Here is a 72,089-nt window from a genome sequence, read left to right as displayed (position 1 = left end):
GACACGTCGACCCGGATGCTGGCTCTCCCACATGTCAGCAAAGTACGTAGGAGGAGTGCGAACCACGGCAGAGGAGTGCGAACCAAGGTAGCCCAGTGAATCAGCAGTAGAAAACAATGTGCTGATATGGCCATAAAAAACAATGTGCTACGGTCCAGACTGTAGCATGTACAGTACTACTCCTCTTTGTTTGGGTCCCTGAGTTAGAGCTAGTTTGGGTTGAAATAGCCTCAAATTATCCAAACAGGAGGGGTTAGTTTGAGCTAGTTTGCTCTAACCCAGTTAAAAAAACTAGGGACTAGGGACTTCTTAGCTGGGACTAGAAAAAGTCCTAGGACTTATGAACCAAATAGAGCCTCAAGCACCTATGGAGGCGACTGCCGCTCGCGTCTATCGCGTGTCAGGAGACGTTCCCATCGTTGACGAGGTGCCTATGGTGCCTATTGTGCACTGCGACCAAGGCGGAGAGGAAAACGAGAGAACTACATATTTATTTACGATATAGATTCACTCATTTTGCTCCATATGTACTCTGTCTCGATGTAGTCTAGTCACTTGTTGAAATCTCTAGAAAGGCAAATACTCCTGTCTGGTTTACAGGGCTATACTAGCAAGTAATAGTGGGCTCACATAGCAATTTTGTCTCATGCAAGAGCCTGGCTATATGCGTGCTCCAAGGTTCAAAACTGCCACGTTCGGGTTGTTCTTGGCTCTTCGCCTCTTCAAGAAGATGAACAATGATGTTACTACTACTACTACTATAAGCAAAAGCTTGTCCTCGTCTGCGAGCCACCGCGTGCATGGGCGAGGGAGAAGGCAAGTAGTAAAATCAAGCTTCTCCTCGTTGTACGAGTTGACATACCCGTAGTGTACAATACTCCACTTGATGCAACCTCTAACATACCCCACCACAAATTAAAATATACATTCCTGTCTTGACCAGATGAGCGTGCAAACTACAATCACCAGGATGACAGGTAGGGCCACAAGATTATTTTAATAAAAAAAGCATGGAGCTGACCCCAACGATTTTAAAGATTACATGCATGGTACACGCTATCCTAGACTACTCTACACATGAAACTGCCACATGAGCGTCCGGGCTGCACTTGGCTCTTCGCCTCTTAGGGAAGTCGAACAATGATGGAATACTACTGTAGTGGAGGAGTACTGCAGTATGCTTCTAGCCATCTGACACTGATTGAACTGCTGCATGTCCACCACGTGTGGGAGGGAGAGCGTGTAGCGAACGAAAGCTTCTCCTAGTCCTGCCAGCCACCACGCTCATGGGCGAGGGAGGGACACAGCTTCATTGACTTACTGCTCCTGCCTTTGCGTGTATGAGAGGTGGGCATAACAGGAGGGTGGCCCACCTATCATGCACCCAAAGGCAGGTGCAGTTAAGGCAAGAGGGCGTTGTAGTAATCAAACTTCTCGGTCTTGTACGAGTTGACGCGACACATCAAAGCACTGCACTCGATATATTTCAATAATTTGTGTTTATCGATGCATTAATTACAATGCATGCATGCATGCATGCCGTGACTCTCCTTTTGATACTTGCATCTGTTGACTTAATGCACCTTGAAGTAGTATGAATATGTGACGGTAATGCTTTGTAATGCCCCGGCCCTAATAAAGCGAGAGATGGTTGGGCACGAGGAGGGTGGAATTCCGAGGAGGGCCAGATCATGCAGACGGAACAGGACCCGACGATGGAGCTCTCTATGGTCTCGATGGACCTCACCTTGCTCCACTGCCCCTTGAAGCCTCCAGTGTATGAGGTTCGAATACACCTCCTCAGTTCGGCTGATCGAGCAAGGTGCAGGTTTCTTGATTGATGTGTTGTTCGATTGATTTGTGCAGTGCAAGGGAGGGCACCTGGCCTGCGCGGACTGCCACGTCAAGCACCCCGGGAACCAGTGGCAGTGCCAGAAGTGCGAGCGCGGCGGTGGCTTCGACGTGCGGAACATGGCGGTGGACACCGTCCTATCCTCGGTGAGGGTGGAGTGCCCACACGAAGGTTGTGGGCTCTACGTCACGTACCACAAGCTCGTCGATCACCAGAGGGTGTGTCCTCGCGTGCCCTGCAAAAGCCCCGTGCCCGTCTGTGGCTACGAAGGCCCGCCGCCGGCGCTCTCCCACCACATCATCACCGTGCATCCCATGCCCATGCACAGGATCCAGTACGGCAAGGTGCTCCAGCTGCAAGTGCCACTGTCGGAGCCACGGCTCTTGCTGTTCGCGGAGGAGGATGGTTGTGCATTTTTCTTGGTCAGCGGCGTGCACGACATCAGCGCACCTATCGCCGTGTCGGTCGTCTGCGTCAGAGCGGGGTCGTCCCCACTTCCGCACTACGCAGCCAAGCTGTGGGCAAACGGCCCGCCGGGGGAGCCCAAAGGCAGGACCAACGCCTTCAAGGTGGAAATGGAGGTGACACGCAGCAAGGATCCCGATGACGTCGCCGTGCATGAGCTGACCTTCTTCACTGTTCCGCCCAAGCTACTAGCCGGGGCTAAGCTGGTGTCCCTCCACATTCAGATTGACAAGCTCATGTCCTAAATGATTCTACACTGCCTTCTGTTTATCTTAGTAATATCCTAATATAGGGGTTAGCTCGGTCTACTTTAGCTTAAGAGATGATGGTCTTTGGTGGCGATGCAGCAATTACTTCGACATCAGATCAGCAGTTAAAGTAATTTCCAACAGTCGAACGGATATTTTGTGTCTGTTGGATATAAAGATCCTTTGGGTAAGAAGTATAACTGCTTATAAGAAGTAAGTATAATAGCTTATATGCTTCTTTGTTCAGGAAGTGTTGCATACTTGTGCGAGTTGACGCGACACATCAAAGTAGTACTACTAGTAGTACTCCCTCCAATCCCAATTTCTCTGCGCATGAGGCTGGTCATAGTGGGAGTAACATAGGTAGTAACATAGATGCCACATAAGCAAAAATGATGAGGTGGCAAGTAATTAATGAGGAGAGAGGCAAATAGAGAGTGGGGAGTAACTTAGACTAGTGTTATGCATATGACACTAGTCTAAGTTATTACCTTCATAATGCAAAGTAACATAATAGTAGTATCATAGATGGCTTCATTTATCTTGTCTTGGAAAGCGCTATGTTATAGTAACATATTATGTTACCACCTCTTATTAATTACTTGCCACATAAGTAGAATTTTCTCGAAGTGCGCTATATTACTACTCCCTCCGTCTAGGTGTATAAGACCAGTCACAGTGGGGAGTAACTTAGATTAGTAACATGCATATGTTACTAGTCTATGTTACTACCTCCAGAGTGGGTAGTAACATATGTGTTGTGTCATGCATCGCTTCATTTATTAGGTTGTAGACTCATCTTTTCTTGATATGTGTGATGTTATTGTAACTATCTATGTTACCACATGCCTCTCTTTTTTCATTAATTACATGCCACATCATCTATTTTGTCTAGATAAGTGTGATGTTACCATCTATGTTACTCCCATTATGGGTAGTCTAAGTCATCTTAGGTTGTGCACCGCGACCAAGGCGGAGGGAAAAATGAGAGAACTTAATGTCTTTTTGCTAATTAATAGCATTGGATGCAATGAACTAACCACTGCGTGTCATGTTTGTTAGTATCAAGTCATTAAAAGCATGCACGACCCACACCTCTTATTGGTTGATACATCATGAAACAAGAAACGAGAAGGGAGTTAATTACTGTGCCTAAGTGTTTTGGGTTTATTTTGTTTTCGTAAGGTGACTTACACACCTAGACGGAGGGAGTAGTTAAGACTAGCCACAATGGGTAGTAACATAGACTAGTAACATGCCCATGTTACTAGTCTATGTTACTACCACTATAGTGGGGAGTAACATATGTGTGGTAACATGGAGCACTTCATTTATTAGGATATAGACACATCTTGCCTTGATATGTGTGATGTTACTCATACTAGTAGTAACTAGCTATGTTACCACTTTCATCTCTTTTTTCATTTATTGCATGCCACGTCATCTATTTAACCTAGATATGTGTGATATTACTACCTATGTTACTCCCATTGTGGGTAGTCTAAGTTACTGCCACTATGACTAGCCTAATATGTTACCATCACATAGCGCTTTCCAATGCAAAATGAGTCTACAAAGTAATAAATGAAGACATGTAGTACTATGTTATCATATATATGACACTACCCACTATGAAGGTACTAGTAACATAGACTAGTAACTAGTATATGTTACTCTCCACTATGACCAGCCAAAGTCGAGGCGCGGGTACCAACGAGGGCCTGGTTGTATCTATACTTGGACAACTCACCCGACTGCATGCGCCCCAGGCAGACGAAGCTCGTGTCGTGTTGGCGCCGTGTGTGGACCGCACAATAACCAAAACCTCGCGCCTCCATCTTAGCCTCCGTGTTTTAAACTTCTCAATCTCAAGGCCAAGGAGCAACGTGAAACCTATGATAGAGCCAATCGGATGGTTGAGAACACTACAATTCATAGCTACAGATGCGTGTGTGAGAGAGGACGAGTGCATGCGTGCACCTCTTCTCTTCCTGTATAACATACTAAACTCAGAGTACAAGTGTATGTGGGTGGCATCGACCTAGGGAGCAGTGATGGTGCATGCGAGAAGTCCCGAGAGATAGGTGTAATGCGTTTGAAAAAAGACTAGTCTATAGCTCGCCACGAGGCTATTCCCGTCGAATGCCAAGCGTAAGTATCGGACGGTGCCAGTTTTTGCAAGTACACAGCAGTAGAAAAATAACTAGTACCATGGCATATGCTACACCACGGCCGAGAACACGTGCCCACATTACGCCATCCGGGAATAGTGCCGCACTTCGAAACTAGAACCGTCAATAAATTTTGAGCGCATCTCGTCACATTCCAAATTACTACTACTACCACGCTATATTTAATTGCAAACATGTTCACACCGATCACAACCTAAACGGTTTCCCACTTAGGAGTGTATTAGTAGTACTCAGTTATAAATACTACTATGACAAGATGACTGCACATTCCTCCTCAACTCCTCATCCACAAAAAATAATCAAGTCATTGAAGCCATGGCTAGCGTGAGTTCTGGGTTGAGAGATTTCCACCAGGGAGAGGCGAGCATGGAAGAGGAAGCATGAGAGATGTCCCGCCTCGCCGCGAAATCAACCAACATGTCGAACCGCGCAACAGTAGCAGCACAGATGTCCCACCGCGCCGCCAAAGCAGCACGGAGGCCCCGCCACGCCGTCGATGTAGCAGACTGGTCCGGCCACGCCGTGGAAGCAGTAGAGATGTCCCGCCGCGCCACCGAAGCAGCACGGAGGTCCCGCCGCGCCGCGGCGGCCTGGGAAAAATTCTCGCGGGCAGGCAAGGACTCTTACAGGCGCATGCATGCGATGGTCCATAGCCAGATGGATCAGATCTTCGGCTGGGTGAGGTTGCAGGACGAGGCTACCGGCGTCATCCGGCAACTAGGGGAGGGCGAAGCTCCGGGGCGAGCATGACCTGCTGAGGGTGAAGATCGCCGGAAGGGCGAAGCAGGAGGAGGAGACCGCCGCCTTGTTGCAGAGGACGGGCGTCATTGTCAAGAAACTTACGGGCGAGAATGCCATGCTCTGCATCGAGCGCAACAGGCTGGTGGAGGATGATGCTGCCAAGCAGCGTATTAAGGACATGAAACTGATGAAAGAGATCATCACCCGCCACGAGAACTAGTCTCCGCGACCTACAGCGCATAAAGAAAGTAGAGATCAGCGAGCCAGATCGTTGTATGCGTCTTCCTTCTTCTTTTGCCCTTGTGTATTTCAGGCGTAGGCGCATGTGGCTTTTTAAATTATCTTCCTAATTATGTAAGACAATTATTATCCACTCTCGTCGTCCTTCTATATATTCATCAGTCTTGCTATAAGTCGCAGTAGATGCTATATAGGTCCATCGGATCTTACATCAAGATCCGTGCAAAATTTTCTTTTCAGATTTTCTTTTTTCTCTCTTAAATCTCAGTCGAGTGAGACACTGTCACGCCAATAAACAGAGGCTCGGGTGCCATTAATGGAGACCTTAGGAGAGAGGTGGACGACAGATGGAGGTCAAAGGGCTCTCCTCTTGATAAGCATGTGTAGGGGTCTGATCGCACGCCTCTCGTACTCAAATAGCTACCCTGCAAGGTGCCTCCTAGATAATAAAAAAACGGGACGCGTGGCCGCACGTGAATGGTAAATAGAACACCAACGGTTTCAATAATACATGTGTTTCCGATCGTAACGTGATATCACTTGTTCCAAAATGACTTTGTTGATTGTTAATGTGTGCGCCTTCGCAAATCGGACAACAAAATTACCACAGCATGGTGGTGCCATGTCATGACACTAAGCCAAGTTTCACGATTTTCATGCGTGTTTCGGTTTTACAAGAATTAAAAAACCAAGTTTCTCAATGTTTCCAGCCAAGCAACGACGCCCAGATGTTTGAATTTCATTCCCATTTCTTGCATGGGACCTAGAAATTTACCCGAGGACACACATTTGATTTTTCAACCAGCTTTGGTGCACTGGAGCATGTGCTTGTATTTCAAATTTGAATTATGCACACAAAGGTGACACGTTCCCTCTCAGAACCACGAGCCTTCTTGACAGAAGCTCCGGTTTGCAAGAAACTTATACCAAAACTTGTTCCTATTCTGCCAATTTTTTTGCCACATCACGGTAGTACCATGACATGACACCATGCCAAGTTTCATGATTTTCAGGCGCGTTTTGGATTTACAAGAATTTTAAAACCAAGCTTCTCAATGTTCTCGGCCGAGCCACGATGCCTAGATGTTTGAATTTCATTCCCATTTCTTGCATGGGACCTAGAAATTCACCCGAGGACACATATGTGATTTTTCAACCAACTTTGGTGCACGAGTGTGACGCCCCCGATTTGACCGTACACTAATCATGCACGCAAATGTGTACGATCAAGATCAAGGACTCACGGGAAGATATCACAACACAACTCTACAAATAAAATAAGTCATACAAGCATCATCTTACAAGCCAGGGGCCTCGAGGGCTCGAATACAAGAGCTCGATCATAGACGAGTCAGCGGAAGCAACAATATCTGAGTACAGACATAAGTTAAACAAGTTTGCCTTAAGAAGGCTAGCACAAACTGGGATACAGATCGAAAGAGGCGCAGGCCTCCTGCCCTGGATCCTCCTAACTACTCCTGGTCGTCGTCAGCAGGCAGCACGTAGTAGTAGGCACCTCCGGTGTAGTAGGAGTCGTCGTCGACGGTGGCGTCTGGATCCTGGGCTCCAACATCTGGTTGCGACAACCAGGTAGAAGGGATAGGGGGAAAAGAGGGAGAAAGCAACCGTAAGTACTCATCCAAAGTACTCGCAAGCAAGGAGCTACACTACATATGCATGGGTAAATGTGTAAAGGGCCATATCGGTGGACTGAACTGCAGAAAGCCAGAATAAGAGGGGGATAGCTAATCCTATCGAAGACTACGCTTCTGGCCACCTCCATCTTGCAGCATGTAGAAGAGAGTAGACTGAAGTCCTCCATGTAGCATCGCATAGCATAACCCTAACCGATGATCCTCCCCTCGTCGCCCTGTGAGAGAGCGATCACCGGTTGTATCTGGCACTTGGAAGGGTGTGTTTTATTAAGTATCTAGTTCTAGTTGTCATCAGGTCAAGGTACAACTCCAAGTCGTCCTGTTACCGAAGATCACGGCTATTCGAATAGATTAACTTCCCTGCAGGGGTGCACCACATAACCCAACACGCTCGATCCCATTTGGCCGGACACACTTTTCTGGGTCATGCCCGGCCTCGGAAGATCAACACGTCGCAGCCCCACCTAGACCAACAGAGAGGTCAGCACGCCGGTCTAAACCTAAGCGCCCAGGGGTCTGGGCCCATCGCCCTTAGCACACATGCACGTTGCGTGGGCGGCCGGAAGCAGACCTAGCCTAGTAGGCGTTCCAGTCCAATCCAGCGCGCGCCGCTCCGTGGCTGACGTCACGAAGGCTTCGGCTGATACCACGATGTCGAGTGCCCATAACTGTCCCCGCATAGATGGTTAGTGCATATAGGCCAGTAGCCAGACTCAGATCAAATACCAAGATCTCGTTAAACGTGTTAAGTATCTGCGAACGCCGACCAGGGCCAGGCCCACCTCTCTCCTAGGTGGTCTCAACCTGCCCTGTCGCTTCGCCACAAAGATCCACACAGAGGGCCGTTGGGACAAAGGTCCTTTCAGCCCCCAATCTGTGAATCACTCGCGGGTGCTCCACAAGCCGACCCATCTTTAGTTACCACATGTATCCTGTAGAAAGTATATAGTATATACCCGTGATCACCTCCCGAGTGATCACGACCCAGTAGTATAGCATGGCAGACGGACAAGAGTGTAGGGCCACTAATGGAACACTAGCATCCTATACTAAGCAGTAGGATAGCAGGTAATGGTAACAACAGTAGTAGCAAGGACAGGCTATGCATCAGGATAGGAATAACGGAAAGCAGTAACATGCTACACTACTCTAATGCAAGCAGTATAGAGGAGAGTAGGCGATATCTGGTGATCAAGGGGGGGCTTGCCTGGTTGCTCTGGCAAGAGAGAGGGGTCGCCAACTCAGTAGTCGTACTGGGTAGCAGCGGCGTCGGTCTCGGTGTCTAGCGGAAGAAGAGGGGGAAGAAACAATGAATACCATGCAAACAGATGCATAACGATGCATGACAAAGCAAAGCGTGATGCTAGGCGTGCCCCAACGCGGCATGAGGTGATACCGGTGAAGGGGGGAAACATCCGGGGAAGTATCCCCGGTGTTTTGCGTTTTTGGACAGATGAACCGGAAGGGGAAAGTTGCGTGTTTGCTATGTTAGGGATGTCTGGCGGACGAACGGGCGGCGTATCCGGATTCGTCTCGTCGTTCTGAGCAACTTTCATGTTCAAAGTTTTTCGATCCGAGCTACGGTTTATTTTATATTATTTTCTGAAGTTTTAAGCATTTAGAATTAATTTTAATAAACTGGTCAATGGTCAACAGTCAACAGACTTGACTGGACAACAGGGTCAATAGACCCGCATGTCATTGCCTCAAACACTAACTAATAGAATATCTAACTAATTAGATTAGCTAATATTAGTTAGACTAATTAACAAATAATTAACTTAATTAAAACACCTAATTAACTAATTAATTAATTAACATTATTATTTTTATTATCTTTTTTTTGTGACAGTAGTACTGGGCCACTGGACAATGTCCAGTCGGACACGTCCAGGGCAGCACCACACATGGCCGGACAATGTCCAGGCCACACCCTTTGGCGCGCCGGACATGTCCGGGCTGGGCGGGGCACGCACGCGGCCAGCGGCCATGGCCGAGCCGGCCGGTGCCGTAGCCGCTAGGGTACCGAAGGGGGTGAAGGGGGGCTGCTGGGCGGAGGCAGGCGAGGTGGCGGGGGGGTCGGCCGAAGCAGCGGGCGGCCGAGTGGCATGGCCGGCGACGCGTGGCCGTGCGGCGGTGGGCGAGGCTAGCAGGGGGGCAAGCGGGGCATGTGCGGGGTGGAGGGGGCTCGGCCTGGCGCGCACGCAGGCGGCCAGGTACGCGGGCGCCGGCAGGGGGGCGAGGCCGCGGGCGGCTGCGGTTGCTGGGCGCCGGGCGCAGGGCGGCGCGAGGCGGGGCGCCTGGACAGGGAGAGGAAGGGGGGGCGTGCTCACATCGAGGAGCAGGGACGGGGCAGCAGGAGTCGTTGGGGAGGACGGGGACGACGTGCGCGACAGAGTCGAGGCAGGGCGGGGCTCCGGCGAGGTCGGAGCGGGCTGCGTCGGGCGGCGGCGGCGATTGGCGGGGCCGGCAACGACGGGCGTCGGGGCGGCCGTCTCCTCCCGATCCAATCGGGAGAGATGGGGGGAGGGAGATATTTCTGCGGGGGGGATTGTGGGGTGTCGGTGGAGTGGGTGGGGGTGGCGTAGTGGATAAGGAGTGGGTGGGGTGGGTGGCCGGCTGGGCCTGGTGGGTTGGCCCAGCTGGGCCACGGCCCAGGGAGGGGGGGGCTTTCTCTTTCTTCTCTTTTTTTGTTTTCCCCTTTTGTATTTTCTTTATTATTTCTTTCCTGTTTAATTCATTTAAAAGTATTTAGGCATTTTATAAAAATGTGTTTACTTCACCATAATTACCGATGCAATAATAGACATAGCCCGAACATTTTATTTTAATATTTGAAAACTTTTGTCGTTTGACTTATTTAGGATTTAAATTTGAAACGGTTTTGAATTAACCCGAGATCAATTAGTGACAGAGGTGACGTGTCACCATTAACGTGAGATCACTGTAGCATGATTATCCGGGCTTTACAAATCTCCTCCACTACAAGAAATCTCGTCCCGAGATTTAGGAGGTAGAAGGAAACAGTGCAGGGTATTCATCGCGAAGACGATCCTCGCGTTCCCAGGTGGCTTCGTCTTCAGAGTGATTCGACCACTGGACCTTGAGGAACTTGATCGCCTTCTGACGGGTGCGGCGTTCAGCTTGGTCGAGAATGCGGACCGGATGCTCTTTATAGGAGAGGTCCTGTTGCAATTCGAGCACTTCATGGTCCACTGCTCGGATTGGGTCCTTGAAGCAGCGTCGAAGTTGCGACACGTGGAACACATCGTGAACCTGAGAAAGGTTTGACGGAAGCTCCAGTTGATATGCCACTTTTCCACGCCTTTCGAGAATAGTGAAAGGACCAATATAGCGGGGATCTAGCTTTCCTTTGATCCCTAAGCGGTGTGCACCCTTCATTGGTGTAACTCGAAGATAAGCCTTTTCGCCAGGTTGATAGACCATGTCTTGGTGATGACGGTCATACTGACTTTTCTGACGTGACTGAGCAGTCTTGAGATTCTCGCGAATAATGCGAACTTGTTCTTCGGCCTGTTGGATAATATCCGGACCGAAGAGTGGACGTTCCCCAGTTTCTGACCAGTTCAGAGGGGTTCGACACTTTCGTCCATATAGCACTTCGAAGGGGGACATCTTCAGACTAGCTTGATAGCTATTATTATAAGAGAACTCGGCATATGGAAGAGATTCCTCCCATTTCTTGCCGAATGAGATTACACAAGCTCGAAGCATGTCTTCGAGAACTTGGTTGACACGTTCAACCTGTCCTTGCAACTGAGGATGAAACGCAGTACTGAACGACAGATGAGTTCCCATAGCTTCTTGGAAACTCGCCCAAAACCTTGAAGTGAATAAGCTGCCACGGTCTGAACTGATAACCAGTGGAATACCGTGAAGTGAAACAATTCTGGCCATGTAGAGAGTAGCAAGCTGACTAGCGGTGATTGTCTCTTTGACCGCCAGAAAATGGGCAACTTTGGAAAGCCGGTCAATGACGACAAGAATAGCATCATTACCTTTCTACGATTTGGGGAATCCAGTGACGAAGTCCATTTCAACATGGTCCCATTTCCATTCAGGAATAGAGATAGGTTGCAGAGTTCCAGCAGGCCTCTGATGCTCTGCTTTGATTCGGTGACAAACGTGACACTCAGCAACATAACAAGCAATGTCCTGCTTCATATTAGACCACCAGAATCTTTGACGAATATCCTGGTACATCTTTGTACTACCAGGATGGATGGACAGAGGCGTATCATGGGCTTCTTGCATAACCCTTTTAGTCTTATCCAGGTTTTTCTTCGAACATGGTACCACTAGGAGGCCCTTGAAATACAAGGCGCCATCGTCGGCGATAGTGAAGAATGAGGGCTTTCCTTCTGCTAGATGGCGTTTAATCTTATGGACTTCAGAGTCATAACCTTGTGTAGTCTTTATACCAGCTACGAGATCTGGTACGACAGTCAGGGTATTTAGAGAACCCTTAGTAATAACAAGAAGATTCATCTTGCGGAATTCCGGGGGAGGGGGAGCGAGTGCTCAAGGAGGAACAATATGGAGGTTCAGCTTTCTAAATTCTTCGACAAGCGAGGGCTGAACTTTATGAACCTGGAGGTGGTTGCAGTAAGACTTGCGGCTCAAGGCATCAGCCATTACATTAGCCTTGCCGGGGGTATAGGATATACCCATGTCAAAGTCTGCAACAGTCTCCATCCATCTCTGCTGACGGAGGTTCAGATTTGACTGAGTAAACAGATACTTCAGACTTTGATGGTCAGTGAAGATCTCACAACGATTACCGAGAAGGTAATGTCGCCACTACTTTAGTGCATGAATGACAGCAGCCAGCTCGAAGTCGTGAACTGGGTAGTTTTCTTCGTGAGGGCGCAGTTGACGAGAGGCATAAGCAATCACTCTGCGCTCCTGCATTAGGACACAGCCTAATCCTTGACGGGAAGCGTCGCAGTAAATGACGAAGTCCTTCTTAGTATCAGGTGGTGCAAGCACGGGGGCAGAAGTCAACTTGTCTTTGAGCGCCTGGAAACTTTCATGACACTTGTCTGTCCAGTCAAACTTGACACCCTTATGCAACAGATTAGTCAGGGGCCTGGCAATCTTGGAGAAGTTCTCGACGAATCGACGACAATAGCTGGCGAGACCGAGGAAACTTCGGACTTGCTTCACATTCTTCGGAGGAGTCCAATCGAGAATAGCCTGAACTCGTTCAGGGTTGATGGCAATACCATCTTTGGAGATGACATGCCCAAGATAGGTTACTTCGGGGAGCCAGAATTCACACTTGGAATACTTAGCATACAGCTGATGCTCCCGAAGCTTTTCCAGCACAAGACGAAGATGTTCAGCATGTTCCTCCTTGTTCTTGGAAAATACAAGGATATCGTCCAAATAAACCACGACGAACTTGTCGAGGTAATCCATGAATATATAATTCATCAGACGAGAGAAGGTGGCTGGAGCATTCGTTAAGCCGAATGACATTACGGTGTACTCGTATGATCCATACCGAGTCACGAAGGCGGTTTTTGGGATGTCCTCTTCACGAACACGGATCTGGTGGTAACCCAACCTCAAGTCGAGTTTGGAGAACACTGATGAGCCAGCCAGTTGATCATAAAGATCATTGATCCGAGGAAGAGGGTATTTATTCTGAATGGTAGCTTGGTTTATAGGACGGTAGTCTTGGACCAATCGGTTTGTCCCATCCTTCTTCCTAACAAAGAGAGAAGGTGCTCCCCAAGGAGAGCAACTTGGGCGAATGAAACCTTTGACAAGAGATTTGTCAATTTCCTCCTTAAGCTCAATGAGCTCATGCGGCGGCATCTTGTAGGGTCGTTTAGCTATAGGGGTGGTGCCGGGTTTCAAGTCGATGATGAATTCAACAGCTCTAGCAGGGGGAATCCCTGGAAGCTCTTCTGGGAAGACATCTTGGAATTCACAAACGACGAGAATGTTTTCAATGCCCTCGAGTGGTGCAGCGTTCAACGCATTCAAGGCAAAAAGCTGTGCCTCGGCGTTTTGCACCAGATGAGCTTGGTAAGTAACTATTTCGTCTGAAGGGTGTAGCAGATGGACGGTCTTAGTGGCGCAAACTATAGAAGCAGTATGCGCTTTTAACCAATTCATTCCCAGAATGAGATCAATGCTACAGGACTTCAGTACGATGGGAGAGACAAGGAATTCCAGTCCTTCGATTTCTACAGGGACGTCGTTGCAAATCATGCAGGTTCGACATTGGCCCGCAGGGGTGTGTACTAATAGTGAAGCATTCATGCCCTCACATTTAATGTCGTGCAAGCATGCAAAACCTTCTGACATGAATGAATGCGATGCACCTGTATCAAATAAAACGGATGCTGGTACTGAATTTACTAGGAGGGTACCCATCACAGTAGCAGGCTGGTCTTGAGCTTCGCTCAGATCAACATGGTTGGCATGAACACGACCATAAGACTTGGCATTGTTGTTGCGGGGCTGGTTATTTCCACGGCCAGTTGCTGGAAGGGCCAGTTGGTTCTGGTTCTGGTTGCATTCCCTAGCACGATGCCCTGGTTGTCCACACCTGAAGCACAACCCATTATTGGGAGTGGGAACAGGAGCTTGTGGTGGTGGAGCTGGGAGTCTTGGCTGCCTAGTCGGAGGAGCAGGCAGACGAGGTGCCGCATAGGTCTGCCTTGGGGTAGGTGCATCCAGCTGGTACAAGCTATTGGGAATCCATATCTTGCGCTTCTGCGAGGACGGGCCCGAAGATGAGCCCGTGTCACGGTTGCGCCTGTGAGAGCTCTGGTATTCATGCAGACCAGTTTCGACATTGATGGCTTTGTTCACCAGAGTGGCGAAATCAGCAAAGTCATGCACTAGAAGTGCGAGCTTGATGTCAGCTTGAAGGCCATCACGGAACTTCTCCTGTCTGCGTGCATCAGTTGCAATGTCTTCTTCAGCATAGCGGGACAAGTCAAGAAACTCCCGCTGGTAAGCTTCCACAGTTTTGTTGCCTTGGGTGAGGTTGCGGAACTCACGCTTCTTCCGGTCCATGACTCCCTGAGGAATGAAGCGAGCACGGAAGGCAGCTTGGAAGTCTGGCCAGGTGATGATTGTTCCAGCTGGCAGAGTACGCCTGTGGTTGTCCCACCATTGAGCTGCGGGTCCCTTCAGGAAGAAGGAAGCAAAGGTGACATAGCTGGCAGGGGCTACATCAGCAGACTCCATCTCATAGGTGATGTCACGGAGCCAGTAATCAGCATCCAGAGGCTGAGTTGAGCTGCGGTACACAGTTGGGTTCAGGCGCATGAAATCCTGCAGAGTTACTGTGGTTGGCTGCTGGTTCATATTGGGGCGAGGAAACTGAGCCATCATATTCTCCATGAACTGGCGATTCATCTCAAGCTGTTGGATCATACCAGCCATGTACTCAGGTGGTGGTGGGGCGTTGCCACCACGACCACGACCACCTGGTCTAACCATCCTGCTAATATTTAACAGGGGTAGTTCAGCATTGAGAAATTTGCAAAAAAACAAGAGTCATTCATGATGAAACATGCACAACGAAAGCAGCACGATAGATACTACATAGTAGTCGGCATATCTTACAAAAGAGATCATGCATAGAGTTCGTTACACAGTGTTCAGTACATAGGCTAAGACATCATAGGCGGCACACAGGCTTGCGACGAATGCATCTAACCCTAATAAGCAAGTCTACGTCAGTCCCATGCGGTACTGCGGAGGTAGGTGTAGCCCGACAGCTGGTAGTGACGCGAAGGGAAGACCTCCACGCGAGTAGCCTGGGGTCCGCGGATACTCTGGTGCGGAACCCGATGCGCAGGTGGCAGGAGAGGACCCAATGCAGGAGAGTAGCCTCCCACATCTGGCCAGCCGACGCCCTGGGGCATCACGGTCCGGGCAGGGTAGATCGCAGAACGCGACAGATCACCAGAGTGGACAGAGGGGTGCAACAGCGTCAGAGCACGATACAGGTGCTGACGGGTGGTGTACAACACGTGGCGAAGAGCTCGGTTAGCTCTATCCAGCCCATCAGCATGCAGAACCAGGTTCTGATGGTAGAATGGCTCTCGGGTGACAGTGGAGTAGGCAGCAGTGTAGTAACCCTCCGCACCAACATCGGATGCGATAGCAATGTGCCTGAAGGGGGAGGTGTCCAACTCCTGATACTCTCCATGAAGACGTGTCAGAGCAGCATAAGCAGCATCGTGGACCGCCATATCGATAGTCACTCCAACACCATGAGAAGTGTGCAGCACGGTAGTGGAGTCATACTCCCGAGAGTAGAGGTGGACGATGGCACGGTACTGCTCCTGGTTGAAGTCCTGATACTCCTCATAAACGGTGTACTCAGGGTGCCAGCGATAACCCAGATAGGTCATCATCTCAACCAACACAACAGGTGATCCTGAGGCACCAATGGCCGTCATGTGGCGCACGACCTGCCTCGTGGGTTCCATCTGAAAACAAAGATGTTTTCACAGGAGTCAAATGACAATGTGGATAATGTTCAAGTACTACTCTAAAGAATAACTAGGGCTTATCCAACTTTGGGGTGAACGTGGTCACGGGATCCTAGTGTTAGAGTTAGTAAAATCGTTTAATCCGAGTAGGAGAGAGTTCAGAGTCCCAGAGTAAGGATCGAGGAGTAAAAGATCCTAATACCACCCAGATGGCGACGTGGGCCCATAAGGCACACAACCAGGTTAGTAAAAGTTTTTTTAATGTCTAGACTCAACTTCGGCCAAGGAGTGTGGAAGGGGGATTCCTACAGGCAGTCGGCTCTGATACCAACTTGTGATGCCCCCGATTTGACCGTACACTAATCATGCACGCAAATGTGTACGATCAAGATCAAGGACTCACGGGAAGATATCACAACACAACTCTACAAATAAAATAAGTCATACAAGCATCATCTTACAAGCCAGGGGCCTCGAGGGCTCGAATACAAGAGCTCGATCATAGACGAGTCATCGGAAGCAACAATATCTGAGTACAGACATAAGTTAAACAAGTTTGCCTTAAGAAGGCTAGCACAAACTGGGATACAGATCGAAAGAGGCGCAGGCCTCCTGCCTGGGATCCTCCTAACTACTCCTGGTCATCGTCAGCGGGCAGCACGTAGTAGTAGGCACCTCCGGTGTAGTAGGAGTCGTCGTCGACGGTGGCGTCTGGATCCTGGGCTCCAACATCTGGTTGCGACAACCAGGTAGAAGGGATAGGGGGAAAAGAGGGAGAAAGCAACCGTGAGTACTCATCCAAAGTACTCACAAGCAAGGAGCTACACTACATATGCATGGGTAAATGTGTAAAGGGCCATATCAGTGGACTGAACTGCAGAAAGCCAGAATAAGAGGGGGATAGCTAATCCTATTGAAGACTACGCTTCTGGCCACCTCCATCTTGCAGCATGTAGAAGAGAGTAGACTGAAGTCCTCCATGTAGCATCGCATAGCATAACCCTAACCGATGATCCTCCCCTCGTCGCCCTGTGAGAGAGCGATCACTGGTTGTATCTGGCACTTGGAAGGGTGTGTTTTATTAAGTATCCGGTTCTAGTTGTCATAAGGTCAAGGTACAACTCCAAGTCGTCCTGTTACCGAAGATCACGGCTATTCGAATAGATTAACTTCCCTGCAGGGGTGCACCACATAACCCAACACGCTCGATCCCATTTGGCCGGACACACTTTTCTGGGTCATGCCCGGCCTCGGAAGATCAACACGTCACAGCCCCACCTAGACCAACAGAGAGGTCAGCACGCCGGTCTAAACCTAAGCGCCCAGGGGTCTGGGCCCATCGCCCTTAGCACACCTGCACGTTGCGTGGGCGGCCGGAAGCAGACCTAGCCTAGTAGGCGTTCCAGTCCAATCCAGCGCGCGCCGCTCCGTTGCTGACGTCACGAAGGCTTCGGCTGATACCACGACGTCGAGTGCCCATAACTGTCCCCGCGTAGATGGTTAGTGCGTATAGGCCAGTAGCCAGACTCAGATCAAATACCAAGATCTCGTTAAACGTGTTAAGTATCTGCGAACGCCGACCAGGGCCTGGCCCACCTCTCTCCTAGGTGGTCTCAACCTGCCCTGTCGCTTCGCCACAAAGATCCACACAGAGGGCCGTTGGGACAAAGGTCCTTTCAGCCCCCAATCCGTGAATCACTCGCGGGTGCTCCACAAGCCGACCCGTCTTTAGTCACCACATGTATCCTGTAGAAAGTATATAGTATATACCCGTGATCACCTCCCGAGTGATCACGGCCCAGTAGTATAGCATGGCAGACGGACAAGAGTGTAGGGCCACTGATGGAACACTAGCATCCTATACTAAGCAGTAGGATAGCAGGTAATGGTAACAACAGTAGTAGCAAGGACAGGCTATGCGTCAGGATAGGATAACGGAAAGCAATAACATGCTACACTACTTTAATGCAAGCAGTAGAGAGAAGAATAGGCGATATCTGGTGATCAAAGGGGGGCTTGCCTGGTTGCTCTGGCAAGAGAGAGGGGTCGTGAACTCCGTAGTCGTACTGGGTAGCAGCGGCGTCGGTCTCGGTGTCTAGCGGAAGAAGAGGGGGAAGAAACAATGAATACCATGCAAACAGATGCATAACGATGCATGACAAAGCAAAGCGTGATGCTAGGCGTGCCCCAACGCGGCATGAGGTGATACCGGTGAAGGGGGGAAACATCCGGGGAAGTATCCCCGGTGTTTTGCGTTTTCGGACAGATGAACCAGAAGGGGAAAGTTGCGTGTTTGCTATGTTAGGGATGTCTGGCGGACGAACGGGCGGCGTATCCGGATTCGTCTCGTCGTTCTAAGCAACTTTCATGTTCAAAGTTTTTCGATCCGAGCTATGGTTTATTTTATATTATTTTGTGAAGTTTTAAGCATTTAGAATTAATTTTAATAAACTGGTCAATGGTCAACAGTCAACAGAGTTGACTGGAGAACAGGGTCAACAGACCCGCATGTCATTGCCTCAAACACTAACTAATAGAATATCTAACTAATTAGATTAGCTAATATTAGTTAGACTAATTAACAAATAATTAACTTAATTAAAACACCTAATTAACTAATTAATTAATTAATTAACATTATTATTTTTATTATCTTTTTTTTGTGACAGTAGTACTGGGCCACTGGACAATGTCCAGCCGGACACGTCCAGGGCAGCACCACACATGGCCGGACAATGTCCAGGCCACACCCTTTGGCGCGCCGGACATGTCCGGGCTGGGCGGGGCACGCACGCGGCCAGCGGCCATGGCCGAGCCGGCCGGTGCGGTAGCCGCTAGGGTGCCGAAGGGGGTGAAGGGGGGCTGCTGGGCGGAGGTAGGCGAGGTGGCGGGGGGGGGTCGACCGGAGCAGCGGGCGGCCAGGTGGCATGGCCGGCAACGCGTGGCCGTGTGGCGGTGGGCGAGGCCAGCAGGGGGGCAAGCGGGGCATGTGCGGGGTGGAGGGGGCTCGGCCTGGCGCGCACGCAGGCGGCCAGGTACGCGGGCGCCGGCAGGGGGGCGAGGCCGTGGGCGGCTGCGGTTGCTGGGCGCCGGGCGCAGGGCGGCGCGAGGCGGGGTGCCTGGACAGGGAGAGGAAGGGGGGGCGTGCTCACATCGAGGAGCAGGGACGGGGCAGCAGGAGTCGTTGGGGAGGACGGGGATGACGTGCGCGACAGAGTCGAGGCAGGGCGGGGCTCCGGCGAGGTCGGAGCGGGCTGCGTCGGGCGGCGGCGGCGATTGGCGGGGCCGGCAACGACGGGCGTCGGGGCGGCCGTCTCCTCCCGATCCAATCAGGAGAGATGGGGAGGAGGGAGATATTTCTGCGGGAGGGATTGTGGGGTGTCGGTGGAGTGGGTGGGGGTGGCGTAGTGGATAAGGAGTGGGTGGGGTGGGTGGCCGGATGGGCCTGGTGGGTTGGCCCAGCTGGGCCACGGCCCAGGGAGGGGGGGGGCTTTCTCTTTCTTCTCTTTTTTTTGTTTTCCCCTTTTGTATTTTCTTTTATTATTTCTTTCCTGTTTAATTCATTTAAAAGTATTTAGGCATTTTATAAAAATGTGTTTACTTCACCATAATTACCGATGCAATAATAGACATAGCCCGAACATTTTATTTTAATATTTGAAAACTTTTGTCGTTTGACTTATTTAGGATTTAAATTTGAAACGGTTTTGAATTAACCCGAGATTAATTACAGTGACAGAGGTGATGTGTCACCATTAACGTGAGATCACTGTAGCATGATTATCCGGGCGTTACAACGAGAGCATGTTCTTGTAGTTCAAATTTGAATTATGCACATTAAATGACCAGAAACTCAATTAATGTATAAAAAAGGCCAAATGAATCCAAAATAATTCCAAAAATTAACAGGGTACTCATGTAGTTCTATGTTGCCTCTGTAAAGAAACTCAAGGGGGTAGCGTATATTGTTTCGCACTCAAAGGTGACACGTTCCCTCTTAGAACCACGAGCCTTCTTGAGAGAAGCTCCGGTTTGCAAGAAGCTTATACCAAAATTTGTTCCTATTCGGCCATTTTTTTACCAGGGCATGGTAGTACCATGACATGACACCATGCCAAGTTTCATGATTTTCAGGCATGTTCTGGATTTACAAGAATTTTAAAACCAAGTTTCTCAATGTTCTCAGCAGAGCCACGATGCCCAGATGTTTGAATTTCATTCCCATTTCTTGCATGGGACCTAGAAATTCACCCGAGGACACACATGTGACTTTTCAACCAACTTTGGTGCACGGGAGCATGTGCTTGTAGTTCAAATTTGAATTATGCACATTAAATGACCAGAAACTCAATTAATGTATAAAAAAGGCCAAACGAACCTAGAATAATTCCAAAATTTAACAGTGCACTCATGTAGTTCTATGTTGCCTCTGTAAAGAAACTCAAGGGGGGCAGCGTATATCTTTTCATACTCAAAGGTGACATGTTCCCTCTCAGAACCACGAGCCTTCTTGAGAGAAGCTCTGGTTTACAAGAAGCTTATACCAAATCTTGTTCCAAATTGGCCCAATTTTTTACCACAGCATGTTAGTGCCATGACATGACACCATGCCAAGTTTCATGATTTCCAGGCGAGTTTTGGATTTACATGAATTTAAAAACCAAGTTTCTTGATGTTCTCGACCGAGTCACGAGGCCCGGATGTTTGAATTTCATTCCCATTTCTTGCATGGGGCCTAGAAATTCACCCAAGGACACACATGTGATTTTTCAACCAACTTTGGTGCATCGGAACATGTGCTTGCAGTTCAAACATGGATTATGGACATTAAATGTCCAGAAACTCAATTAATGTATAAAAAAGTCCAAACGAACCCGGAATAATTCCAAAATTTAACAGGGCACTCATATAGTTATATGTTGCCTCTGTAAAGAAAATCTGGGGGGAGGCAGCGTATATTGTTTCGCACACAAAGGTGACACATTCCCTCTCGGAACCACGAGGCTTGTTGAGAGAATCTCCGGTTTTGCAAGAAGCTTATACCAAAACTTGTCCCAATTCAGCCAAGAATTATATACATATGAAAATAGGGTTTAGATTATCCCGAACATCTCGCCACCTAGACCAATGTACTCTGATTTGAATTCAACATAAAATGGATACAAATATTTGAATTGGAGATTGTATGTCACATGTAGTTTACAGTGAAATATGATTACTGCTATATGCATGTTTTTTGTTATCAAGATAATATTTAAATGATTGTATAACTTGACAACAATCGTATTCAAATAAGTAAAATTGATTCAAATTTAGATGGTAGACGACAATATATATGTTCATAGGGTGGAGTAAAATGTTCATATATGATGGAAGATCAAAATGTAGGACTACATCCATTATAAACCGCAAGGTCACCTAACGATATATTCGTATTCAACATAACGTGGTTCAAAAATTGAAATTTGAGATCCTGGCATTTGTAATCATATAAAAAGGTCCATGACTCTTTCTTTTTGTGGGAATTGATTTGTTTTTTGTTGTTGTTGAGGGAAGTGCGAATCGATTTGGTACTGTACAGGGTAATCTTGTTCTCCCGATTTTTTAAACATTTTTCTTGTAGTTTTTTCAATGACATTTATAGAAATATAGTAATAGGGGACATGACTCTCTTGTGTCTTGTATGAATTGTTTTTTTTGTACACGTTAAGTTTGTTCTGTCGAACAAGGAATCCGCGCCTTGTTATCCCGAAATTTTCAAGCTCGTTTATCTTTTGTCTCATCTGCTTTGAAACTCCTGTCTCTTCAACCCGCGCCGCGCCTTCTTATCCCGAAATTTCAACGCGCGCAAAAACTCCCTCATCATCCGAAATCGGTCCCGCAGCCCAGACACGCGAAATCCCCCTTCTACCCCTTAGCCGAAAATGCCGGTTTGACATCGCGGTGTCAAAACCGGTGGGGGTACGCTGGTAACTTACCCTACATTTCGGACAAGCGCGTCCCTAAGCCATGGCTCCCCCTACCTTCCCCTTTGCCTCCCCATTCGTACACCGAGGCCGCTGAGGGAGTCCTGGATTAGGGAGTCTCCGGACAGCCGGACTGTTAGACTATGAAGATACAAGATTGAAGACTTCATATCGTGTCCGGATGAGACTCTACTTGGCGTGGGAGGCAATCTAGGAAATACGGATATGTGTATCTCCTCCTTTGTAACCGACCTTGTGTAACCCTAACCCTCTCCGGTGTCTATATAAACCGGAGGGTTTTAGTCCGTAGGACAACATACAATCATACCATAGGCTAGCTTATAGGGTTTAGCCTCTCTGATCTCGTGGTAGATCTACTCTTGTACTACCCATATCATCAATATTAATCAAGCAGGACGTAGGGTTTTACCTCCATCAAGAGGGCCCGAACCTGGGTAAAACATCGTGTCCCCTGCCTCCTGTTACCATCCGCCTTAGACGCACAGTTCGGGACCCCCTACCCGAGATCCGCCGGTTTTGACACCGACATTGGTGCTTTCATTGAGAGTTCCTCTGTGTCGTCGCCGTTAGGCTTGATGGCTCCTACTATCATCGATAGCGATGCAGTCCAGGGTGAGACTTTTCTCCCCGGACAGATCTTTGTGTTCGGCGGCTTTGCACTGCGGGCCAATTCACTTGGCCATCTGGAGCAGATTGAAAGTTACGCCCCTGGCCACCAGGTCAGGTTTGGAAGCTAAACTACACGGCCGATATCCGTGGAGACTTGATCTTCGACGGATTCGAGCCTCTGCCTTGTGCATCACGCGGTCACGATGAGTACGATTTAGCTCTACCATCAGACAGTGTTAAGGAGATCGCACCAGCAACCGCTCCGACCCTCAATTCGGAGCCAGTTGCGCCGTCCATGGACGGGTGGATGGACCCCGCCACGGAGGCCTTACCCTCAGCGGTGATCGAGCCGAACATCGACCTTACCTTGCACGAGAGCCGTGTTGTTAAACTGCCGGATCCTTCTCCGGCCACGGACTCCGAACCGCCTGCGCCCGTTCCTATCGAATCTGGCTGGGCGCCGATCATGGAGTTTACCTCCGCGGATATCTTTCAGCACTCGCCCTTCGGCGATATACTGAACTCATTAAGGTCTCTCTCATTGTCAGGAGGATCCTGGCCGAACTATGTCTGGCAGGACTGGGATGCGGACGACGAAGAAATTCGTGGCCCACCCACCACCCACTTAGTAGCCACTGTCAATGACTTAACCGACATGCTCGACTTCGACTCCGAAGACATCGACGGTATGGACGACGATGCGGGAGATGAAGAGGAACCACTGCCCACAGGGCACTGGACAGCCACCTCATCATACGATATATACATGGTGGATACACCCAACGAAGGTAATGGCGACGAGACAACGGAGGATGACCCCTCCAAGAAGCAACCCAAGCGCCGACGTTAGCGGCACCGCTCTAAGTCCCGCCAAAGCAAAAGTGGTGACACCGGCACAGGAGGTAATAACACTCCGGATAGTGTCGAAGACAACAACAACCCCCTCCAGCAAGAGTTAGAGCAGGAGGATAGAGGAGCTAGCCCTCCTGGGAGAGCGGCAGATGGAGAAGCGGAGGATGATAATTACATGCCCCCTCCGAAGACGAGGCAAACCTCGGCGATGACGAATTCGCCGTGCCAGAGGATCCCGTCGAACAAGAGCGCTTCAAGCACCGGCTTATGGCCATGGCAAATAGCCTTAAGAAAAAGCAGCAGCAGCTTCAAGCTGATCAAGATCTGCTAGCTGACAGATGGACTGAAGTCCTCGCGGCTGAGGAATATAAACTCGAGCGCCCCTCCAAGAGTTACCCAAAATGCAGGTTGCTACCTCGACTGGAGGAAGAAGCGTATGATGCGGCTGATCGGCCACCTCGTGGCCGTGATAGAGAGGCATTCCAGCCAAAAGCTCAGCCAGCACCCCGACGCCATTCAAATAAAAAAGCATGGGGAAACACGCGAGACCTGCGAGACGTATTGGAGGACAAAGCAGAACATGCAAGATCGATCTACGGATCACGAGGGTGCGCCACTATGCGAGACGATAAACGTCACGCCGGATATAGTAAAAGTAAATCCGGCCAGGCCGAACACAGCGGGCAACACCCATTCGAGCTGCGTCGCGATATAGCCCAATACAGAGGCGCCGCACACCCCTTATTCTTCACAGGCGAAGTAATGGATCATCAAATCCCAGAAGGTTTCAAACCCGTAAATATTGAATCGTACGACGGCACAACAGATCCTGCGGTATGGGTCGAGGATTTCCTCCTCCACATCCACATGGCCCGCGGTGATGACTTACACGCCATCAAATACCTCCCACTAAAGCTCAAAGGACCAGCGCGGCATTGGCTTAACAGCTTGCCAACAGAGTCCATTAGCTGTTGGGAAGATCTGGAAGCCGCATTCCTCGACAACTTTTAGGGCACTTATGTGCGACCACCAGATGCCGATGACTTGAGCCACATAACTCAGCAACCAGAAGAATCGGCCAGGCAATTCTGGACTCGGTTCCTAACAAAGAAAAATCAAATCGTTGATTGTCCGGATGCAGAGGCCCTAGCAGCTTTCAAACACAACATCCACGACGAGTGGCTAGCCCAGCACCTTGGTCCGGAAAATCCGAAATCTATGGCAGCCCTCACGACACTCATGACCCGCTTTTGTGCGGGAGAAGACAGCTGGCTGGCTCGCAGTAACAATATGTCAAAGAACCATGGTACTTTGGATACCAAGGACGGCAATAGCAGGTCACGTCGCAACAAACATAAGCGCTGCATTAATAGCGATAATACTGAAGATACATCAGTCAATGCTGGATTCAAAGGCTCTAAACCCAGTCAGCGGAAAAAGCCATTCAAAAGAAGCACTCCGGGCCCGTCCAGTTTGGACCGTATACTCGATCGCTCGTGTCAAATACACGGCACCCTCGACAAGCCAGCCAACCACACCAACATGGATTGTTGGGTGTTCAAGCAGGCCGGCAAGTTAATTGCCGAAGACAAAGATAAGCGGCCACATAGCGATGATGAGGAAGAGCCCCGGCAGCCGAACGCCGGAAGACAGAAGAGGTTCCCCCCACAAGTGCGGACGATGAACATGATATACGCAACCCACATCCCCAAGAGGGAGCGGAAGCGTGCGCTCAGGGACGTATATGCGTTGGAGCCAGTCGCCCCAAAGTTCAACCCATGGTCCTCCTGTCCGATCACCTTCAATCGCAGGGACCACCCCACTAGTATCCGTCATGGCGGATTCGCCGCACTGGTCCTAGACCCAATCATTGACGGATTTCACCTCACTCGAGTCCTTATGGATCGCGGCAGCAGCCTAAACCTGCTTTATCAGGACACAGTCACAAAATGGGTATAGACCCCTCAAGGATCAAACCCACAAAAACGACATTTATAGGCGTTATTCCAGGCGTAGAGGCCCATTGCACAGGCTCAATTACACTGGAAGTGGTCTTCGGATCCCCGGATAACTTCCGAAGCGAAGAATTAATCTTCGATATAGTCCCGTTCCGCAGTGGTTATCATGCACTGCTCGGGCGAACCGCATTTACGAGATTCAATGCGGTACCGCATTATGCATACCTCAAGATCAAGATGCCAGGACCTCATGGGGTTATTACAGTTAATGGAAACACAGAGCGCTCTCTCCGAACGGAGGAGCACACTGCGGCCCTCGCAGCAGAAGCGCAAAGCAGCCTCTCAAGGCAATCCACCAGTTCGGCGTTTCAAGACCCGGACACCTTCAAACACGCTCGGAGTAATCGACAACTAGACCGCCTGGCACGATCTGAGCTCGAGTAGCAGTGCGGCCCCCACCCCAGTCCCAGCCAAACGGCGAAATTCGTGCCACGCGTACATAATTACGCATTAAAAATACCATGGGCACAGGTGGGGAGGGGGGCACAACTACGACACTCCCCAAGACGCGGTTTAAACCGCACTAGGGGATTCCCATTTTGTTATTTTTCTCTTTTCAGGACTTTAATCTCTGGAAACCCTGTTCGGCAGCATGATTGCCGAACACATGATGCAGCAACTAAGGAGGCAGAAAGCTACGTCACACCATGGAATTCCCAGGTGGATTACGATAACGAGCGAAATATTTGCTTTAATACTATTCCTCAGCTTGCCCTTGGAAGGGACATAGTCCTACTTTTTGCTTATCACACTATCTGTATCATTCTGCTTTAACGCACCTTTTTGAATAAACAATGCATAATATTACGACTATTATTGCATTCTTGTTATATATATGTGTTCATTAATAACGCCTTGCAACCGTACACTTTGGTACAGCCAATACACCAGGGGCTTAAGTACCCCACAATATGGTGTGAGAAGTCCGAACACTTTCACAAGTGCGGCACCCCGAACTTATAGCATTATATGCATCAGCTCTGAATCATGTCTTTGGTCAAATGTTGGGTTTGCCCGGCTCCTATGTTTCGGTACCTTACGTTCCGCTCTATCGGCTAAGGTAGCGCTAGGAGAACTACTGCGATTGTGCCCCAGTTCTGCTGGGCTAAGCACCTCAGTAGATAAAGTTAAAACTGACTGTCATGATAAGGCGAGAGACTGGTTGCTGTTCGGCGAGGTTTCGAGTCCCTAAAGACTTATGCCGCTTAGAGCGAGGGGCCGGCCCTGTCTGGCTTAAAGGCGTGTATCGCGCCCCGAATTCGGCCTTCCGAATACCAGGGGCTTCACCAAAATTTAAAATTATAGAATTCTATGGCTAAGTGAGAGTGATAAAGCATTATTAGTCCGGTTGCCTTGTTCGTTGTGCTGAGCACCTCCCTCGAAGGACCCAAAAATGGGAACAAGAGTGCTCAGGTTTATCCCGAACACCCCAGTACTCGTGGCATGGGGGCAGAAGCCGAGGACTAGCCATCTCTTAGATTGGATAAACAGCCAAACAGAAGGTAATATTTTAAATTCAAACAAGCGTTGCATAGCGCATATGAAACAAGTTTTCATCATACAGGATCACACGAGCAAGTTTATTCAAATATTACATCCTTGGAACATTCGTCCGCTACAAGACGAGCACCCTTCAGGACACCCTCGTAATAAATTTCGGGGGTGCGATGCTCCTTGCCATGCGGCGGTCCTTCCTTGATCAGCTTCATGGCGTCTAGCTTGGCCCATTGCACCTTCACACGGGCGAAAGCTCGGCGTGCACCTTCGATGCAGACGGACCGCTTGACGACTTCCAGCCATGGGCAGGCATCCACAAGCCGCCTCACCAGGCCGAAGTAGCTGTTCGGAAGGGCATCGCCAGGCCACAGCCGGGCTATAAATCCCTTCATGGCCTGTTCGGCCGCCTTGTGTAGCTCGACCAGCTGCTTTAGCTGGTCGCTCACAGACACTGGGTGTTCGGTCCCAGTATACTGGGCCCAGAACAACTTCTCCATTGAGCTTCCATCCTCGGCCCAGCAAAACTCCGCGGCATCCGACACGCTGCGGGGCAAATCTGCGAATGCTCCTGGAGAGCTCCAGATTCAGGTAAGTAATCGGTAATTTACTTTTACATGCTTGCTTTGCATATAGAATGCCTTACCCGCCGCTATTTTCTTCATCATGTCGATCTCCTGGAGGGCCTTTTGGGCTTCGGCCTTGGCACTCTTTGCGCTCTCGAGGGCCGCGGCAAGCTCAGACTCTCGCGTCTTCAAGTCAACCTCCAACGCCTCGTGCTTCGTCACGAGGGCCTGGAGCTCTTGCTGCACCTCGCCCACCCGAGCATCTTGCCTTTCCCGCTCGATGCGCTCCTTAGCCGCTTTATCTTCGGCCTTAGACAGCGCTTGCTTTAAGGTCGCCACTTCGATCGTGGCCCCTGGCAAATTCATGATGATCCTGTCATTTTGCAATCGCATTCTTTTTATACATATCCATAGACTAGGTACTACTTACCTTTGTTCTCCTCGAGCTGCCTCTTGGCAAAGCCGAGCTCGTATTGGGACCCTTTAAGGTCCTGCTTCAGTACGACGCCCTCCGCAGTCAGTGCGGCAGATGCCAGCAGCGAAGCCTGCATATGCATATTGACATACTTATATTAGACTCCTGCGATATTGTTTGATCCTCTGTTCGGCTTTTCTTTGTGAACACCGAACAGAGCATCAGGGGCTATTGTCTATGCGGCAATATTTTTCCTATATTTTAAACACGTACCTCAAAGCCTGTTAGAAGGCTGGCACAGGCTTAAGTCAGTCTGCTCTTGACGGACTGAACCTTCTGGACCACCACACTCATAATAGTACGGTGCTCCTCGTCGATGGAAGCGTTGCGAAGCGCTTATAGCAGACTGTTCGGTGCCTCTGGATGGACAGAGGTCACCGACACAGGCGTCTTGCCCCTCTTGGAAGGAGGCCGCCTGCCCGAGTCCGGAACCACTGGAGGTTTCGGCACGGTGTTCGGCTGAGGGCCGAACTCGGAGCCCTCAGGGGCCTTGTCCCCTCTGCTCCCGGAGTCCGGAAGGCCGCCTTGAGGCGCCTCTGGGACTGTATCCCCTCGACCCGGTGCCTCTTGAGACAATACCTCGGTGTCGTCCGCAGGGTAAGGGGAGGTGGCGGTCGGAAGTGGATCGCTGTCCATATCCGACGAGCCCAGGGAGCCGTCCGACGATACATCGATACGGGCTTGTGGCGGCCTGCATAATCATATTCGGCGTTAGGTGAAGCAGTGCGACAAAGGAATGCTATGAGTTACTCTGGTATCCGAATACTTACGACTTCCCCAGGGGCTTGGCCCTGGGCAGCCACTCGTCTTCGCCGTCGGCGGCGGTGGTAGAACTGTCCGGAAGGAGAGTCCTTCCCTTCTTGGACCCTTCGGCCTCCCCAGTTGGGCGGCCTTCCTTTCTTGTCTCCCTCGTCTGGAGGGGGAGCATCTTCTTCTGCCTCCTCGTCTTCGGGGGAGGAGTGCACAGTAGAGTCATCAGACGGTGAGTCCGATGACGCCTGGCGTCAGGAACTCTTTCGGGTTCCCTTGGCCTTCTTGGTCTTCTCTAGCACCGTCTAAGGAGCCGGAATCAGCATCTTCGCCAGGAGAGCGTCTGCTAGGCCTTCGGGCAAAGGAGCTGGACAGTCAATCTGTCCAGCCGTCTCCTGCCAGTCCTATAAAAAGGTACGGGAGCTTAGATCCCTCATAGAGTCAAACTATGGAAAACAAGTATCCTGTGAGAGGTAAAACAGCTTACCGCGTTGGGTTGGCGCTTCGCGCAGAATCCGTGGTCCTCGGTAGTGGGAGGGGGAACCTCGACGCTCTTGAATAGCACCTTCCAGGCATCTTCGTGAGTTGTGTCGAAGAGCCTGTTCAGAGTTCGGTGCTGGGCCGGGTTGAACTCCCACAAGTTGAAAGCCCGTTGTTGGCACGGGAGGATCCGGCGGATGAGCATGACCTGGACTACGTTGACGAGTTTGAGCTTCTTGTTCACCATGTTTTGAATTCATGTTTGGAGTCCGGTCAGCTCTCCCGAACTACCCCAGGACAGGTCCTTCTCTTGCCAGGAGGTGAGCCGCGTGGGGATGCCAGATCGGAACTCGGGAGCCGCTGCCCATTTATGGTCACGCAGCTCGGTGATGTAGAACCACCCCGATTGCCACCCCTTTATGGTCTCCACGAAGGAGCCCTCGAGCCATGTGATGTTGGGCATCTTGCCCACCATGGCGCCTCCGCACTCCGCCTAGCGGCCGCTCACTACCTTCGGCTTGACATTGAAAGTCTTCATCCATAAGCCGAAGTGGGGCTTGATGCGGAGGAAGGCCTCGCACACGATGATAAACGCCGAGATGTTGAGGATGAAGTTTGGAGCCAGATCGTGGAAATCCAGGCCGTAGTAGAACATGAGCCCCCAGACGAATGGGTGGAGAGGGAATCCTAGTCCGCGGAGGAAATGGGTAAGGAACACTACCCTCTCATGGGGCTTGGGGGTGGGGATGAGCTGCCCCTCTTCTGGGAGCCGGTGTGCGATGTCGTCGGGCAGGTATCCGGCTCTCCTCAGCTTCTTGATGTGTCCCTCCATGACGGAGGAGACCATCCACCTGCCTCCCGCTCCGGACATGGTTGGAGAGGGTTGAGGTGGGAAATGCGGACTTTGGCGCTGGAGCTCGAGTGTGCGAAAACAGATGAGCAAAGGAGGAAGAAGGCATGGATGAAAAGGTAAATCCTTATCCCTTTATATGGGCGGACGAAACTATGCATCCCCACTAGCCTGGTAAAACTCGCTTATCCCCCAAGCACTGTAATTGATGGCACGGTTGGGTTACCCACACCCGTATTGATGAGAATCCCGTGATAAGGGGACACGATCTCTGCTTTGACGAGACGTGTCGAAAAACTACCTCACGTTATGTGCGGGGCTAGTTAAAGGAAACGGTTCGAATAATCACCGGGCCGTGACATAATGTCGTGTTGCCAAAACAAGTCAGCAAATTAGATTTGCGGAAATATTATTCTCCCTGCGGTGGTATGTGAAACTTATTTTGCAGGGTATCCTTGTATTCAAATTCTTCCGTGGTGTATTCGGAGGAGGAACCCGCCTTGCAATGCCGAAGACAATACTGCGTGCCGGACTCATCGTCATTGAAAGCCTGGTTCAGGGGCCACCGAGGGAGTCCTGGATTAGGGGGTCTCCGGACAGCCGGACTATATCTTTTGGCCGGACTGTTAGACTATGAAGATACAAGATTGAAGACTTCGTCTCGTGTCCGGATGAGACTCTATTTGGCGTGGGAGGCAAGCTAGGCAATAAGGATATGTGTATCTCCTCCTTTGTAACCGACCTTGTGTAACCCTAACCCTCTCCGGTGTCTATATAAACCGGAGGGTTTTAGTCCGTAGGACAACATACAATCATACCATAGGCTAGCTTCTAGGGTTTAGCTTCTCTGATCTCGTGGTAGATCTACTCTTGTACTACCCATATCATCAATATTAATCAAGCAGGACGTAGGGTTTTACCTCCATCAAGAGGGCCCAAACCTGGGTAAAACATCGTGTCCCCTGCCTCCTGTTACCATCCGCCTTAGACGCACAGTTCGGGACCCCCTACCCGAGATCCGCCGGTTTTGACACCGATAGCCGCCAAAACCCACGAAACCCCACGCTCCTCGATCGGCATGCCGACCGCCGCCCAGCCAGAGACTCTTCCCCGACGACACCGTCCACTACAATAGCTCGCCGTCCCTCATCCATCGCACCGGATGAGGATCTGTCGTCGATCTCGTCGTCCCATTGGATCAACCGCCCCGTCCTCCACCTCCAAGGAGCTTCCCCGATGTTCGCCTCATCTATCACGCCACCTCCATCCCCACAGCGCCATCTTGACCTGCCCCACCGGAACCGCGGCACCCTCACCAATTCCTCCAATGAAGCCGAGGCCAACTCGGTGCCACCAAGGAGGATCTGCACTCACCGCTGCATTTTATCTTTTATTCGATATCACGGGGTTGCCGGTGCTCAATACCGAGCAGCCATGGCGGGTCTCCATCGACGGCGCTGTCACCGGCCACTTCATCCATGGCGTCTCTCCCCCATGTCGGTGCTTCCTCAGCGGCCACTTCGTGTTACTACTCTGCTCTGCTATTGCTGTCGGTCGCGTTGCTGCTCTGCTCTTGCTCTCGTTCGTGTTGCTGCTCTGCTCTTGCTCTCGCTCACGCTGCTGCTGCTTCTGCATGACCTCCGACAGCTACAGGGGTTGTTGCTTTAGCACTCACTTGCGGTTCTACTGCACGACTTGCTCTCTGCTAGTGTGTTTCCTGCTCAAGCATATACTTATTTAGATCACTACTTCTCTGCTACTAGTGCTCGAACGCCCTAAACATATATTGCAATGCTCTTCTACTAGTTCAATCAGTTTTGACAGTAAAATTCAGTTTCGACTGTAAAGTTCAGTTTCTTCAGTTAAGTTCAGAGTAAACATTATTTACAACATCTATCGGAGCGGCCATGGCGCGGCTGATGCATTTTACATCTAGCACTTTTTGGTGATGTATTTTACATCATCTATTGCAGATGATAGTAGAGTCCCACTTCAGATTAACGTTGTCTGTCTTGTCCTGCTTCAGCCTCGACGGCGTAGACCTCACCGGAGCTGCTCCAACAATGGAACCGCCCATCACAGCGGAGCAGTACCCTCGGCGCCGTATCCAGAGGCCTTAGATCTTCTTCCTCGCCTCCAACAGTCACACCAGCATCACCACCCTCCACGTCCAACCCAATGATGTTGAGGTCGACATGGCTATGCCAAAGAGGTTGTACACTCGTTGCATCACTTTGTTACTGTGCATTCATGTCGATCCCTCAGGGATCCTTTGCTATGGAACTACTATGGTACTACTATTCGTGCATTTGGTTAGGAGTGGAGCAAAGCAAAACTGGAGGATTTTTTTCCTTTGGTGTCACTTTCAAAGAAAAATGGTAGGAATTTTAATATCCAGTTGGATGTCCTTTTCAAATTAATATGCATGAAGAATAGGACTAATTTCATTACTAGCATAATAAGATTCTTATTTTTTTCATTTTCATGTGGTTTGACTTTAATTTGACCATGTTTCTCCATTCCTGTGTTCTTCCAATTCATGTGAACCAAACATCGAGGTTCACAGAAATCCTATGTTTCCAAATGCTCTGTTTTGCACGTGCATTCCTATCCTATTCCTATGTTTTTCCTATCCCCGCGTTTATAGAATCCTCCAATTCTAAGGAGCCCTTACAGATTTACTTCATTTTTAGATAGGTTTCAAAGAAAACTCTGTGTGTTATGTCCTGCTCCTGCTGTGCCGTCATCCACCCCACCTGAGGTGCACCCTCGACAAAAGTGTTCACTGCAGCAGAGATTCCCCCTGCAAACTTTCTTTCGCCGCCTCAGATCATCTTCCTTGTTGTCGTCAGCCACGCCAACTGCATTACCAGTATCAACTAAGCAGATGAACCTGAGAACTACACAGTTCCGTAAGAGAGGTCGCAGTCTTTCGTCTTTGCTTACGTTATACATCGGTTATTATTACCTGCTACTTTATCTTTCAAACTTGAGTTTTAAAATGCCCGTGGGTCTCATATCGAGGCAGCAACGAATAGTATCTATATACTATCTTGTTCATCTGGGGTCTTCTGTGTGGTTCATGTTGGGTGGGCAACAAACAGTAGATGATCCATTGTCCATCTTTTTAAACAGAAGCTATAATCTACCTGCTATGATTAGTTTTGGATCTATCCACTCGTTTGCTACCATCAGTCTTGATTTATGCGTGCACCCCTTAGGCCTTAAAAATCTAACTAATTTTTTATTATGCATGTCAGTTATTGTACACAATCGTACTGAACATGTAGAGAAAAAGAGAAGACCATTGCGTGGGAATACAATGTCATGCAGACGCCGCTCCATGGTGGGCGAAGTGCCCCCCTCCTGCCATTCCAGATTGTATTCCAGAGGAAGATAACTGTTTAAATGGGGATTCAGAGGGAGCCGACCACTCCTATTTACCACATGAGGTGTTTGCTCTAACCTGGCATGCTGATGTTGGTCATATCATGCATATGGCGCCTCGCATTGCTTACATTATTCATCTTATATGTCATCAGCTTAGTTTAGATTTGCCTTGTGTGAATGCCACCTGTTTGGTTTCTATATCATACTTCCACCGTTCCTAAATATTTGTCTTTTTGGAGATTTCAACAAGTGACTACATACGGAGCAAAATGAGTGAATCTACACTCTAAAATATACGTCCGTATGTAGTAGTCCATTTGAAATCTCTAAAAAGACAAATATTTAGGAACAGAGGGAGTATATGGGAATTATGCAATGCCATGTTTTTCAGCCAGTTATCATATATGTGAATTATGCACCTCCATGTAGCCGGGCATCATATATGTGAATTATCTCATGTCATCTTTTTTTCATTACATATTCCATTTGTCGACAATCTGTGTATATTAAACTACTCTTCATGTGTATCAGCCATTTGAGCCGGTTACGGAAAAATCAGGAGTGAAAACAAGGTCTTTAGAGCAGGCAATGGTACCTGTTGAAGCATATATCTCGATGGTTACAGTGTGCTCCTCAGAGGAGGATTCAGAGACAGATGACCAGTCCTATATCCCACCTGAGGTGTATGCTCTAAGTTGCAATATTTATATTTCTCATATCATGCATATATATGGTGTCTTGCATTGCTTAGTTTAGACATCATATGCACAATATTGAGTTCCATCTTCTTAGTTAGAGATCATACATGCGAGTGCCAGCTGCTTAGTATATGAATCAATTATGTCAATTATATCATGCCATCATGTATACTTAGACAACATTTTTGTGAATTATTTCATCCCAACCTATTTTAGAAAGACATCATATAGTTTTGTCATGTCATCCTATTAGATACTCATCATATGTTGAATTATGCCATTATATCATGTTAAGTTATCCATCATATATCTGAAACTGTGTCATGCTATCATGTTTAGTTAGGCATCATATATGTGAAATTGTTTCATGCTATCCTGTTTCCTTAAACAACATATATGTGAATTACCACATCTGTTTATCATACAATGTCTGCATGTTCAATTTCTTTTCTTGTTTATCAGCCATTTGAATTGGAGGCGGTGATGGCAGTATCTAAGGGAGCGAAAACACGTTCTTCACAAAAGACAGTGCTACCTGTCGATGCAGATAGAACCATGGTTGTACTGGCCCACAAACTTGCCCCACCACACATAATCGAGACTCTTCTAGATTGCACACTTAGACCGTTGGGCAGAGAACCAGCTACAACCCATCTAACCCCAACCCGAGCGGATAGTAACCCACTTCTAGTTGACAAAGCACCATATCGACCATAGAGTACCCCCACACGAGCAGTTTGTAAAGAAACTGCAGTGCCCAAAGCACGAAGACCACCACAGCGAACCCAAACTCCATGTTTAAAGCAGAAGAGCAACTGTTCCCAAGTCAGATTCTGTAGCTATGGTCCATACTCATTTGCTGTTGCATCACTGTATTTACTCATACCAACTACTTTCGAATATGAAGGATCCAAATGAAACTCCAATGGCGCAACAGGTATGTTTTAAACCTATTTCTTTAACTAGATTGTTGTTCTAATTTCTTGCTCTATGTTGATTTTAGTTTCAGATGTATAAACAGTTATGTTCTCATGTGATGCACATTACAAGTGTTGCCAATGTTGTGTAGTTTCTCACACTTATATTCTATCTATGCTGCTGTGTCTTCAAAATATATGAGTTGAACTGTGTCTCTGTCTTGATTTGGCAACATAAACTAGAATGATATGGACAATACAGTTACCATAGTACATAGACATATGTTTGTTTCATGATGGTATCCTATCCACCATACTACTGAACCTATTTACCAAAATGAGTTTGGTATACTACATGCTAAACCTGTGATGTGTCTGCTTGTTTCTCTTGTAGTATGCGAACAGAATATTGGAGAAGAGCACCGCACTATGCAATGGCAGAGAAAGTAATGCAAATAAGGTTCAAGATAGTGAGACAACCCTGTTGGTCTCCAAGAAAGGTGATAAAAACGATCTTGTAGACAGTGAGAAAACCCCACAGTCCTGCGTTGATGTAGTGTTCGAGTTACTGGCCAGTACCGCTGGCACAAGCTCTTCGACCTCGCTGCCTGAATCACTTCGGCTTCTTCAGTCTCAGCTACAAGCTGAAAGGCATCAGTCAGCTGTGCTGCGGCAAGAAGCCGAAGGACTGAGGAAGTCCCTGCAGAATTCAGATGCATACTTTCTTGTGCAACAGCAAGCGATGGAGGATTTAAGCGCCAAACAAGAGAAAGTTAATAAGCTTGCTAAGCATCTTGCCAGCATTATGGGTACCCAGGATATTGTTTCTTGAGCTCTTCTGAAGTGGTTTCAGTTCTGGACTTGTTTTGCTGCGGCGTTTATTTGCACCGGTCGCCAACTTTGACAACCAGTGTATATGATATGCTGCTTTGTTCCCTATATTTGCACTAGTAGCGAACTTTGATGCCCAGTGGATGTAATATGTGTAATAGTCGTGATAGCCTAGCGTAAGTTGCTTGCTTATTTAGTTCCTTGTTGTCTTGTTTATTTGTTTGCTTGTAGTCAGTGCAGTTCTTTTTCCGCGGTTTGCTAGTGGCCGCAATAACCTATTTTTTAAAACTAGGCCACAATAACCATGGGCTACATATTTACTGTAGTTACCATGGGCCTCCTACGGGCCGTAGAAACAATGGGCCTTCTACGGGCCATAGCATCAATGGGACTTCTACGTGTCGTATGATTGATAGGCCAAACATGGGCCAATAACATACCGCATTATGGGCCGTAAACGGGCTAGATTTGGAATCGTCCGTTCATGGGCCGACAATAACGGGCCATCATTAATCAGACGCTATGAAAACGGCCCAACGGATTAACGGGCTGCAAACGGGCCGATTGTAACCGCAGGCTGAATTTGGCCCACAAGCAGAAAATGCCAATAACGGGCCGTAAGTAACCGAATGTTGGAAATGAGCCCAAGAATAAATGGGCCCTGAGAAGGCCGAAAGATAACACAGGTTGGAAACGGCCCAAATGAATAATGGGCCGTTAATGGGTATAAAGGGGTACATTGTTCATTGCGGGCCAGATTCACCACGGGCCGTTAATGGCCAAGAGTTACAAATGGCCTCGTATGGGCCGAAAGACATCATGATACATGGGCCAGAAGTTACAATGGGCTGGAATCATATTGGACGGCCCAAATGAATCTACTGGGCTTATTTCTGATAGGCCGTAACGGGCCGTGAGTTAGCGGGCCATAAATGGGCTATATAGGAACAGGCTTTCCGTGGGCCGGTCCGTTACCCTTTGGCCAAGTCAAACAGGCCGACCTTTTTACCGGAATGGGCCTCTGTTGGGCCATGCCACGTGTCGACGTATCATAGGCACCTCCTGTCCAATGAATGGATGGCATCTGTCCCAACGGTGAGCCAACACGTGTTTCCTCCGGCCAATGATAATTTTACACGTGGAAAATCCTCATTGGTCCGGGCTGTTAGCGGGTTATCGGATCCAAAACCAGCGGCGACCCGTTATGGTGGATGCCACGTGTCGGTTACCCTTGACGAAAGCACTTCCATGACCGCGATTTATCGTCATGGAAGTGGACACTTCCGTGATGATAATTTTGGTAATGTCATGGAACACTTCTACGACATCACAAGTTTGACTATCTTGATTCTGTCATAAAATCGTCATGGATGTACATGCATGACAGAAAACATGACCTACTGTGACAAACACGTATCATCACGGAAGTGCCTTTTTTTGTAGTGCTATCTTTCTCTGTGTCCGATTAAAACTTCATACCCATAAGTATTGTGTGAGTGTTAGCAATTGTGAAAGACTAAATGATAGTTGAGTATGTGGACTTGCTGAAAAGCTCTTATATTGACTCTTTCCGATGTTATGATAACTTGCAATTGCTTCAATGACTGAGATTATAGTTTGCTAATTTTCAATGAAGTTTCTGATTCATACTTTACATTGCGAATAGATTGTTACTTTAGCATAAGAAATCATATGACTATATATATGTTGCTATTCTAAGAATGATCATGATGCCCTCATGTCCGTATTTTTTTTATCGACACCTCTATCTCTAAACATGTGGACATATTTTTCGATATCGGCTTCCGCTTGAGGACAAGCGAGGTCTAAGCTTGGGGGAGTTGATACGTCCATTTTGCATCATGCTATCGTATTGATATTTATTGCATTATGGGCTGTTACTAAACATTATGTCACAATACTTATGGCTTTTCTCTCTTATTTTACAATGCTTACATGAAGAGGGAGAATGCCGGCAGCTGGAATTCTGGGCTGGAAAAGGAGAAAATATTAGAGACCTATTCCGCACAACTCCAAAAGTCCTGAAACTCCACTAAAGTCAGTTTTGGATTATATTAAAAATATTGGGCGAAGAAAGCACCAGAGGGGGGCCACCCACCGTCCATGAGGGTGGGGGCGCGCCCTACCCCCCTGCCTCGTGGGCCACCTGGCAGGCCTCCGATGCCCATCTTCTGGTATAAGGTGTCTTTTGCCCTAGAAAAATTAGAAGGAAGCTTTCAGGACGAAGCATCGCCGTCTCGAGGCGGAACCAATCTAGGGCTCCGGCGGAGCTGTTCTGCCGGGGAAACATCCCTCCGGGAGGGGGAAATCGTCACCATCATCATCACCATCAATCCTCTCATTGGGAGGGGGTCAATCTCCATCAACATCTTCACCAACACCATCTCCTCTCAAACCCTAGTTCATCTCTTGTATCCGATCTTTGTCTCAAAACCTCAGACTGGAACCTGTGGGTTGCTAGTAGTGTTGATTACTCCTTATAGTTGATGCTGGTTGGTTTATTTGATGGAAGATTATATGTTCATATCCTTTATGTAGATTAATACACCTCTGATTATGAACATGAATATGATTTGTGAGTAGTTACATTTGTTCCTGAGGACATTGGAGAAGTCTTGCTATAAGTAGTCATGTGAATTTGGTATTCGTTCGATATTTTGATGTGATGTATGTTGTCTTTCCTCTAGTGGTGTTATGTGAACGTCGACTACATGACACTTCACCATTGTTTGGGCCTAAGGGAAGGCATTTGGAAGTAATAAATAGATGATGGGTTGCTAGAGTGACAGAAGTTTAAACCCTAGTTTACGCGTTGCTTCATAAGGGGCTGATTTGGATCCATATGTTTCATGCTATGGTTAGGTTTACCTTAATTCTTATTTCGTAGTTGCGGATGCTTGCGAGGGGGGTTAATAATAAGTGGGATGCTTGTCCAAGGAAGGGTAGTACCCAAGCACCGGTCGACCCACATATCAAATTATCAAAGTACCGAATGCGAATCATATGAGCATGATGAAAACTAGCTTGACGATAATACCCATGTGTCCTCGGGAGCGCTTTCCTTTATATAAGAGTTTGTCCAGGCTTGTCCTTTGCTACAAAAAGGATTGGGCCACCTTGCTACACATTGTTTACTTTTGTTACTTGTTACTCGTTATGAATTACCTTATCACAAAACTATCTGTTACCGATAATTTCAGTGCTTGCAGAGAATACCTTACTGAAAACCGCTTGTCATTTCCTTCTGCTCCTCATTGGGGTTGACACTCTTACTTATCGAAAGTACTGCGATAGATCCCCTATACTTGTGGGTCATCACTCATATATTTTCTTGCGATCTACTTTTCCTTTGCATTTTTATTCAGATCTATTACCAAAAATACTTTGATGCACTTTATTTTATTTACGATCTATTATTTCAATCTACTACAAATTTCTGGCATCGTTACCCGAAAGGGATTGACAACCCCTTTAACACATCGGGTTGCGAGGTGTTGTTATGTGTGTGCAGGTGCTGTTTATGTTGTGTTGCTTGGTTCTCCTACTGGTTCAATAACCTTGGTTTCTTCACCAAGGGAAATACCTACAGTCGCTGTGCTGCATCATCCCTTCCTCTTTGGCGAAATACCGACGTAGTCCTAGAAGACAGGAGCTTTTCTGGCGCTTTAGTCAGAGAGAAATCAGTGGTAAACAGTCAAAGACTCAAACATTATATCCCAGGTACTCCCATAAATGTTGAGACCAATATAATTGATACCATAACCCCGAAGGAGTACATAAGGGACACTTTCCAGAACGTTTCAGACTCTAAAAAAGAATAGGTATGTGGTACGGTAAGTAAACCGACTCCAAAACGTTTCCAATGATAAATTTTCTCCGTTTTGGAATATTTAAAAGATTAGGAAAATTAAAAGTAGTCTGAAAGAGACATGAGGCCACCACAAGGGTGGAGGGCGCGCCCTACCCCCTGGGCGCGCCCCCCGACCTTGTGGCTACCTCTTGTGCCCTCTGGACTCCGTTTTCTTTCAGGATACTTCTTATGGTCGGTAAAAATTCATTATATAATCTCCCCGAGGTTTTGACCACCGTACCACGCAAATATCTCATGTTTTTGTTTCGAACTGTTTTTCTGACAGATCTAGATCACCATGACGTCTCCAAGTGCCCCCAGGGACAAGTTTTTTGAGAAGGTCATCAACCCCTATCTTGCGGAGGTGCCGCGACAACCTCAAGCCATTGAGATGCATGAGGGGGTGCTGCACGTCCGTGATGTTGAGGGACCAAAGAAGACCGAAAGCGTGGAGGCAAGACTCGAAGCAATGGAGCAACAAGTTTTCAAGTGTCAAGGGATGGTGGAACGCAGACTCAACGCCAACCACATGATGATCGTGGAGTTCACCAACAAGCACAACCTGGACCCCAAGAGCATTGAGGAGGCCATCTTCAGGCTTCATGAGAAAATCAAGCATCTCGAAGCCCGGATATATGACCTGCAAAACCAAAATTGTGAGTATGAATATAGATTCAAGAGGATGAGTTTGGTTGTAGATTCGAGGATCACGGAGACCCGCTCATCTTTGTATGATGGTGACCCTATGCCTTGGAAGACTGACGACAAGCCTAATTCATCAACAACTCCTTCATCACCACCTCCGAAGAAAGACATCTAATTACATGGGTATGGCACTCCCCTTGGCAACCGCCAAGCTTGGGGGAGTGCCCCGGTAACGTATCACCATCACATCTTTATCTTTATCGCTTTTCTTAGTTCAATCATTTTGGTTATATCTTGATCTAGTAGAATAAAGTTTTTTTTATGATCTAGCTTTGAGTTTTGCTTTATGTTCCCTCTATGTAATTGAGTCCGTGAGATATATAATAAAGAGTAGTTTTGAGACAAGGGCTTTGCTTTCTTGCTATGATCTTGAGGAAATTAAATAAAAGAAAGATTAAAAAGAAATAAAGAGATCATATAGTGATCATATGGAAAGTAATGACTTCACATATAAAGAGTATGATGAATAAAAGTTATTGAGAGTTGAAAAACATAGTTTTGGTCATTGTTGCAATTAATTGGAAGTGATAAAGAAAGAGAGTCCGCACATATAAATATACTATCTTGGACATCTTTTGTAATTGTGAGCACTCATTAAAATATGACATGCTAAAAAGTTGATGTTGGACAAGGAAGACAACATAATGAGTTATGTTTTCTTACATCCGAATAGAAGTTATATTGTTTTGAATCATCCAACATGTTGAGCTTGCCTTTCCCCCTCATACTTGCCAAATTCTTTGCACCAAGTGGAGATACTACTTGTGCTTCCGAATATCCCTAAACCTAGTTTTGCCATGAGAGTCCACCATACCTACCTATGGATTGAGTAAGATCCTTCAAGTAAGTTGTCCTCGATGCAAGCAATAAAAATTGCTCTCTGTAAATATGTATGATCTATTAGTGTGAAGAAAATAAGTTTTATACGAACTTGTGATATGAAAGAAATAAAAGCGACGGACTGCATAATAAAGGTCCTCATCACAAGTGGCAATATAAAGTGACGTTCGTTTGCATTAAGTTTTTGTGAATCGAACCATAAAAGCGCATGACAACCTCTGCTTCCCTCTGCGAAGGGCCTATCTTTTACTTTTATCTTCTACCCTTATACAAGAGTCATGGTGATAATCACCCTTCCTTTTTACACCTTTTCTTTTGGCAAGCTCTATGTGTCGGAGAGATCTGGATATATAGGACTCATTTTCTATACTCTTGCGAGTATGTACTCTCATCTTCAATATACCTCGTATATGCATTGATTATACCCCCTTATCATTCTCAATATACTTCATTAAATATTCTAAGATACCTCAATACGAGTTTTGTTGAAAAAATATCATCTGCGACCTACTTTTTGTAATATACATTTTTCACGTAAAACAAATCAGTATATACGTAAACCTTTAAAAATATGAGGCACACCATGATTTTTTTCATGAAATCTATTTTAGGGTATCTAGTAATTATTAATAAAGTATATTAAAAATAATAATGATATATAAAAGATTCATCTATGTGGTATATGAGGAGCGAGAATACCTACTCCCATGAGTACACAACCATTTTTCTATATATATATATAGTGTTACTATTCATCATTCAGGGGGCAGAATAAGTTATTCTTCATCCGAGGTAATCTTACGATCATTTCAGAATTAAATTACGTTTGTAATTCAAATAGTTATATTTCTATTGATTCACTACGTAAAATTTGACATAAAAAAATAAAAATATAGGTCATAATACAAGAAAATTTGCAGTTTATGTGTATTTTACACTATGTTTTTACGTTTGTAATTTTACATAACATAAAATATTTTTTACGACGATTATATATTTTCTTACAATCTCTTTTTACGTCAAAAATAAGACAAAACTTACGGAACGTAAATTACGGTGCATTGATGATAAAATAGAGGAGGGTGAAAAATAACTATTCCTCATCCAGGGTGACGAATAACGCGACCCTATATGTATATATATATATGACTGGACTATTTTGTTATTAGTAACAGAATATTCTGTTACCCCGTCCCTATATAGAGCGCGATGCCATGATTTAAAGAAAACAGAGAAAAGGCCTGTCCCGAACTGCTCGAAAAGAAAAGGTAAAATACAACTTCCTCCGATCCCATCTCCTTCAGCGCGTCGAACCATGACCCGCCGTCGCGCCATGCCCCGCCGCCGCGCGCCGCCACCCCATGACCCGCTGCCGTACCATGTCCTGCCGCCACGCACCGCCACCCGACGACCCGCCGTCGCACCATGCCCCGCCACCACGCACCGCCACCCCATGACTCGCCACCGCGCACATCCACCCCCTGCCCCGCCGCCGTGCGCCACCACCCCCCTATCACGCCGCCGCGCGCGCAGGATTCGACCAGCCGGAGCAGCTGCGAGCCGGATCCAGCCTCGCCCCCCGAGCTCTGTCTTCTTCCCCGCCTCCCTTCCACGAACCGGACGCCTCCTTCTGGGTGGTCCGGCACCGCTGCATCTAGCGGTTCAACCTCGTCGCCCGAGGCTGTTCACCGTCGCAACGCTTCCTAACGTCCGCGCCACGGGCTCCCGTGCACGGCCCTTGCCGAAGCTGGTGCGCACGTCCCTGCCCTACTTTTTCTCCCTCTCTGTTCTTGCACTCCATGAATTCTTGTTGATTGCTCGTCACGTGTTTGCTAAAATGTCTAAGTGCACTGTATTACTAGTTTTGATATGTTCACTGTTTATTTGTAGCTACCTTGTGCTTGCTAAATGTTACAGCTTACAATACCACGTGCACCGTCCTCAGTCCAACCCCATGGCGTCAGAATGATCGAGCTCGTCGCAAGTAGCAGTCCATGGCTGCCATCTTCCACTTTCCTCTGCCTAGGTCCTTTCCTATGGAGGTGCAAGGTTTCTACTCTTCTCCCTCCCATGCTCTCTCACTGTCTATGTTCACGTGTACTGCTGCTTCGATTTCTTTGTGATGCAAATGTTGTTGATGAACATTTTGTTTAGTAAAAAGCTACAAAAAAAATCAGTTTTTCTTGTTGCGAAAATTTCTGAATTTTCCTCTAGTCTAGCAATTCGACATGTATTCTACTTCAGTTCAGTATGTCATTTCAGTTTAGTACGTCGGAGTATCATGTACGTCAGTTTAGTTCAGTACGAAAATATTAGAGATTCGACAGACATAATCATGTCGCACAAGTTCAAGTATAGGTACAGAAGTTTCTCAACAACAAAAAAACAACAACAAAGCCTTTAGTCCCAAACAAATTGGGGTAGGCTAGAAGTGAAACCTATAAGATCCCGCAACCAACTCATGGCTCTGACATATGGATAACAAGCTTCCACGCACCCTTGTCCATAGCTAGCTCTTTGGTGATACTCCAATCCTTCAGGTCTCTCTTAACAGACTCCTCCCATGTCAAATTCACTCTACCCCGCCCTCTCTTGACATTCTCCGCACTCTTAAGCCGTCTGCTATGCACTGGAGCTTCTGGAGGCCTGCGCTGAATATGCCCAAACCATCTCAGCCGATGTTGGACAAGCTTCTCCTCAATTGGTGCTACCCCAACTCTATCTTGTATATCATCATTCTGGACTCGATCCTTCCTCGTGTGGCCACACATCCATCTCAACATACGCATCTCCGCCACACCTAACTGTTTAACATGTCGCTTTTAGTCGGCCAACACTCCGCGCCATACAACATTGCAGGTCGAACCGCGGTCCTGTAGAACTTGCCTTTTAGCTTTTGTGGCACTCTCTTGTCACAGAGAATGCCAGAAGCTTGGCGCCACTTCATCCATCCGGCTTTAATTCGATGGTTCACATCTTTATCAATACCCCCATCCTCCTGCAACATTGATCCCAAATACCGACAGGTGTCCTTCCGAGGTACCACCTGGCCATCAAGGCTAACCTACTCCTCACATCTAGTAGTACTGAAACCGCACATCATGTACTCGGTTTTAGTTCTACTAAGCCTAAACCCTTTCGATTCCAAGATTTGTCTCCATAACTCTAACTTCCTATTTACCCCCGTCCGACTATTGTCAACTAGCACCACATCATCCGCAAAGAGCATACACCATGGGATATCTCCTTGTATATCCCTTGTGACCTCATCCATCACCAATGCAAAAAGATAAGGGCTCAAAGCTGACCCCTGATGCAGTCCTATCTTAATCGGGAAGTCATCGGTGTCGACATCACTTGTTCGAACACTTGTCACAACATTATCGTACATGTCCTTAATGAGGGTAATGTACTTTGCTGGGACTTTGTGTTTCTCCAAGGCCCACTTTAAGGGCATATTTATCCCTACGGTGTTTTGGTGATTCATGACAATGCATTTGCGGACTAATCGGGTGCTTTGAGCTCTTTCAGATATTCATCCTTCGGCACGAAACGATTATTTCCCCTCGGCGCTCTACTCAAGACGGTGTAGCTTCCTTCGTGACTTTGTTGGTGGACTAAGTTTCGTAGTAGTCATCGTACTATCAAGAGGGGATCTGCTTCGGTATGGTTTGGGTGGAATCTCCACGTACACGTTCTTCTCTCACCCACCGTTTCTTTCCGTCTCTCTGGTACTCCTCTTCTCTCCTCTGTGCATGGTTTTCTGGACCCAGCGGTAGTACCGCTGAGACTCATTAAGCGGCAGTACCGCTCCTCGGAGCGGTAGTACTGCTTTGTGGCCTCAGCAGCAGTACCGCTGCGGCTCCGTGTTCCTACCGCCTCGATTCGAGTGCGCATTTTCTTGTGTCGGGTTTTACGGCACTAGCTGCAGTATAGCGGTAGTACGGCTGAAGCTCAGCAAGCGGTAGTACCGCTCCTCCGAGCGGTAGTACCGCTGGTGGCCTCAGCCGCAGTACCGTTGTGGCTCCGTGTTCCTACCGCCTCGACTCTAGTGCGCATTTTCTCGTGTCGGGTTTTACGGTACTAGCTGCAGTAGTAGTGGCGGTAGTGCTGCTTGCGAGCGGTAGTACCGCCCTGCCTCCGCGGTAGTACCGCTCTGGGTCCCAGCCCCTTCTCCTGTAGCGCGGCAGTACCGATGAGGTGGAGCGGTAGTACCGCTTAGGAGCGGTAGTACCGCCCTGCCCCCGCGGTAGTACCGCTCTCTGCGGGGCTGAGTGGGGGGTAACGGGTGGATTGTTCCCCCACTATAAAAGGATGTCTTCTTCCCCCTTTGACCTACCTCTTCCACCATTAAAGCTTCATTATTGCTCCAAGCTCCATTTTCGCCCGATCTCACTCCCTAGCCAACCAAACTTGTTGATTTGCTCGGGAGTGGTTGAGAAGGCCCCGATCTACACTTCCACCGAGAGATTTTTGATTCCCCCACTCATTCTTAGTGGATCTTGTTACTCTTGGGTGTTTGAGCACCCTAGACGGTTGAGGTCATCTCGGAGCCATATTCCATTGTGGTGAAGCTTCGTGGTCTTGTTGGGAGCCTCCGATCAAGTTGTGGAGTTTGCCCCAACCTTGTTTGTAAAGATTCGGTCGCCGCCTTCAAGGGCACCAATAGTGGAATCACGGCATCTCGCATTGTGTGAGGGCGTGAGGAGAATACGGTGGCCCTAGTGGCTTCTTGGGGAGCATTGTGCCTCCACACCGCTCCAACGGAGACGTACTTCCCTTCAAAAGGAAGGAACTTCGGTAACACATCCTCGTCTTCTCCGGATCCATTCTTGGTTATCTCTTACCTTTACTTGTGCAAGCTCTTTAGTGTTTGTTCCCTTGCTTGTTTGTGTGCTTGTTATTGTTGCATCATATAGGTTGTTCATCTAGTTGCACATTAAAAAAAAACTAAAAATTGGTAGTTGCCTATTCACCCCCCCTCTAGTCAACCATATCGATTCTTTCAATTGGTATCAGAGCCTCGTCTCTTTATTAAGGACTTTACCGTCCAAAGAGTATGGTTGATACCGTAGACGGAGCGGAGGAACACTCCGGTGTGAATCCTATCTCGTCTACGGGCGATGGGGGAACTTCGGTCTCTCGTGAGGAGTTCAATGTAGCCTTGGAGACATTGAAAACCTCCATGACGACCGAAGTTGAAAACATGTTTACTAAATTTCTTGAGGGGCTTAAACTATCCACCGCACCGTTGAAAGTGGGGGATTCCACCAACAAGGTGTCGGATGCTATCCCCGACAAGGGGGAAGCTAGTAGTGAAAAGACTCCTAGTGGCAAGAATGGCACCGGCATCTTTGCCCATGTGAAACCACCATTTGTGTATGGTGGACCGGTTCCTTCTACTCATTTGAATCATGCCGGTCCTCCTTCTAAGATTGTGAAAAATGAGGATTTTGATTCTTGGGTTTATCGCTTTAAACGTTATTTAAATCATGTGAACACTAATCTTTGGAGAATCATTGAAGAAGGTTTCTACCCACATGATCCAAGCAACTTCACTCCTCGAGAAGCCGCGGACAATCAATTCAATGAGAATGCTCTCTTCATCATTTAAGATGCAATTCCACCCGAAGACCTACCTCATCTTCGTCCCTACGCCTTGGCCAAAGATGCATGGCATTGTGTCGTGTCTCTCTACCGGGGAAGCGCAAGCATTCAACGCTCCAACTATGAAGTGGTACAAGATGAGGCCGATGAGTTTGCAATGAAGGAAGATGAAGAACCTCGTGAGCTTTATCGGAGAGTCATCAAACTCGCGGTCTCACTACGAGATCACGGGAGCAAGGACACGGATGACAATTGGATCAAGCGCAAATTCCTCAAGGCAATGATGCCCTACCACAAGGCTATGTCCTCCGTCATTCGCCAAAAACCGGACTTCCACACTTTGACCTTAAGCGAGGTGTTGGATGAGTTTGTGGCAATGAACATTTTGGACAAGACCGCCGACAATGCGGTGCTCCGCTCTCAACGGGGAAAGAAGCCTAACCTTGCTTTGAAGGCCAAGCTCATCGTGGAAGAAGAAGGAGAGGAAGAGGAGGAGAGCAACCCCGAAGATACAAAGTATGCATATCATGAACACATGGCACTTGCTTCAAGGCAATTTTGGAGCAAGAAAAACTCGAGGAACAACTTTAGCAAAAACACCTCGAGTGGCACGAGGGGGAAGCAACGTGTAAGGACTTGTTACAATTACGGCAACGTGAGTCATTTCGTTGCGGAATGCCCGTATGAGAAGAGGGAAGACAATGGTGGCAAACTCATCCAAAAGGACAAGGCCAAGTCGTTCCCCAACAAGAACAACTTCACCAAGAAGACTCCTCCCAAGGCCTTGGTCGTGCAAGAAGAGTACAATGAGGATGATGACGATGATGAAGATGATGAGTCGGTTGCCATGGCCTCCGTCGCCATTGCCACAACGTCAGGAGTGTCTCTCTTCGACTCACCTAACGAGAGCATCAACATCAAGTGCCTCATGGCGAAAGCCACCAACAAGGTAACCTCCAACATCAAAACTACCATCATTAATCATCCTTCCCCATCGGAGAGCATTAATGAAGTTGAGGGAGCTAATGTGGAGGCTAACGAGTTTGAGGCCTTTATGGGCAAACTCAAGGGAAAAATCCAAGAAGCACTTTGTTACTCTCTTGAAACAACTTGGTGAGGCCAATGACATGATCGAGGCTCACGAAGACACCATCTCAAAGATGGAAGGGCATAGTCGTGACTATGCCGATGAGATTTCGGATCTTTCCAATGCTCTTGAGGAAGAGCGTGGTCTTCGTTTGGCTCTTGAGGAGTCATACAATATTGATCATGCTAAGTTAGAGAAAGATTATGATCATGCCCTCGTTGTTTTTCGTGTGCTAAATTCCGAGAAGGCCAAACTCGGAGTTGATCTTGCTAGACTCAAAGAGGAGTTTGATATACTTGACAAGGCCCACAAGGCCTTGAAGGGTATTCACGCTAGTCTCAAGGAGTCTCATGATCAACTCCAAGTGAAGCTAATTAAGGAGAAAGCAACTTTTCCTCATATGGTTTTAATTGATAATGCAAATGCCACTAACCCGTGTTGTGAGCATGTACACCTTGTTGAGGAAAATGCTAAGTTGAAAGAGCAACTTGAGAGAGGCCTTGCGACTTGCATACAAGGCAAGAAGAATCTCAATGATCTCTTGATCAACCAAAAGGGAGGTGTGGCGAAGGAAGGGGTTGGGTACGTCCCCGACTCCAAAAACAAGAAGAAGAATGACAAGACCAAACGTCCTCCTTCCCTCATGCAAACCTTTGTGAGGGCGGGAGAAAGTGTCCCCAAGGAGAAGAAGAACAAAGTCAAGAAGGGCAATGTCACCTCACCCAACAAAGCCGGCGATTTTAATCCTTCTTATGTGTTGTGCCGTGCTAGTGATGGGCATGTTTATGCCAAATTTGTTGGTCCTCTTCATGAGCACATTGAATGGTCTATTTGGGTTCCTAAGACCCTTGTTACTAACATCAAAGGACCCATTACAAAATGGGTACCTAAAACCAAGCATTGATCTCTTGTAGGTGTTTGCTTCCGGTGGTGGATCATGGTTGCTCGATAGCGGAGCTACAAATCATATGACCGGAAGCAAGGACTTGGTGGTGGACGTGCACAAGGTTCCATCTATGCCCACCAATGTCGAGTGGGGTGACGCCTCATCTTCTAAGGTATTGGGACTTGGCAAGGTGGTCATCTCTCATGATCTCACGATCGAGAAGGTCATGCTTGTTGAGTCCCTTGCATACAATTTACTTTCCGTACGTCAACTTGCAATCATGGGCTTTGCCACTTTCTTTGATATCGATACCGTGGCCCTCTTGTGGAGCAAGACTCTTAAAGTAGCTTTTGTTGGGCATGTCGAGAACGGTCTATATGTGATTAATTTTTCGGAGCGACCCACTAAGACCGCGACATGCCTAATGGCTAAAGTTGATGTGGGATGGCTTTGGCATCGCCGTTTAGCCCATGTCAATATGAGATCTTTGCAAAGTCTCCTAAAGGGGGACCATATCCGTAGACTAACAAATGTTAGTTTTGCTAAAGATCGTGCTTGCAGTGCCTGTATCGAAGGAAAGCTACATGAGAAGGCTCACCCTCCCACGACCATCATTTATTCAAAGAGGCCTTTGGAGCTCCTTCACATGGACCTCTTTGGGCCTCCATCCTTTGATAGTCTTGGAGGTAGAAAGTATTGCTTGGTGATTGTGGATGACTACTCAAGGTACACGTGGGTGTATTTCTTCAAGAGGAAGAGCGAGACCCAACAAACCGTCATTGACTTTGCCAATGAAGCACAACGTCAACACAATGCAAAGATCTTGACAATAAGAAGTGACAACGGCACCGAGTTCAAAAACTACACCTTGGATGAATTTCTTAGTGATGAGGGAATCAAGCATCAATATTCCGCACCATACACCCCTCAACAAAACGGTGTTGCGGAGAGGAAGAACCGGACGTTGATGGATGCGGCAAGGACCATGATGGCGGAGTTCAAGTCTCCGTACAACTCTTGGGCCGAAGCCATCAACACCGCGTGTCATGCATCAAATCGGCTCTACCTCCGCAAGGGTTTGAACAAGACTCATTATGAGATACTCACCGGTAACAAGCCCAACCTCAAGTACTTCCGGGTATTCGGGTGTAAGTGTTTCATTCTCAAGAAAGGTGTTCGGTTGTCTAAATTTGAGGCTAGAGCTTATGAGGGCATATTTGTTGGTTATGCTACAAACTCTCATGCTTACCGTGTCCTCAATAAATCAACGAGACTTATTGAGGAGACGTGTAACGTGGAGTTTGATGAGAATAACGGCTCCCAAGTGGAGCAAAGTGGCACTTGTGATGTAGGTGATGAAATTCCTCCTCGAGCCATAAGAAGAATGGGTGTTGGTTTCATCCTACCCATTGAGGAACCCCTTGTGGCCGAAGTAGAAGGACAATACTCCACTCAAGTGGAGCCATCACCAACCCAAGGCCCACACGCTTCCGAAGAACAAAGTGAAGGCCTTCAACCTCATGAACAAGACCTAGGGCAAGATCATACTCAAGATGGTGTTGACACACCAAGTGATGCTCAAGGTCAAGTTCTCTCCCCCGAGCAAGTTCAAGACCAAGAACAAGTTCATGACGACGCACAAGATGATCAAGTAACCGCTCCTCAACTCACCACCGAGGAGGAATTAGAGCGTCGTGCCGCCAAAGTTGCTTCCAAGCTCTCCACCAAGGATCATCTCATGACGAATGTGCTTGGAAACTTAAGAAAGAGGGTAAGCACTCGTAGACAATTAGCAAATTATTGTGAGCATCACGCGTTTGTCTCTTGTGTGGAACCTCACAAGGTCTATGAGGCGCTCGAAGATCCGGATTAGCTCAATGCCATGCATGAAGAACTCAACAACTTCGAGCGCAACAAAGTGTGAAGATTGATGCCAAGGCCAACGGGGAACCACAATGTCGTTGGAACCAAGTGGATATTCAAGAACAAGCAGGATGCCCATGGGATTATTATTCGCAACAAGGCTCGTTTGGTAGCACAAGGCTACTCCCAAGTCGAGGGTATCGACTACGGTGAAACCTTTGCTCCCGTTGCTCGTCTTGAATCCATTCGCATGTTGATTGCATATGCTTCTCATCATAACTTTAAGTTACATCAAATGGATGTGAAGAGTGCTTTTCTTAATGGTCCCGTTAATGAATTGGTGTACGTCAAGCAACCCCCGGGTTCGAGGATCCCTACTTTCCCGATCATGTGTATCAACTCGATAAGGCACTCTATGGCCTTAAACAAGCCCCACGTGCGTGGTATGACCACCTTACCGAGTTGTTACAAGACCGTGGGTTTGAAGTTGGGATAATCGACCCCACTCTTTTTACTAAGAAGGTCAAAGGGGAGTTGTTTGTGTGCCAATTATATGTTGATAATATTATCTTTGGTTCTCCTAACAAAGCCTTCAATGAGGAATTTGCCGCTCTCATGACCTCAAAGTTCGAGATGTCCTCCATGGGGGAGTTGAAGTTCTTTCTAGGGTTCGAAGTGAAGCAAAGAAGAGAAGGAACCTTCATCAATCAATCCAAATACACTCAAGACATGCTCAAGAGATTCAAGCTAAGTGACGTCAAGCCGGCTTCCACCCCAATGCCCACCAAGTGCCAACTTGACCTAGATCCCAATGGTAAAGTGGTGGATCAAAAGGTATACCGTTCCATGATTGGATCCTTGCTTTACCTTTGTGCATCTAGACCGGACATCATGTTGAGTGTGGGAATTTGTGCACGGTTTTAAGCCGCACCTAAGGAAAGTCACTATGTGGCCGTCAAACGAATCTTTCGATATTTGGCTCATACCCCAAACTTTGGCTTATGGTACCCAAGAGGATCAAACTTCAAGCTTGTAGGGTACTCGGATTCCGATTGGGCGGGAGACAAAGTGGATAGGAAGTCCACTTCCGGAGGATGCCAATTCCTTGGTTGCTCGTTGGTAAGTTGGTCTTTCAAAAAGCAAAGTTGTGTGTCTCTCTCGTCCACCGAAGCGGAGTATGTTGCGGCCGGTAGTTGTTGTGCACAACTCTTATGGATGAGGCAAACTTTAAAGGATTACGGTGTCACTTGTGACAAAGTGCCTCTTTGGTGTGACAATGAAAGTGCCATTAAGATTTCTCTCAACCCGGTGCAACACTTCAAGACGAAGCATATTGAGATTCGGTATCATTTCATCCGGGATCACATTAGGCGAGGAGAGATCGAGCTCAACTACGTCAACACTCATGACAACCTTGCAGATATTTTCACGAAGCCCTTGGATGAAGCAAGATTTCGCGAGTTAAGGCATGAGCTAAATATCATTGATTCGAGCAATGTTGCTTGAACCCGTGCACACCCCACCATGCTCCATGTGTTGTCCAGTTTAGGTATAGGCATGGACATAGGGGGAGTGTTGTTCTCTCAATGAACTCTCTCTCCCCCCATTATGCATAAATTGATCAAGTCTTTCACTTTAGCCATTGTTGATGGCACGTGTGCTCAAAAGACGAGTTTTGGTCATGGGCCCAAGGTTAAAATCTTCGCGGCGCCATACCTCTTGACTCGGCTTCGGCCACCGCCCTCTCTTGAAGAGAGGTTTCTTGGCCTCTTGCTGGTGTGTTCTTTTGCTTTTCGTTGTGGGTTTTCTGTTTTTTTTGAGCTAAGCCATGTAGTCTAGTTGCCGCGGTGTGCTGGGCGGTACTGCCGCTGCTGGCGAGCGGTACTACCGCTGATAAGCGGTACTTCTGCTGGTGATGGACGGTACTACCGTGGTAAGTGGTACTACCGCCACACCAGTGCGGAACTATCGCTTATGAGCGGTACTACCGCTCACCAGCGCGGTACTACCGCTGCGGGGCGGGGCCAGGGGTTTTTTTATCGGGGCAGGGGGATGTTTCTTCTCCCCCATACCCATTCGCTCGCCCCCTCGTGCCTCTCCCTCTCTCCAGCACCGTTCCGCCGCGGAAGGGCTCCGGTGGATCTCCTCCTCCGGGGCGTTCCTCTCCATTTTCCTCGGTGGAGTCAATCCCCACCTCGTCCTCTTGCCATGGATGCCGGTATTGCCCCCGTTCCTTCTCTCTTTTGGTCTTGCTTTTAGATCTTGTGCTTAGGGGCAATGGTGGTTGCATCTTTAGATTTTTGGCTAAATCTAGACTTGAGTTGGTTGGAGAAGGCAACTAGATCACCTAGATTGATGTTTGGTGGGAATATTTTTGAATTTGGTAGGCCGGTAGTGCCGGATCTGTCCACGGTAGTAGGAAACCACTGTTTCACCGCCTCGCGCTTTGAAACTGCTGTGTATCCGCCTCAAGCCGTACTACCGCTCCCTTTGGAGCGGTACTACCGCTTGGCCTAGGGCGGTACTACCGCTCCCTTTGGGGCGGTACTACCGCTTAGGGCGGTACTACCGCGGGCTGGTCACGGTACTACCGCTGCATGCCAAATTTCCATCATTCTCCTACCCTCCCTTGATCTTTTGTTGTGTTGGTTGGCTTACGCTCGTTTCTTCTGGTTGCTTTGCCTCCTTTTGTGTTTGGCTCCAGGTGATGACATTTTCGAGCAGCAAGGTCGCCGTATCAACCCCGGGCGTGCCACCTCCAAGCGCTACCGGACCTCAGAGCCTGCCGGTGGTTCCTCGAGCACCCAACCGCCTCCAGCAAGTGCTTCTGCAACTGTTCCTCCACCTCCTCAGCAATCGAAGCGAGCCGCCACCAAGCCAAAAGGGAAGGCTGTGACTGAGATGAACAGCAAGGAGTTTTGGGAGAAGCGTCGCCGCAACCCCTATACGGTGGACCAAGAACCCACTTTGGTCAACCGTCCGTTCTGGAACCGATTTCAGTTTGCCATCTACTTCGATGTGATCAAGGCCAAGAAGAATCTCTATGTTGATGCTCGCCCCATTGACACCGATGCTATGGAGAAGGATCCAGAGTACTTTGGAGAAGCCTTTCAGATGTGCACTCAGCTGAACATTCTCAGGATCATGCAGTTCAACAAGGATTTCGATGCGGATTTGTTGGCTCAATTCTATGCCACTGTCCATCTTGGAACAGATAGCGACAGGACTCTGACTTGGATGACCAATGGCAAGCGGCTTTCTGTCAAGTGGCAGGCGTTCATGGAGTTATTTGATGTGGTGGACAACGGCTTGAGACTCCTGTCGGTTTCCGTCCTCACCGCCATGTTACTTCCACCCACAAGCAAGCCCTTTGGCCCTACTGCACTGGGAAGGTTCATCCGGTCACTGAGAAGAAGACCTATGAGCTGTGTCCGTATCTGGACATTCTACATCGCATATTCCGTGAGACTCTCTTCCCTCGCATTGGGAATCTGGATCAGGTTCACTCCTACCTTGTGGACATGCTCCTTTTCTGTCAGCATGAGAAGGAAGCAAACACTGGAGAGAGCCTGGATATCTCTCATGTCATGTGGTCTGAACTTGTATCTGCCGTGTCTGAGCGCAAGTGTCCTATCTATGGTCCCTTCATCATGAGGCTCATTGAGAGGGCCTGGGCACAGACTTATCCCAGAGTGCTGCTAGAAACTGGAGAGTTGGTGTCACATGAGATCAAGCGTCTGAGGAAGAAGGATAACTGGTCAGCGCCTCACACAGGGGGTCCTTCTGCTACTGCTGCCACGGGAGGCCCGTCTGCTGCTGCTGCTGCCATGGGAACTGAGGGTGAGGCTGCTCCTGATGCCCACGATGAGGACGTTAGCCACTTCAGTGCAGAACCATCTTGGGCCCAGAAGCTCAAGCGCAAGATGAAGAAGCTCTTCTGCATGGAGTCTCATGGTCAGTACATGACTCATGTGGCGGAGAAGAATGCCAGGACGCGCCACAAGGAGATCATGCGTCAGTTGGGAGCCACAGTTGTTAGTGGGTCTGAGGGACAGATCACTGAAGAGGAGGACTGGATTCATCAGAACTGTCACTGGACTGACTCCGATGCCGAGCACTTCTCCACCCACGATGAAGATGCAGAGATGTGATGTTCAGGACCTTCCTCGCTCATCACCTGAAGTCATAGTGTCCCTCTCTGCCCTTTTTGGTGTCTCGATGCCAAAGGGGGAGAGAGTTTAGTGATTTGTGTTTGCGAGTGTGTCTTTGTGTCGTTCGTTTGCTTTGCTTTCTCGTTGTTGGTTTTGTTTGGTTTTGTGCTTGTGAGACCTAAGTTCCAGACATATGGTGTAAGACATATGCTACCTTGTTATCTTATCTATGTGTTATGCACCTCGGTATCCTATAGCTTGCATGCGTTTACTACCCTATATGTTGTTCTCATACATCTTGCTTAGGTTGTTGGTCTCTAAAATATAGGGGGAGCCGTGATCCTAGTATGTGTGCCGTGCAGTCCAAAGCACTTATCTAGTGTGCACAACATCTAGGGGGAGCCTGTCTATTTTGTAGAGGCATGGGTTCTCTTGCATTATATGCCATTACTCCTTTTTGTGCAAATCCCGTATTGTCATCAATCCACCAAAAAGGGGGAGATTGTAAGGGCATATTTATCCCTACGGTGTTTTGGTGATTGATGACAATGCATTTGCAGACTAATCGGGTGCTTTGAGCTCTTTCAGATATTCATCCTTTGGCACGAAACGATTATTTCCCCTCGGCGCTCTACTCAAGACGGTGTAGCTTCCTTCGTGACTTTGTTGGTGGACTAAGTTCCGTAGTAGTCACCGTACTATCAAGAGGGGATCTGCTTCGGTATGGTTTGGGTGGAATCTCCACGTACACGTTCTTCTCTCACCCACCGTTTCTTTCCGTCTCTCTGGTACTCCTCTTCTCTCCTCTGTGCATGGTTTCCTGGACCCATCGGTAGTACCGCGGGCCACAGCGGTAGTACCGCTGAGACTCACTAAGCGGCAGTACCGCTCCTCGGAGCGGTAGTACCGCTTTGTGGCCTCAGCAGCAGTACCGCTGTGGCTCCGTGTTCCTACCGCCTCGACTCGAGTGCGCATTTTCTCGTGTCGGGTTTTACGGCACTAGCTGCAGTATAGCGGTAGTACGGCTGAAGCTCAGCAAGCGGTAGTACCGCTCCTCCGAGCGGTAGTACCGCTGGTGGCCTCAGCCGCAGTACCGCTGTGACTCCGTGTTCCTACCGCCTCGACTCTAGTGCGCATTTTCTCGTGTCGGGTTTTATGGTACTAGCTGCAGTAGTAGTGGCGGTAGTGCTGCTTGCGAGCGGTAGTACCGCCCTGCCTCCGCGGTAGTACCGCTCTGGGTCCCAGCCCCAGCCCCTTCTCCTGTAGCGCGACAGTACCGCTGAGGTGGAGCGGTAGTACCGCTTAGGAGCGGTAGTACCGCCCTGCCCCCGCGGTAGTACCGCTCTCTGCGGGGCTGAGTGGGGGGTAACGGGTGGATTGTTCCCCCACTATAAAAGGATGTCTTCTTCCCCCCTTTGACCTACCTCTTCCACCATTAAAGCTTCATTATTGCTCCAAGCTCCATTTTCGCCCGATCTCACTCCCTAGCCAACCAAACTTGTTGATTTGCTCGGGAGTGGTTGAGAAGGCCCCGATCTACACTTCCACCGAGAGATTTTTGATTGCCCCACTCATCCTTAGCGGATCTTGTTACTCTTGGGTGTTTGAGCACCCTAGACGGTTGAGGTCACCTCGGAGCCATATTCCATTGTGGTGAAGCTTCGTGGTCTTGTTGGGAGCCTCCGATCAAGTTGTGGAGTTTGCCCCAACCTTGTTTGTAAAGGTTCGGTCGCCGCCTTCAAGGGAACCAATAGTGGAATCACGGCATCTCGCATTGTGTGAGGGCGTGAGGAGAATACGGTGGCCCTAGTGGCTTCTTGAGGAGCATTGTGCCTCCACACCGCTCCAACGGAGACGTACTTCCCTTCAAAAGGAAGGAACTTCGGTAACACATCCTCGTCTTCTCCGGATCCACTCTTGGTTATCTCTTACCTTTACTTGTGCAAGCTCTTTAGTGTTTGTTCCCTTGCTTGCTTGTGTGCTTGTTATTGTTGCATCATATAGGTTGTTCATCTAGTTGCACATCTAAACAACCTACTTTGATGCAAAGATTAATTTGGTAAAGAAAAACTAAAAATTGGTAGTTGCCTATTCACCCCCCCCTCTAGTCAACCATATCGATCCTTTCACCCACCACATGACATTCCGCGGTATCTTATCATAGGCCTTCTCCAAGTCAATGAACACCATATGCAAGTCCTTTTGCTCCCTATATCTCTCCATAAGTTGTCGTACCAAGAAAATGGCTTCCATGGTCGACCTCCCAGGCATGAAACCAAACTGATTTTTGGTCACGCTTGTCATTCTTCTTAAGCGGTGCTCAATGACTCTCTCCCATAGCTTCATTGTATGGCTCATCAGCTTAATTCCACGGTAATTAGTACAACTCTGAACATCCCCCTTGTTCTTGAAGATTGGTACTAATATACTCCGTCTCCATTCTTCTGGCATCTTGTTTGCCCGAAAAATGAGGTTGAAAAGCTTGGTTAGCCATACTATTGCTATGTCCCCGAGACCTTTCCACACCTCAATGGGGATACAATCAGGGCCCATCGCCTTGCCTCCTTTCATCCTTTTTAAAGCCTCCTTCACCTCAGACTCCTGGATTCGCCGCACAAAACGCATGCTGGTCTCATCAAAGGAGTCGTCTAGTTCAATGGTAGAACTCTCATTCTCCCCATTGAACAGCTTGTCGAAGTACTCCCGCCATCTATGCTTAATCTCCTCGTCCTTCACCAAGAGTTGGCCTGCTCCGTCCTTGATGCATTTGACTTGGCCAATGTCCCTCGTCTTCCTCTCTCGGATCTTGGCCATCTTATAGATGTCCCTTTCACCTTCCTTCGTGCCTAACCGTTGGTAGAGGTCCTCATATGCCCGACCCCTTGCTTCACCAACAGCTCGCTTTGCGGCCTTCTTTGCCATCTTGTACTTCTCTATGTTGTCTACACTCCTATCCAGGTATAGGCGTCTGAAGCAATCTTTTTTCTCTTTAATCGCCTTCTGGACGTCATCATTCCACCATTCTCACCATAAATAAATTGATCTGGAGTCTCCTTGACAAAATCTCATCTCTCATATTTGTTCCTATTGTTGTAGGTTGCAGCAAAAACAAGATGCACAAGTTCATCTTCAGCACGTAGGCCGTTCAACTCCGCCACCCCAGGCCGTTCACGTCCGCCACGAGTGTCAGTTCAATGCCGCCCCGACAACCCAGCGCACGTGGAGATCTATAGAAGAGGTTCAGTTTCTGAACTTTTGAACGCCAAGAGGTTCAGTCCGAAACTTGGTATGGTGGGTGTACTACTGATAATCTCAAACTTGTTCCTCACAACTTCAGTAAAAGAATTTCTGGGAATAGATAAATGTGTGTATGCAAGGTGTTGTGTGATGAGATGTGGCCTGTGGCTGGGTTAATTAGCTAGAGATCTCAATTAGCTATGCCGGACAGATGCTTTGTGTCCGTATAGTTTAGGCCAAGAAGAGAAGCAAACGTGCTGCTCATCATTTGCCACCATCCATCTCTACTCAAATTATGTTCATCTTTTTTAGTTCATCTTTGAAATTTCGGTCCATTTTCTTTTGGCAGGATGCGTAAAAAAATCGAAGGCAGCAACTCAAAAATAGATGAATGTTGGAAGGAAGATGTATAAGGCTGAGAGGAAATGGCATCTTGAGGTCCGTTACCATTCAACTTATAGACATATATGCTCAGTTATTGTTGTGTAACATAGAGTTACCCTGAATGTAAATGCTCCTTCTCTTGTGTATTTCAGTTCAACAATTGGTGGTTCTTCAGGTCACTTTAGCGTGCATTTTCAGTACATCTTCCAGGTGAAGGAGCTTCCCTTCAGTTAATTTTGTTTATGAAGAAAAAAGATTGTGTCAAAAAATTGAAGGAATCAATTCAAATGGGCATAAGGTTGAGAGGAAGTGGTCTCAGATCACAAAATTTCCACTGAGAAAAAAAGCCACAAACAGGTTGAGTTCACTACATGGAATCTGTGAGTTCAAAAGAGAAACAAGCTCATTGTTACAACCCGACGAATTCACAAAGGAAAAAAATGGGAATTAAAAGAAAACTTGTAGAAGTTTGTTGTATGCAATTCTGAAAGTTCGAAGTCAGGAAACCGATAAGTTCAGATAAAATTAAAACTTTCAAAAAACATGATAGTTTTGTGCTTTGAAGTTGTAGTTGTAGATGCTTTGAAGACCGTCGTCTCCGTGCTGCCGCTTGTCGGCATCGGCCCCTCGAGCTGCTAACTATCCCTGGTGCATCATCCTCAGTCCAATCCCATGGCATTAGGGTGGCCGAGTTCGTCGCAGGCAGCAGTCCGGGTTCGTGTGCCACCGCCCGCCTGGACTCGCGGGCGCGTCGCCGCCCATCAGCTCCCCTGCTCATCTCCCTGCCACCAAACGCCGCCAGCTCCCCACACGCCTCCCCATTCCCTGGCTGCACGAGTCGATGCGCCACAGCCATTGCGCATGCTGCCACGCGCAGATGGGTTTAGTGGTGAGTGCCAACCTAAACATAGTTCTTGTGATGAAAAATGCCCTGCAACAGCATAAGATCCATTTCATCATAGTATTGGTGCTAGATACTTTTACACATAATTCATACTAAACTGTAAGTTATCTCTGAAGCACTCTATGAAGGAAATTATCTCGTGAGTTGTGTGTAGCGTTTGTGCCTGGTGGGTGTTCATATAAATCCCTGGGTGGCCACTGTTGGCTAGTTTTGTGTGCTTCAAATTTTCTAAACAAATTATTAGTATGACAAAGGATTTTTTTCCTTCTTATTTTGCTGCACAACCATGGAAGTTTAGAATACATTAGCAGTCTATGTGCATCCAACAGAGGTGATTTTTTATGCTCGATTAATGCAAGCCTTTTTCTGCTACTTAGTAGTTTATGTAAATGCTAGTGAGATGAATAGCTATAGAAGTGGTTTGTGCTGATAATACACGGCTCATATTTTTCTTTGCGGATACTTATGCAGAACGTTCGAACCACAGCAGCTCCCAAGCCGTTCACCATCGGCACCATAGTCTATTTTATTTCCTGAAACACATTCTAGGTGTGCAAGTACAGTATGTGATCTATCATCAGTTTATGAAAAAGCACATATGACAGTACTGTGTGTGTGCAAAAAAACAGAGCATTTTTATTATACATCAGTTTTCTGATGCGGGTGGCTAGTTTTGCAGGGATATTATCACTGTAGAAGCAAGAGATCAGCTGGGCAATGGAACAATAGTTGTTGAATTTCCTAGCTGACTGTCTGACCCCCGTGAGGCCTAGGACCAGCTTGGTTACCCACTTCCTTTGGTGCGAATTCAAGAGTGTCCCACCAATTTAGAATTTATGAACATGGTAATGGTGTGGAGTTCTTGTGCAGCAAGGTAGAGGTAGTAATCTCAAAAAACTTATGAAATACATTAGCGTGTGAAGCCGTGAACAGCTAGCAGTTTATCTTCCAAAATGGATTTATATTATGTTAATAAACGGTGTGCTCTTGTTATCAGTTCATGTGTGATCTTGTCATCAGGTCGTGTGCCAATTTGTTATCAGTTTTGTGTGTATGTGAGTTGGTAAACCAAGTGTGGCTGCTGCAGAAAAAAGGCACGGGGATGTGTTGCCCTCAATTCTCTCTCGACAAATCCAGCAGTGCAGGTTCTCCGGTGCGCCAAGTATAGCAAACCTGGAAATGGGCGTTGGGCCAACCACAAGGCAATGCCACCAGGTAGGGCGTGAGATGGCTGCCAAGCGCGACATGAGTCTTTTCGACCCCATTTCCAGGTGCAGCGCTAGGGATCTCATTGTGGGGTGCGCGAAGGCACTAGCGACTCTGCTTCCATTTCTCTTGAGAAGTTTTGCTAACCAATTAGCCACTGATAAGATGACTTTGCTTCCAACTAGCCACTAAAAGTTGTGGCCATTTAATGTCACCTTCTACATTTAAGATAGGTCAAACTGTAACCTTCCAATGTTACCGTTTGGTAGCTTAAGATGCTTTATGTTTTGTTGATCTACAGAGTGGCTATCTGAGAGCTATGTTGAACTTTCTGCAGAAAAAAAAACATGTGTATGTGTGGCTGCTTATTGCTTCTTGCTGCCACTATTTTTTGTAAATGATTTTGCATGTGCACTCCAGGAGTGTTTTGTTTCTGTAGGTCAGCTGCTCAACATTCTGGTACCTCTCAGTACATGTATTACTACTGGGAAGGTTCAAAAATCAGAACTCAACAAGTTCAACATGGTGTATGCCCCCACATGAGACCATTGAGAGGGCGCACCGTGGCGTCATGGACTACATCAAGCACGCGCTCACCCTCTTCACCGACTTCACCGCCGGCCTCATCATCATGGTAAACACCCTAGCCACCTTGCTCGTCTACTCGTCCTCCACCCACTATGGTTGCTAAAATTCGATTTGTTTTTATATGATGTGATCCATTGTGATGGCTGATGGTGTTGTGTTCCATTGCAGCTCAAGAACACATGCGACAATTCCGAGGACAAGAAGAAGAGGAGAAGGAGGTCCTGAGAGTGTCATATGTGCATCATTTTTTCTTGTTTCAAAAGTAGAAGGGGAAGATGTAGAGGGTGGACTACTCAGGGTGATTGCTGGTGATGTTGTGTTGTGTTAGGTCAGCAAGCAGTGCTAAAATTATTTTGCAGGAAGAGAAGGCAGTGAGAAGATGTTCCAGGTGACACGCCCTTCCATCAAAACAAAACGTTCAAACATAGCAAGAAGTCAGCAAAAAAAGATGTGAACATAGTATACTCCCTGGTTGTACAAGTAAATCATGCACTAAGTGTAGACGTTTATTATGTGATCGAATATGAGCTCCTATCAGCCTCTAGTCCATCTATGCTCTCTAGTTCATGCAACCTTTTCATATTAGTCCAGTTCAGTCTGATTAGTCTATTTATACAATTAGTTCAGGCACACATGATTATATGATGTCTTGTTTTTGTTATTGTTACTCGATGTCTCCATTTCCTTTTTTCTCTTAAGTTTTCTTATAGGGAAGGTTCTTGTAATTACTAGTTGTTTGATTGTGTGATCCAGCCGCTTACTTGATGTCATTGTCATTGTTAATATAGTTGCATATACGAAAGTGTGTGCTTGGTTTGGTTCCATTTATCTCTCTCTCTCATGCCTGCCCTTTTGATCTTATAGGAACTGAGGCTATTCCAAGGAACAAGACCGGTAAAAGCTAGCGCAAAGGAGACTATGTCGAGAGGTGGCGCTGCTAGACTTGTTGATGTGTAGTTATGGCATAAAAAGCTGAAAATTATTGTATATTGTATAATTCCATAAGCTGTACGTAGCAAATCTGTCCATGTGGATCAGTACAACTTATGTACAGCCTTGAATTAACAAATCTTATAGTCATCTTTGTAGTACTCTTCGTAACACTTTGTAAAGCAAGAGTGGCCCATTTTCTGTAAGCAACAATTCAGACGTATCTATTGTATCAGTTCTTAAGATTATATAAGAAAGTTCACTAGCCAAAAGGCCTAGAGAAGTCCACCTTATAATTTGCAAACCTTAAAAATAATGGTCAGCTTGAATTAAAAATCAGTTTGCATTAAAAAGAGTGATCATATCAAATTAAAAACAATGATCAGTTTGAATTAAAAATGACTAAATTAAAAAAAATGAACATTTTGAATTTAAAATAAACGATCAGTTTGAACTAGAAACAATGATTAGTTTGAATTAAAAACAAGAAATAAAAAAACCGTTTCCAACAAATAGAAATGTGGAAGTGTGAAGTGCAAACAATGACGTGTCCGATGTTCCAAAAGGGATTGAATGCAAAAAATCGAGGAAGTTCAATAAACCCATGAAAATCCAAATGTTAAAAATTCTAGTCGTAGAATGAGAGAAGTCCAAAATATCATTGCAAAAATATCAATTCAATTTAAAAAATATCATTCAGTTCAACAATATAAACCATGCAAGTTGGGGACTATGATAACGTAAAATTACAAGAATCATATAAAAAACAAAATAAACTTTAGTACAAATACACACATATATCAGTACGAGTACTCTGTTTTTCAGACGGCAAAACACGCTCAGTACAAAACCATATGGACATCAGTTCAAGTACTCTTTTTCTGGAACCTTTCAAAATTACTCTCTGAAGAATACATCAGTACAAATGCACACGTAGATCAGTACAAGTACTTTGTTTTTTATGACGGAAAAACAGCATGATGGGTCTCACCGTAATCCAAATTACTCTTGAACAGTTTCAAATTTGAGAAAATGTTCAATATGACTAAGTTTCGTATTTTCGATATCTTTCTAACAGTATATTATTTGCCTCATTTCGACCAACTTTAAAAAAATCATGTTCGAAATCAAATTTGACCGCATTCGAATTCGTTTTTAAATCGTAAGGAATTGGGAAAACATTTCAATACGAAAAAGCTGCGCATTTTCCGTAGCTTTTCAATGCCGTATCATTTGCGTCAATCCGACAAACCGTTTGCAAAAAATCGCGAAAATACGTTTCGCCCAGAATTTTACCCTTTTTCAAATTACTTTTGAATTGTATAGAATTAGACAAAACAATAGATATATGGAAGATGGGGACTTTCACAAGCTTTCCAACGCCATCTCATTTGCTCAATTCCGACAAACCGTTTGAAAATTAAGTCCAAAATACGATTCGCGTTTTCGGTTTAAAAAAAACGGTTTTTTTTCAAAACTGCTCTTAAATGATAATTTTTTTGCAAAAAAAAATTATAAGATTGTAATGTGGATGTCAAGAGCTTTCCAACGATATATTACACGCCCCATTTCGACAAAAAAAATGCAAAAAAAAATTGAACTAAAGAAAACGATGTTTAACAGCAACAGAAAGCATCAGTTCAACCACTCGAATTTTATCAGTTCAACCGCTTGAATTCATCAGTTCAAGTAAGGTAACAGAATAATATTCTGTTACGCGTAATAGAATAGCCCAGATGTATGTATATATATAGGGTGCAGAATATAGGGTCGCGCTATTCGTCACCCTGGGTGAGGAATAGTTATTCTTCACCCCCCTCTATTTTACCATCAATGCTCCGTAATTTTATATTACGTTACTTTTCTCTTATTTCCGACATAAAAAGACACCGTAAGAAAATATATAATCGTTGTAAAAAATATTTTATGTTATGTAAAATTACAAACATAAAAACATAGTGTAAAATACACATAAACTGCAAATTTTCTTGTCTTATGATCTATATTTTTATTTTCTTATGCCAAATTTTACGTAATGAATCAATAGGAATGTAACTATTTAAATTGCAAACGTAATTTAATTATGAAATTATCGTAAGATTACCTCGGATGAAAAATAACTTATTCTGCACCCTGGGTAATGAATAGTAACACTATATATATATAGGAAAAAGCAAATATATAAAGTTTCGCTGGCGCGGCAGCAATCACAAGCGCTCATTCGCGTGGGGATCCGGTCCCTCCTCTTACCTCATTGGCATTTCCATTGCTTTTTTCATTTGATGTGGTTTTCCTCTTATAGAGATAGTGGACCAGGCGGGCTGCAACATGGCAGAAACTAGGCTGCCAAGCGCGCAGTGCAGCAGGGCTTGGACGATGGGCCTTCGGCCCATGCGGTTCCAGGAGAACCCTTTTCTGAAGGTTCGGGTGTGGATGGATAGTCAGAACGGCCATGCACCTACTCTGTGTGCCTATTCCTTGTTTTCAAGTGGAGGGATTCGCTCGCTCGCGTGAGTGATTCTCGGCCGGCATGCACGCCTTCTGTCAGGAAGATAAAAGGCAATGTTTTTAATATGTTCGTTGCTGGAGTGTAGTATGCGACCCGTTCTCTACAGAAATATAATCATAAGCAGCAAGTTCATACACTCGGAAGGCATATAAACAACATACCCCTTCGAATAAAGTAGTCAGTGCTGCCATAGCAACAAGCCTATTTGTTGAGCATGCAGAACACCGTCATATTTTGCTAGTTAAAGCACTTTTTGATGCACTTTTTGATGAGCATCGCCATCCCTGATTTTTTTCGTGATTGAAGTTTAACTTTTTTTTGCGTGCAAACGAAATGCTCATCCTTGTCAGTTAGTACAACAGTGCAGGTCCATTTGCAGAGATGCATTTACCCATTAATATTAGTCCTTTTTTGGTAGCCATAACATGGTCACCACTACTTTTTGGCTGGCTCTCCTCACACTTCAGGGCGACCCATTTTTTCCATCCGCCCATGAACAATACGTTCCCGGCGGGTCTCGTAGTCTAACCCGAGCAGTGATTTTTGGGAGGCAGAGCTGCTTCGGATGTCGGGACCGCGATGATACTGCACCAGAGGGGCCCGACCGCGCCCCTCCCCTCCCTTCCCGATGAGTGAGGACCCTCCTTTTTCATATTCTCACGACCTCAGGCGATGTAGGGAGCCATCTGGAGCTGTGAGGGGACATTCACGGGTAACCGTACCTAAAAATGGACGACGGTCTCATAAACATCTGATACCGGAGCACCGGGTCGATATCCGGGCAGAACATCAATTCGGCATAAACAAGATCTGTTCCCATACAACCCCCCTCCCAATGCTTATATATAGTCGGAACCTCACCCAGGCCGATGGGGGGGACCCTCTGTATATGCCCGCGGAAAAAATCAGCACGGATGTGGTCTCACCGTGGGAAGGATCCTCCTTTTTTGTGTTAGAACCTGATGCACACCGATCCGAGGGACCCCTCTGATATGCGTGAGGGGCCTTCACGGGGAAGCGGTACAAAAAAATGGACGTTTGGTCTCATAGACATTTGATACCGGCAGCACCGAATCGATGCCCCTGTCGTGGCATTTGTTTTGACATAAGGAGATGCTTTCACCATGCACCACAGGGGCACTTTTTTTATGTGGTGCGTCCGTGCAAAATTCTTTCAATATATGCATTGACATGTGTCAACCTCTTCTTCTTCGCACGGCCATATGTATGTGACGTCGGCCCTCGCCTATATGCATTCCCATACCGCCCCTCCCCTGCAGACCCTCGCCATCTCGAGAGCGAGAACACTCCTTTTTAGTGCCAGAACCTCGCCACGCCGATGGGGGGGGGACCCTCTGCCGCGCGGAAGGAACCTCACAACAGCCGGCCTGCATGTGGTCCCCATAGTAGGGGGGTGACTTCATCGCGGCCCCATGTGTATACGATAGGCGAGTCTTCTTATTTGCACGGTCAAAACCATATGTATGTGACGCCAGACCTCACCTATATGCATTCGCGAACCTACCTCCCCCACCCCCGGCAGGCCCCCCGCCCTCTCGAGAGCGGGAACACTCCTTTTTTAGTGTCGGAACCTCACCTGCGCCGATGGGAGGACCCTCAGTTGTGCGAAAGGAACCTCACAACACCCGACCTCCATGTGGTCTCACAAGGCGGGGTGAACTCATCGTGGCCCCATATGTATGTGATAGGTGAGTCTTCTTCTCCACACGGTCAAAACCATAAGTAAATGACGCTAGACCTCCTACATGCATTCCCATCCCCTCCGCAGCCCCCCTCCCCCCTGTCATCTAGAGAGTGTGAGATCCCTCCTTTTTAATTGTCGGGACATCACCCATGTCGATGGGGGGAACCCTCTGTTTGCACACAAGTAACCCGGCAGGACCATATGTACATGGCGGCGAAACCATCGCCCCCGCATGTGCATGCATGATTAGGCATCTCTCGAAAGAACCAAACCCCCCTCCCCCATCTCAACGATGGGGAACCCTCTTTTTTATTGTGTTATACCCTCACACACACCGATATGAGGAACCCCCCTGATACGCGTGAGGAACATTCGCGGGACAGCAGTACCAGAAACGTATGTTGGTTTCACATTTGATACCATAGCACCGAATCGATCCCGTTGTCATGTCATTCTTTTTGTGATTGACGAGACGTGTCAAAACCATATGTATATGGATAGGCGAGTCTTCTTCTTCGCACGGTCAAAACCATACGGATATGACGCCAGACCTCCTATATGCATTCCCATACCACCCCCACCCCCACCCCCGATGCCTTGCAATCTCGAGAGAGAGAACCCTCCTTTTAATTGTCGGAACCTCACCTGCACCGATTCGGGGAACCCTATTTTTGCGCGGAACCTTGCAGTAGGGGGGGGGGGTAAACTCATCGCGTCACCCTGCAGGACAGTTCTCCCCTTTTTTCCATTTTCCAATCAGCCCCCGTACGTGCATGTTTAGGCATCTGCCGAAAGAATGAAACAACAACGACGTCTATTGGGGCAACCTTCCTTTTGCGCGCAATGAACCATGCAGCACCCCATGTGCCTATATGCAGTACCATCCCACGAGTCCCTGTCATCTCGAGAGCGAGAACCGTCCTTGGGGGAACCCTCTGTTGCGCGCGAGGAACCTTGCATGACCATATGTATATGGCAGCGACACAATCGCCCCTGCATGTGGCCCCCATAGCAGGGGGACCGTCGCCCCCTTTTTTTCCATGTTTAGGCATGCCTCTAAAGAACCAAAAACAACCCGCAAGGAACCTGGCAAGGCCATTTCAACCTTTTCACATCAAAATGAATCCTTTGAAATTTTTTAGAAAATCTTTGGAGCCTTCTTTATATTTTATTCAAATGCATTCCAAAATCCTTGTCAACCTCCTTGAAAACCCTGTTCATTTTTCTGGCCCGAGCTTGAGCTTCGAAACTTTACCATAATTTTGTTCTCACTTTCCCAGCTTCGTCGAATGTTTCATGATCTTTGTATGCTCCTAACTCATACCCATAGTTCAAACCTTTTTGAAAATAAAATCAACTACTTTTGAATTTAATTTACCAACTCATGTGTTTTTTGTTATGTGTGGCTAATTATACATCATTTCTGTACCAAATTTGTATATAAACAATTAAGCGGGGGACCAAAACACTAGGGGCGCAAGCACCATTTGTGCATGCGTCTCAGAGTCTTAAACCGATTATACCAGGTTTATGGCATTTCAAAAAACCGCCCCCCCCGGTGAGGCGCCACGAACATTCGTGGGCTCGCAATTTTTTTATTTCATCAAAAACACGACATGTGGAAAAAATGCACATTACTTGTTAGTAAGGGGGAAACAGAACGGCTCTCAACAGTAAACAAATGCTGCTCCCTACGGGGGCAAACATGAAAATGTACTGGGCACAACTTCTCAAGCATTTTTTGAGATATAAAAAATAAAGTGCATATCACAGGAGTCGACCCAAATCTAATCAAACACATTTTATGCCATAGAAAAAATGATCCCTCCCGCTGCGACACATTAGTAGTCAACTATGCTTGCTGGTAACTTAGGCGACCAGGACAGAGCAACTGCAACACTTTGCAGGCAGGGGGGTGTTGGCGTGGTGCAAAATCTCTGTTCCATGTACCAGAACCGTGTGCCTGTCCTTCGGTAAGCATTTTTCACACCACATAGCTGAATCTTCCGACAGGCCGAACAACACTGGAAATGGCAAAGCTTGCTCGCGAGTTCCATGTACCAGACGGCTGTAGGTCCCATATCCAAAGGAGAGCACCCTGAACCATCATCCATGTGACTATATGCATTACCACCACCCCCCTAGTCCCCGCCATCTCGAGAGCGAGAACCGTCCTTCTTTATCATCGGGACCCCACCCAATCCGATGGGAGGAACCCTCTGTTGCGCACAAGGAACCGTCCTAGCTGAATCTCCCAACAGGCCGAACAACACTGAAAATGGCAAAGCTTTCACGCGAGTTCCATGTACTAGACGGCTGTAGGTCCCATATCCGAAGGAGAGCGCCCTGAACCAGCACCCATGTGCCTATATGCATTACCACACCCCCCCAAGCCCCCGCCATCTCGAGTGCGATAACTGTCCTTCTTTATTATTGGAACCCCACCCTATCCGATGGGGGGAACCCTCTGTTGCGCACAAGGAACCTTGCACGACCGTATGTATATGGCGGCGGAACAATCGGCCCCACATGTGGTGCCACGACAGGGGCACACCGATTTTTGAGGTGATTTCTCTTCTTCGCACACTCAAACCTATGTCTATATAACGTCGGACCTCTCTATATATATCCGATGTGGTCCCGCCATCTTGATGATTGATAATGCTCCTTGTATATAGTTGGTACCTCTCCGCCATCTTGAGAGCGAGAACCCTCCTCTTTTAATGTCGGAACCCCACCCAAACAGATGGGGGGAACCCTCTGTTGCACACAAGGAACCTTGCAAGGCCATTTCAACTTTTTCACATCAAAATGAATCCTTTGAAATATTTCAAAAAAATCTTTGGAGCCTTCTTTATATTTTATGCAAATGCTTTCCAAAATCCTTGTCAACCTCCTTGAAAACCCTGTTCATTTTTCTGGCCTGAGCTTGAGCTTTGAAACTTTACCCATAATTTTCTTCTCACTTTTTTAGCTCCGTTGACAGTTTAATGATTTTTGTACGCCCCCTAACTCATACCCCCTAGTTCAAAACTATTGGAAAATAAAAATCATCGACTTCTGAATTTAATTCTTCCAACTCGTGTAAGTTTTGTTATGTGTGCCTAATTATACATCATTGTTGTACCAAATTTATATATAACGATTAAGTGGGGGGACAAAACACTAGGGCGCAAGTACCATTGTGCATGCCGTTTTAGAGTCTTAAACCCACTATACCCCCCCTGAGGCACGGCGAACATTCGCGGGCTCTAATTTTTTTCTTTCATCAACAGCATGACATGTGGAAAAAATGCATATTACTTGTTAGATAGGGAAAAACTGAACGGCTCTCAACACAAAACAAATGATGGTCCATACGGGGGACAAGCGAGAAAATGTACTGGGAACAACTTCTCAAGCATTTTTCGAGATATAAAAAATAAAGTGCATATCACAGGAGTCGGTGCATATTCTTGAGAAAGGTAAACAATATGAAGAAGCAAGCCCAAATCTTGAGAAATGTACTGCATCGCGGGGCTGCGGGCGACAGCAAAGAGACGAGTAGATCGGGCCAAAGGGAGGCGGCGTGATGTATTCGCTGGTACAGGGAGGCCCGTACGAGCAGCTGCCCGGGAAGGGCCCACTCAAAAGAAAACAGGAGTAGGAAGTAGGGGCGGCAGAAAGAAACAAAGATTCTACTGGGCAAAGTCAAACAAAAAAAATACCTACACCGCCCAACCAACGTATCTCGTGAGTCCTCGAATCCCGGGTTCAGATGTTTCCTGGGCTTTCTTGTCGGGATCCCCTTGTAGGTAGTCAGGCTGACCGGGGAGGCCGGCCCATGCTCGGATTCATGAGGAGGCTTGAAAAAGATATGCGCGACCTCTACCTTGTACACGAGGTTGGGCATTTGCTCTGGTGCTAGAAGCCCAGATAGCAGCTGGAGATCGACGGACTCTGTTCCCTCCCAGTGCGGCGGTACAAAGCAGATCTAAGGTATGAATTTCTCCCCGGAGTGTTTTACATCGAACTAGTTGAGGATTCCAGTCCGAGCCGCAGGAGCTATCCTGCTCTGACTGTCATCGCCGTTTTTCTCGCCTGGGGTCATGCTCCCATTCACTTTCTTAATCTGAGCAATGACCTAGCAGTTTCGTTGTGGATCAATCGATAATATCTAAGCATGCACACTAGCTCATGCGACATAGATAAAAAAACTTGATTTTCCTAGATTATCATTTGCCCATTGCAGCGCGCAAGGAGCTATCAAAATAAGACGGCAGGGGATCTGTGCTGGCGAGTGTTTTGTCTACTGATTACATGAATCTTTTCTTTACGCTGGCATTATTTTGGCCGTAGGATGGATGGCTATGGGATTCCCGCTTTTGGCCCGAGACCACCCCGACGTTTCGACGATGCATCCTCTGAATCGGAAGAAGAGGAGGGGATCTGTTTCCCTGCTGGAGGTGGCGTTGCAGAGTCAGAATCAGACGAAGAAGATCAGAACCAGCGCAATGGGAAAGCACCTGCAATCAGCTCGAGGTGCAGTGTTAAGAAGCTGCACGATTTGCTAGCATCTCTTGACGAGGAAAGAAAACAATATATCGCCGACATGGATTTCGGGGGGCTGCTAGAGCTACCAAACATAACCAGGACGGATAGGCATTTCTTAATGTCTATTCTAGGTCATATAGACGAGGAAGCAAGTTCTATCACGATCGATCACAAGTGCGACGTGCAGTTCTATGACGAAGATGTTCATACTGTCCTTTGCATACCGTGTGGAGCATCACGTCGTCGAAGAGCCTGTTGGCACTGTCTGAAACAGAAAGATGATTGCTCGTGGGCAGCTACAACCAAGTCTATCCGTCTAATATCATTTTGCCTATCCTTGTACTGCACAAACAGAAGAATACATGAGCCACCCGAAACTGTATTGAGATGCTAAAATCTTGGAAGATCAGCCCAACAAGAGTGGACCATGCCTTTTTCTAAAGATCCAAGTGAACATATACGCACTGAAGGAAGTGATGAGTGATTGCATTGTAGTTTGTCACCATGCTATAATGACAAAAAGTAGAGACATACGTTTCTGTTATTTTGCATTGAAGGAAGTGATGAGCGATTGCATTGTAGTTTGTCACCACGTTGTAATGACAAAAAGTAGAGACATACGTTTCTGCTATTTTCAGTCACAGAACACGTTTTTCGGCAAAACTACTGCAACTCCGAACCAAAAACTACGTAGCTAGGCTGTCCGACGCAAACCTCAGCTAGTACACCCGAATGTGTTTCACGCAACCTTCAGCCTTTATAGATCCATTCACTATCACGTAGTCGCCATCGCTGTATTTCTTTAATGATTTTATCATTGAAAACTGGGTAAGTGCGAGGCAGATTTGGCACTCAACAAAAAACAGCAAAGTTCAGCTACGCAAAAGCGCAAACGGAATTACCTAACCGAATGCAAGTCCAGCATGTACTCCGAGTGGATCGTCCTGAAAAATGGTCAGGCCAAACGCTTAGTCGTTTTTCGACGGTCGCTCCTAACTTTTTTTCAGTGATTTTTAGGGGCCTGAATAAGTACCATATCATGGCCTAAATGGCTCCAGTGCCGTCGGCGAGGATGAAGTCTATCTCCTCGGACATATCCCTATGGTTCAACATCCTCCCAAGAAGCCAGGCCTAGAACCACACCGTGTGAAGGACTTCCGATGAAAAACAAAGAAGCCGAACAAGACCGCATACGTGTTCATGCATACGAAGATCTAGTACTTAGCAAAACAGTCTTCGCCTCCGAAAACTAGAGAAGACCGACAGATGCAAGGTAATTACCTGCTG

General features: G+C 47.4%; 2 protein-coding genes across 45 annotated transcripts; both read left to right on the top strand.

Moving 5' to 3' along the window:
• Nucleotides 1–1,715: 1,715 nt before the first annotated feature.
• Nucleotides 1,716–2,694, top strand: LOC147964716 (E3 ubiquitin-protein ligase SINA-like 10). Its single transcript, XM_087530126.1, has 3 exons — nt 1,716–1,784; nt 1,867–2,523; nt 2,665–2,694. Exons 1-3 carry the CDS (start codon nt 1,716–1,718, stop codon nt 2,692–2,694), a joined length of 756 nt encoding a protein of 251 aa, XP_087386252.1.
• Nucleotides 2,695–42,449: 39,755 nt separating this feature from the next.
• LOC125512305 (uncharacterized) lies at nt 42,450–62,276 on the top strand. Of its 44 annotated transcripts, none has more exons than XM_087527475.1 (11): nt 42,450–42,962; nt 43,103–43,261; nt 53,360–57,764; nt 57,903–58,092; nt 58,393–58,481; nt 58,580–58,637; nt 59,803–59,880; nt 60,003–60,211; nt 60,977–61,171; nt 61,294–61,513; nt 61,990–62,276. In XM_087527475.1, exons 2-3 carry the CDS (start codon nt 43,207–43,209, stop codon nt 54,307–54,309), a joined length of 1,005 nt encoding a protein of 334 aa, XP_087383601.1. In that variant the 5' UTR covers nt 42,450–42,962; nt 43,103–43,206; the 3' UTR covers nt 54,310–57,764; nt 57,903–58,092; nt 58,393–58,481; nt 58,580–58,637; nt 59,803–59,880; nt 60,003–60,211; nt 60,977–61,171; nt 61,294–61,513; nt 61,990–62,276. The 44 variants fall into 44 exon arrangements, 38 of the variants coding, with proteins under 38 accessions (XP_087383601.1, XP_087383598.1, XP_087383600.1 ...); XM_087527472.1 differs by having other exon boundaries at nt 57,903–58,097; nt 60,011–60,211; XM_087527474.1 differs by having other exon boundaries at nt 57,903–58,097.
• Nucleotides 62,277–72,089: the final 9,813 nt, after the last annotated feature.

This window comes from Triticum urartu, chromosome 6A (assembly GCF_056163025.1).
Source record: "Triticum urartu cultivar PI428250 chromosome 6A, HENAU_Tu73, whole genome shotgun sequence".
Taxonomy (NCBI): domain Eukaryota; kingdom Viridiplantae; phylum Streptophyta; class Magnoliopsida; order Poales; family Poaceae; genus Triticum; species Triticum urartu.
The sequence above is the reverse complement of the archived record's forward strand: the minus strand, read 5'-3'. Positions and strand labels throughout refer to the sequence as shown.

Coding starts and splice junctions, on each gene's coding strand:
- LOC147964716 (XM_087530126.1), top strand. CDS start 1,716: ATGGAGCTCTCTATGGTCTCGATGGACCTCACCTTGCTCCACTGCCCC. Junction 1,785..1,866: donor TGAAGCCTCCAGTGTATGAG/GTTCGAATACAC, acceptor TGATTTGTGCAG/TGCAAGGGAGGGCACCTGGC. Junction 2,524..2,664: donor TACTAGCCGGGGCTAAGCTG/GTGTCCCTCCAC, acceptor GTGGCGATGCAG/CAATTACTTCGACATCAGAT.
- LOC125512305 (XM_087527475.1), top strand. CDS start 43,207: ATGGCTGCCATCTTCCACTTTCCTCTGCCTAGGTCCTTTCCTATGGAG. Junction 43,262..53,359: donor CTTTCCTATGGAGGTGCAAG/GTTTCTACTCTT, acceptor GTTTGGCTCCAG/GTGATGACATTTTCGAGCAG.